Source organism: Durio zibethinus, chromosome 1, assembly GCF_047325235.1.
Source record: "Durio zibethinus cultivar Kanyao isolate XHJ-2024 chromosome 1, ASM4732523v1, whole genome shotgun sequence".
NCBI classification, from domain to species: Eukaryota; Viridiplantae; Streptophyta; class Magnoliopsida; order Malvales; family Malvaceae; genus Durio; species Durio zibethinus.
In genome coordinates this window covers 2816069-2886901 of record NC_143162.1, presented here as the reverse complement: position 1 = coordinate 2886901, position 70833 = coordinate 2816069, and the positions used below count along the sequence as shown (strand labels likewise).

Below are 70833 nucleotides of genomic sequence, written 5' to 3'. Positions count from 1 at the left end.
TTCAGGCATGAACCCAGATCATTTCAAGCAAGCAATCCAAGAATGCTCTTTTCTCTAAGCTCAAGGATTAATTGAACCAACCTCCTCTTCATGGGCATGTGAAGCATTTTATGTCAACAAACGTTCAGAACAAGTTCGTGGAAAATGAAGGTTGGTAATTAATTACAAGCCTCTTAACATTTTCCTTGCAGATGATAAGTTTCCTCTTTCAGATAGAAAAACTTTGTTTATAAATTTGACAAATATGAAAGTCTTCTCAAAGGTTGACCTCAAAGCATGATTTTGACAACTAGGTATACATCTACAGGACATATACAAAATGGCGTTTTGCATTCTTCAACACCATTTTCATTGGATAGTAATACCTTTTGGATTAAAAGTTACTCCTTCACTGTTTTAAAAAGCAATGACGAAGATATTTGCTTCAATTCTTGATAATGCCTTAATCTACATTGATGATATCTTACTGTTCTTTTCAGATGTCACATTTCATACACATTTATTGGATAAGTTCTAACAAATTGTTCAATAGTATGGGATAATGCTCTCAGAGAAAAAGATGATCATTGGTGCTTCAAAAATTGATTTCTTAGGCATGCATCTTAAAGATGATCAGTACATAGCTCAACCTCATATTGCTCAATCACTTACAGATTTTTTTGATAAAATTTTTTCAAAGAAACAACTCCAGTAATTTTTTGACATAGTCAATTACATGAGTGAATTTCTCTCAAATCTTACACGGTTAACTCATTCTCTCAGAAAAATGCTCAATAAAGAACCACCCACGTGATCCCAGATCCAGACAAATGCAGTACAAGCCTTAAAGATAAAAGTAAAGTCACTTTCCACTTTAAAAATTCCCTCTGATGAAAAAAAAAATTACAGACAGATGCAAGTAAACAGTTTTGATCAGTAATTCTTTTAGAAGAAAAAGATAGAAACAGATAAATCTATGGTTACAAGAGCAAAAAATTCAAAGATTCAGAACTTCATTATCACTCTACACTAAAAAAAATTTTAGTTGTAAAGTATGAAATCCAAATATTTGAATTTCACCTCATTGGATATCACTTTCTTGTGAAATTAGATATATCAGCCTTTGATCCAATGCTCAATTTTAAAAAGAAAAAAAATATCAAATGCACAGTTACTCATGTTATCACAATGATTCTCATAGTACTCCTTCACCATAGCACATATAAAGGTAAAGATAACCTCATTCCAGATATGCTCATAAGACCTCCTTCAAAATTGTTTTCAAACACCTTGTAGATTATTCCAGTCATTTTCATGATGAACCCAACACCCTCTTCTTCACAAGCCTCATCCTCAAAAAATTTTTTTTCTCTTCTTCTCAAAAACCTCACCTTGATGATGAATTTGATTTACTTGATGAATTTTTTAACCTTTCAGTGAAAAATCTTCCTTCAGAGTTACTAAAACTTCTTGTCACTCAAATCTTTGACCAAAAAACCTCTCACTTTTTACTCAAATACCAATCCAAAACACTCAGAAAGTTTGAAGACACCTCCATTCAATCTCTTGGTATACACCTTGACTATCCTTTCATCCATCCCTTTAAATTTCCTAAACCACTTTGTTTCCCGAAAGAAACAGTTTATTTTATATGGTACCTTTGTCACCTTCACTATATTGCTATAAAATTCTCACTTCCAAAGCTCAAAACCCTTCTTCACCTTTTTCAGCAATCAACCATTAACCCTACCAAACACCAGTTGGACCCCAGTCAACAACATCTCAAGTTTTTTTTCACCTGGTTCAGACCTATTTCTATTTGGATTCAATGGATTGAAACCTATGAGAGATATATAAAAGTTTCTCCTGACCTTCATATTATTTTAATCTTTCACAAATCTTACAGCTGTTTGACAAAAGACCCCCAGTATTTTTCTTATGCAGTAATTTATAGCTCACAAGGATATTCACTGTTTGATTCTCAGTATGATTACCCTGCTGAATACACTGAATTTCAGAGATAAATTTATGAAATGAATCATAAAATTCCCAAGCAAAATTGGCCAAAACTTCAAGATAAAGTTTCATGAGAAAACTATCCTTTAGAATATAATTACCAGTTTAAAATTGATAAAAAAATTTATAAAACCAAACTTGATGGTGCTTGGACAAAACCTCTTTCTGACACTACCAGATTTGAACTTGACCATGCATGACCAGTAGAATGAAATCCTTACTGAAAACTTCCTAAAATTTTACCACAAATAGAATGGCAAGAATCCCAAGACCCTCTTGAAGATTTTGATCCAAATCAATGGTTAGAAAACATCGATTATGATTTCACACCAGGCGTAGACAACTCACACCTCAACCTCTCTCTAGAACACATTCATCGTTCTCTCAAATGATGATACTCATGGTGCTCCAAGACAGAAGATTCCCTATTTCAATCCAATAATGTATAATTACGTGTGATAATTTTAGTTTTCCAGAAGACTTCAAAGAGTTGATTATGATGCCTCCACATCAAGACAACTTTATTTCAAGTCTTCATCAACTTTATGTCTAAGTTAAGTCATGTTTACTTTATGAGTCACCTTTACTTTATGTCAAATATGTAATGAGTCATAGTAATAAGTCACCATACTTTAGCTTTATGTTAAGCCACTTGTAAAGTTGTAATTATGCTTTGTCCTAGCTTTGTCTTATTAGGTTACTATTCTTTTACTTTTTCCTTGTATAAATAGGATGATACTTCTTTAAAAAGAAATCATCACCAAGAAAAAACCAAGAAAATATGGTTGCCTAAAAACCTCTTTTCTCTTTTGGTAATTTCATCTTTCTCTTTCCATAGTTAAAGCTTTTAGCTTCATATTTTCTTTAAGCTTCATATTTTCTTTAAGCTATTCATAGTTTGCAGTGATACAAGTTGAGTATGCTTTACAATTGTCATAATATTATAGATCCTCTGCATCAAAAATTCTTGTTAAACTGTTAAACTGATCATTGATCCCTTTCCTTCAGCCAAAGAAAAGTTATACTAATCCAATATCATACTAATAGTAAATTACTATAGTGAAAGACATATCTCTATACAAGTCAGGCTCCCAGTTCGATGTTAAGCCAAGAAGGCGCCTAGAGTCTTGAACACTAGCTAGAATACCTTGGTTATATGTCTGATCTATGAAATGCTTATGGTTGGTATTATCTTGACAAGTTGATCGATCTACACGCTGTTGTTATAGTACCATATAGTATTGTTAGGACTCTACAACCCGGAGAGCCTAAAACTGAAGTCATCAGTTGTCAGAGCCTTGGCCGTACTACCTACCGCTGTGTATAGAAATGGTATCATATTATTACATTAGGTGTCTTAACAACATGTAAGACAGACTTTCAAAGGCATGTCAGATAACTTGGGCTTCAGTTTTTTGAATCACATCCCTTTGTTGCTTTACCATTTCTTTGATTATCTTTTTTTATTAATTTTTACAATAAAAAAAGTAATTACCAAGTATAATCTAATAAAAAGAAACCTTGGCCTCATAATTATAGTATTATAGTATTATTTTTTCCTTCATAATAATAAAATTATATATCTTCAAAAAATTAAATAAAAAATTTAATATCATGATAAAACATTCTTTAAATTAAACAAATATTTATGTTATTTTTTATTTACTTATTCATAAAAACAATACCATTTCACTTCATTCTATTCATTTTTTAATTCTATTGTAATGAAATCTTGAAAGGTCAATAGTAAACGATAAAAAATGACCTGCAGACTGCAGTCTTTTTTGCTTGAGTTAATTATATAGATTTATTTATAACTTGACTCTAGTTTTTACCCTTAGGTTTGGACCATTGCCAAAACTTTCACGTTTAAGATTCACTCGTTCAATTTTAATTTTATGTTACTTTTTTTGTTTGTATTCCCATTTAATTATTTTTGTTTTTGTTGCTAGCTACAAATTCTCTTTATTTTCACATTCAAATACCAAAGTATCAAACCAATGGGCCGGGTATATATCTTTTATCATTGTTAAAATCTAACTTAAAATTAATTAGTGGGAAGTGAAGAGGCTGAATTTTAATATAAGATTATAGGATGTGGAATAGCACCACTTTAACATTTCTCTATCACGTATAGGTGAAGATAGAAGAAATTTATTACGTAACATATTAAGAAAGAGTAACGGAAGAAAATCTTGGCTCTGATACTATATTAATTATCCAACTTAAAACTAATTGATAATGAGTTGAGGAGTTTAACTTGAATATAAGATTACAAAAATTAAAAATTTATTAGATGTGAGATAATCCACTTTAACAGGTTCTCATCACGTGTAAGCGAAAATCAAAGAAGCCTATCACATGATAGATTTGAAAATAGTAACAGAAAAAAATCTTGATTCTAATACCATATTAAATATCCAATTTAAAATTAATTGACAATAAGTGAAAGGGCTCAAATTGAATAAAAGACTACAAGATGTGGGATAATACTACTTTAATAATCATGTGTCTCACATTCTTGAACCAAAAGAAAATAAATAAAAAAATATTTTTTTTATATAAAAGTGGTTATAACTTGAAAAGAGAAAAAAATTGTGAATATTTAGATTTGAATTTTAAATTTATTGGATTTTATTTCTTAAATTTTTGACAAAAATCTAACTTAAAAATTTTTTGATAAAAATTATATATGGATTTGGCAAAATAAAAAAATATATATTTAATGTTTGTTGTGTCAACACTAATTGAAATGTGATAATTTTTATGTTTTACACTTATTTAATATGATACAAATATAATATGGATATAAAAATTAACAAATTTTCAGGTGTAAATTTTCATTCACTGTTAATAAAATTTTTTAATTTTACAAGTGAAATTAAAAGATCGTTATGCATGCCTTTTTTATTATAAACAAGATACGTGACAACCTTCTAACTTGGGTAAAATTTAAAAATTACATCAATAAATGGAATATACACGTTCATAGTATATGAAATAATTTTCTTGTACATATATATATGTATAATAATATATAAATATATATATATATAATCCAATAACAATAAGTGCATGCTTTCATGAATTGTCTATAAGAATTCAAATGTTACTCAAGCAGTTACAAAAACAAGAGAAATAGCATTCCTAAAAGGGAAATAAGATAAGGAGGATGGTCAATTTAGCATGTGAGAGATCGGTATACCAAAAAGCTCACGTCTTTCGCAATAGGTAAAGGGCAGTGATTCCAAATACATGATTATTTAGGTCCAAAACCACAACTTTTAAATTTAATTAGTAATTTTGTAGTAACAAATCTAATATATATATATATATATATTATTGCAGAATGTAAAGTTATCGGATAAGATATGCTAACAAAGACGTCTATATGGATAGTTTCTCTTTATGACATATAGAATAATATTTATAGTATGTTATTTGTCAAGTAACTCTATTTAATAAATTATTTAAATTTAATATGTTTGGATAATTATGTAAATTTAATATGTTTAGCTAATTATTTAAATTCAAATCGAAATCTATAAAATATTAAAAATTTTACATAAATTTTAAATTCAAATATATTAAATTATAAATTATCTTTTTTTAAAAATTTAATCATAATTTCAAAATATATATATAAGCTTAATAAACTTTTATTTGCTGTCAAATAATTTTTTTAATAAATTATATAAATTAAATATTTTTGGGCAACTATTTAAATTCAAATCAAACTTTATCAAAAATTAAAAATTTTACATAAAATTTGACTTTAAATATACTAAATCATAATTTATCTTTTCTTTTCAAATTTAATCATAGCTTTACATACACACACACACACACATATATATATATATATATATGTGATATGTGTATGTGTAAGCTCAATAAATTTTTATTTGCTAAAATCAAAATCTCAAAATAAAAATAAAGAGCTCAAAAAATGAAAACGTCATCCTCTAACCAATGTTATTTTATTCATTATTATTAAAATTAAAAATTGAAGAATACAATCTTTTTTTTATTTGACGATCATGTTTTATGAGTTTTGACAAGAATGGGTAAAAATTAGAAAGAATAATAACCTCATCATACTCATAAAGAAGTAAATTCATTTTAGGTCTTTATTATTCTTTTATTTCTTTTATTATTATTTTTTTAGTTTTAAAAATAAGTTTGTGATGGTGTTGGATTATTTTTTCTTTGTTTTTATAATATTGATTTTTTTTTTTAGATTTCAATAATGATAGGAAAATGAGTACACATTTAGATTGGCTTCAACTAGGTAATATGTATAGTTCATTATTTTTTTCATATTCTATTTCTTTTTTTTTTCCTTTATTTGTTTGTTTCTTCCAACATTTTATTTGGTTTTATTTACATTATATGATATATATATATATATTTAGATTTGATTTATTCTAAAAAAAATTGGTTCATATGTATATATATATAGTTAAACTGGATATTTACTGTGCAAAGTATAAGAAATTTAAATTATATATATATATTCTAAATTTGTATATTTGGTCATGTCAAAATCTATAAGATACTGAAAATTTTACATAAATTTTAAATTTAAATATATTAAATTATAAATTACCTTTCTTTTTTAATTTAGTCATAATTCCAAATATATATAGGCTTAATAATTTTTATCTGCTGTCAAATAATTTCATTTAATAAATTATATAAATTTAATATTTTTTAGTAACTATTTAAATTCAAACTAAACTCTATCAAAAATTAAAAATTTTACATAAATTTTGAATTTAAATAAATTAAATCATAGTTTATCTTTTTCTTTTTAAATTTAATCATAACTCTATATATATGTATATATATGTGTGTGTGTATTAGTAATTGCTGACGTGGACACTTACGTGGATAGTTTCTTTGTTCGACATATAAAATTAAACTATGAGAGCTTAGCTCAACAAAATAGAAAACAAAAAATAAATCCACCTTAAATGGAAGAGTAATAAAAGAGTAATGCTAAAGTCTATGAAAAGATGGAATATTGTTTGAAAAACAAGTTGAATGGAAAAACAGTAAAGAATCAAGCCATATAATTTTATTTAATCTATAAAAGTATTTAAATAATAATTTTATCTATTTAATTATCTTATATTTAAATTAATTTTTCATTTAAATCTTTATAAACTTTAATCCATAAATATATTTTAATAATAAATTTATCTATAGATAATATCTAATTAGATAATAATATTTAAATTTTAGTATTTTATATCTTTATCTTATAGTTTATATGATGTTTTATATCTTGACTCTATTCACAACAAATATCTTAAAAAATTTCTACTGCTAAATATTTTTATTGTAAAGGTATGACATAGTTTAGAATCTAGATGGATTCCTAATAACATATATTTTGAATATGTTAATAATTTAATAATATTAATTTATATTTTTTATTTAAATATAAATAAAATAAAATAATCCGTACATCACACGAGTAGCAATATAGTTAAACCATAATTTTATTTCCCAAACTTTATAGAACATGGGGAAATCTACCTACTAAGGTGGATAGTTATGGGGGCATCAATTTCAGAAATGAGAATACTTAACCACCTCACTATAGCAACCCTAAAAATAATTGCAGCTCAAAAAGCAATGAGAGATTTGGTCAAAATTCCGATTCTAATTTTCACTATACTTGACAAAAAAAAACCTTATCTTAATAGAAAAAATTGAGATAATAAAATTTAAAATTTAATTTAATTGATTCACGTAATTATCTTTAAAAGATATCATCTAATAAATTTAATATTCAAATCTCAGTACTTATTTTTATTATCAGATTATGATCTTTTATATATGAGAAAATAGAGATATTAAAAATTTTAAATTTTAGGTTCAAATTTCATTATCGTGTATTTTTGTTTAATTATCTATTGATTTATTTATTTGTTAATTTGGTTTGATTATTAGTGTTTTATTTGTAATGTATATTAAAAATTATTTAATTATAATTGTAAATTTACTGATAAATGTAATTTTATAAATTTTTCCTATTGATCTTATTTTAAAAACTAATGAATTATATTTATTTTAAAAGTGTAATTAAATTAACTTGAAATTAAACCTTAATGATAATAGATCAATTTAAGTTTTATAATCGTTTTAATTATACAGAGATCTCAAATTTTGTCCAATATATTTTTTTATAGAATAAATAAATTCATAACAATTTTTTTTTATAATTTTTAATAAATTCAAATCTAAATTTTTCTTTTTTTTTATCATTTGAATCAAACATATTTATATCCTTATTATATGCATTCCTAAGTCTTTGGATTTTCAGACTGAAAACCTTTGAAGTGCATTTACAACGGTGGTATGACAGCCTTAATTTAGTAAGGAAAAGTATCGTTTACTTTGACAATGGAAAAAATGGATCAAAGGGGGACAAATTTTCCAAAGTCGAAAATCTGATTTTAAAAAGTTCAGAGCATATCTTGTCTTAATTAGCAATTTACACCGTTCATTTTTTGCCACTTGGCACTAGCTTAGTGGGTTGACTTCAAAAGGATTTCAACCCCCAAACTAAGAGAAATTCAGGAATAAAATTAATAAATTCTTTCATCCAATATGCATCACTTTTCTTGTGGGGATTATTTATGAACTTCTAACAACCAAAAGGAAAAAAAAAAGATAATAATTAAATGATGACCAGTTAGTCTGTAATGAAATTAAAAATTAGATTTAAAAATTTTAAATATAATATAATAATATGATATATTAATAATATATGTAGATATCACAATTTGTCCGAAAATTTATTTGTGATTTTTGTTAATAAAAAAATAAAAAAATAAAAAGTGAAAAAAAATAGTTATTTGAGTTTGTGTGAAATTATTAAAATTGATTTGTAAAGTTGAAGTTATGTTTAAGGTTAAAATTCAAAGGAAATTGAGATTCCTTTCTAGATTGAAATTATCAGATTCAGAATCCTATAAATACATGTCCACATAAATCATACAAAGACACATAAAAAAAATTAAGAAGAGAGGCAAAAATCAGAGAAACCAGTCAAAAAAATTTTTTGAAGATTTTTTGAGGTTTTAAAAAAAAATTTGAAAAAAATTTGAAAAATTTCCAGATTCTAACGATTTTTTCCAGTATTTATCTCAAGCCGAGCAAAACGAAGCCACTTTTTAAGTCATTCCAGGTTTTCTTCCTACAGCTGAGTCGCGTTGTAGTCATTAGAGCTGAGCCGCCTTCTGTTTTGAATTTTTTTTTCACTTTATTTATTTACTTTTTTGAGTATTTTTGTATGATTAAATTTTTTAAAAAATAAGAATAAAAAAGGTAAAAAATAAAATAAAATTTGAGAATAAATGTTAATTATCTAATGATAAAATTTATAAAAATTTTAAATGGTAAAATTTTATAAAATTTTTAAGTGAGAAATTTTGTCTAAATTTATCTCAAATGACGAAATAATTTAGATGAAATTTTAATAACAATAATTAATATTTATTTTCAAAACAAAAAAATAAAAAATTTTGGTGAAAAATATTTGATAATTATCCAAAGATGAGATTCTTAGAAATTTCAAATGGTAAATTTTTAAGAAATCTCTAAATAAGAAATTTCTTTACATTTGTCCTAAATTATGAAAGAATTTAAATGGGATTTTAATAAAAAATAATTGTCATATTATTTTCTTTTCGAAAATAAAAAAAAAGACGAAAAAGAAAAAGAATTTCTAAATTGACCCAAATGGTGAAAAATTTAGAAATAAATAAATAAATAAATAAAATTTTTAAATTGACCTAAATGGTGGAGAATTTAAAAATTCAAAACAAGAAAATATTTTTAATTTAGCCCAAATGGTAGAATAATTAGATATATTTTCAACAAAAACGAATAATAATTAAATTTTTTTACGATGGAGCCTCTTCAAGAAATCAAACAGGATTCTTAAATACTCTTGAGATAAGAAAATATTTTTTTAAGAGTTCTATCAGATTGATGAAGAATCTTAAAAATTATTTTTAATTTTTCAACATAAAAATTTGAAACCATTAGACTTAATACCCTAGGATAAATTTAAAATAAAATGGTACCATCATTTAGATGGGCATGTGAGGGTGCTATAACCTTCTTCACATGTAACTGAACTCTCGAACCTTATCTTGGTTAGTAGACTCGAACTTATTCTTTTAGGGACTTTTAGTCAAGCTTAGGAGTTCTTTAAGAAGATAGATTCTTTAGGTGATCAATTACGCCTAGTAAAAAAGATTGGTGATGACTCCATCTATTTGTTAAATCTAGCTATAGATTTACGGATCTATATGTTATAACAGTTTGACGACTTCACTGGGAACAGCCATAGAGAGTCAAGCCATAATTTTTAAATTTATCCTATCCTTTGATCTAATGGTTTTAAATTGTAATTATTTGTTTACTAACGTTTTTATCTTTTATTTTTGGGGCATGAAACTTATATGTTCCTTCATACATTATCACATGCATTTGCATTACATGAGCTTTATACCCGGATTCTGTCCCTCTTAGGAGGGAGTAAAGTATCTATGTTCTTGTGAGACTATAATCTCTGTAATGGCTAATGAAATACTTTCACTCAAATTGAATCATTTTTGTTGGTAACCTGCGATGGGTGAGGATTGAAATGCCTTATTAGTTTGTGATAGACTATGATGTAAGAAATAATTTAAGAACCTTTAGTGGTCAAAATCACTTAACCCTGTATATAGTATACACTTAAGAGACCAACCCTAGATAGAGCCCTTTTTAGCCAGTGATTGATATACCTTAAAGTTAGGACATAAGAAGGAATGATTTGTGATTTAACTATTTTGTTTGTTTAATTTTGTGCATTTACATTACCATATCATGCATCATTTTCATTGTCATATGTAACATTCTACATCTATATCATTTTTATTTCATCCATGAAAATGTACATTCCATTCAGGCATCAACATATCATTCATAAAGCATAGCATTTCTAATAACATAATTATGGTACTCAAAGTTTAAAGATAGCTCCACCAAGTAAAAACTCAACTCACCAATACAACACAAAAGCTCAAACTAGACATATAGAACAAAAAAATTTTAATCCTCTTAAGAGGATAGAGAAAGCCCAAGAAAAGCTAGAAGGGGAGTTGAATAAGATTTTAGAGGCTTTGAACAAGTTAAACAAAAGAAAAAAAAATAGAAAAAAGTACTGGCCAACAAGACCATCCATCTCAAAATATGGATGACCCATTGTACCCTCATGATTTTGGGTCACATCAAGCCTAACTTGCATAAGGTCTACCACCATAATAATTTACCTATCTTTTAAGGTACACATACCTTGAAATACCATCAACTTCAAATCTAAGATAGTATCAGAGTTATGTAAATTCAGTCTTTATCGAAAAGGTAGTAGAACCAATACCAATTCCTAATTTGAATGATCTAGAAGAGAAAGAGAAATTGAGGCCCAAAGAAAAAGAGACTTTAAAAAATTCAAAAGCTAAATAGAAGATGAACTTGTTAGAAGAAAGGCTGCGAGTAGTGGAAGGAGTTAATTTTTATGATTCAGTGGATGTAGTTGAGCTTTGTTTAATCTCGGATGTTGTTATTCCTTCGAAGTTCAAACTGCTAGAGTTTGAGAAATATGATGGAACGAAGTGTCTGAAGATCCACATTACTATGTACTATCAAAAGATGGCAGCTCATGCTCATAATGAGAAGTTATTAATGCATGTATTTTAAGACAGCTCCATGGGCTTTACTACTAGGTGGTATGTCTAGCTGGATAGTACCTATATTTTTTTTAGAGTGATATGACCCATGACTTCATCAGTCAGTATCGATACATTATAGACTTAGCCCATGATCACTTGTCTTTACAAAATATGAAACAAAAAGTAACTCAATTATTCAAAGAATATGTCCAAAGGTAGAGGGATATTACTTCTCAGGTGCAGCCTCTTTTTAACTAAAAATAAAACTATAATGTTGTTTGTCAACACTTTAAAATCTCCTTATTATGAAAACATGATAGGAAATGCAACAAAAAACTTCACTGACATGGTGATCTTAGGCGAAATCATTGAGAATGTCATTAAAAATGATAAGTTGAAAGGAAGGGAAACCAAAAAAGTGCAACAAAAGAAAGAGGTCGAAACTCAACCTGTGAGCTTTGATAGACAGTTTAAGGGATACCAACCTTATCCATCACAAGGTTATTCCCCATACTATCCTACTGTGAACAATACCTCATCCTACTTATACCAGCCAGCCCCATTGCCATATTATCCACCAACATACTAGCCCGTTTTTAACCTCTAAACTCACACATATTGCCTTAACATTCAATCTTTCGTAAGATCTTAATTCATCTTGCTAACCCAATAAGTGGTTCACAAGAGCTACGAATTACCCAAGAAAAACTCATATTTGATTCAATCCTCATGACTTATATGGAGTTATACCGAGAGCTCTATAACAATCACTTGATTACCCTCAATCATGTGGAGCCACTCAAGCTACCCTATCTCAAGTGGTATGATCCTACAGCTTACTGTGACTACCATTATGGAATTGCTAGCCATTCCACTAAAAATTGTATTGCTTTAAAACATAAAGTGCAATAGTTAATCAAAGATGAAATGATAAGTTTTGATCAAAGAGGAGCAATAACACCTAATGTTAGTAGCAATCCATTACCTAATCACAATGTTAATGCTCTAAGTGAGAATCAAGAACAAGTTTGATCCAGAAAGACGTAATGAGCTTCGATGAATCAGGGGAGCAAGATGTCAACAAAGATCCTTCATTTGATTGCACAGGGGCATAATTTTAGAGAATAAAGATAAGACTGGTTGGAAGTTTCTTATCCTTTTAAGATTTCTTTTAGAGTAATGTTAGGATTTCTTTTATGCAATAGGATTTCATTTGTTATCATTTTAATAAAAAGCAAGGACAATGCATTTTATTACATTTTCTCTTTCATTCAAACATTGTTCCATGCTTTGTCACCTTTCATAACTTTTCACTCCCATTCTTAAATTTTAGATGATGAATATTTAGACAATGGTAACAATAATTCTGAGATTAAATTTTGAGAATTCATTCACATTGATCTGATGAGACTATTTGTGTAAAAGAAGCCAACTACTAGTTGATGTAAAATAGATATACCTTGAAAATATGCAAAGATCCATAAACTTATTTTTGTTCAATTAATGATCTTCAAAGAAACCATTCACATTTGAGAGAAAAAATAACCATATTTTTTTTACCATTTGATAAATCATTCATGGCTACCCTTTGAGCCTATTATGATTTTTTTTTTCTAAATAACCTTGACAAAAGATCACTATCTATACTGAGAAGTATTTTTTTGAAAAAAAAAGAGGCAAAATGATGGTAAAAGTTTTTTTTAAAAAAAAGCAAAATGAAAGAAAGAAAGAAAAAAATGCCACAAACAAGTTAGGGCAAAGTAATGAGAATCTTTTTGTGAGGAATGAGATGAAAAAAAAGGAAAAAATAGGGAAATGATGTGGAATGAGGCAAAATGCCACGTTGTTTTGAATGACGAGAAATGATCATTTGGTTTTAAACTTTTTAAATACATGTTTTGAGCCTATTTTATCCATTTCTTTCATGACCCCTCACCATGGCCTACATTATAACCTTTAAAAGTTTATTTGGATCAAGTGTGAATACTTGAATTGAATGATCATATGTTGACTAAGGCATGCCCGTGATGAAACAAATGAAATTGTGCTACATTGCTTTAGAGATTAAAGTGTGAGGGATACCATTAATGGATGGGAAAATATGAAAAAAAAAAGAAAGAGTAAAAAAAAAAAAAGAAAAAAAATGAAAGAATGAAAAAAAGAGAAAAATAAGACTCAAATTAAAAACCTAAAAAGGACGATTTGGGTAGAAAATCTCTGAGTTAAGAGTTGGATAGACAGTTCACATGTATGAAAGGTCAAAGACATTTGAAGATCTCTCAAAGTAGGACAAAGTTCAATAAGCTTAATGTGATTTTGAAAAGTCAATTGAATGAGTTTTTAAAAAAATTCTGGATTAATGTTAAGAATTGTTTAAGTATTTATTATTGTTACTCCATTTATTCAACACCACTCATCCCAATGACATGCATCCAACTTATTTCTTTTTTCATTTATTTTTGTACCAAACTCATTCCTCATTGATTACTTTTTCCTGTAATTCACCTAGTGTTTTCTTATTATTGTATCCCCAAAATAGATCGAGAAAATGTATGAATGCATTATATTTATCATGATTTGAAATGATGATGAATGAATGACAATATGCATAAAAGATTCTTGCATTTTTTTGAAAAGAAATCCAAGATGATGGGGGTAAAAGAAAGGTAAAAACTTCAAAAGATGATTTAAAAAGGCATATAGTGTGACCAAGTAATAAATATGGTGATGGATTGATTGACATAATTTGTGAAAGGTGATCAAATGATGAGGATCAGTGGATAAAATTCATTCTGAAATGGTTAATACTGAGAAACCTGTGAATGGTGATCAAGTGATGAACATAATGTAAATCAATTGATAGAATTTATTCTGAGATTGCTAGTGCTGAAAAGCCTATGATTAAATGATATGAGATAATGAACGAAATTTGTTTTGAAATTACTAGTGCTAAAAGGCCTGTGAATTACGATCAAGTATCAATTAACGAAACTTATTCTAAATGGTTAATGTTGAAAAGTTAGAAAAGAAAGATGAGAGATGGTGGAGTCTTGAGAACCATATTACCACAATTAATTAGAATTTCATGACATGGAAATCCATGTTACATGCATTACATTTGCATTATTGTTTGGAGAATCTTTGAAACTTTGGTTTGGCTATGCATTTGCATCATGGTTGAGAATATGGCATGGTGAGAATCTAGATTGTTGCATTTGCATCATTAAGAAAGCATTTGCATCATTGATCATGACATTCATACAAAATTTTGATTTTGGTAAAAGTTTGAAAGTCGTCTGAAAAAGAAATTTTAAATTTTTGGATGAAGTTCAAATGAGAATTTTGAGTTTTGAGTTTCAAATGAAAATCTTTGAGGTGTGAAAATAAAATTTGTTAAATGTGAATCTTCGAACTCGAATGAGAGTTTTGAACTTTTGGATGTGAATATCCAAAATTCGAACAAAAAAGCTTAAACTTTTTGGATGTGAATCCCAAATTTGTCAAATGTGAACATTTGAACTTGAATGAAAAGCTTTGAATTTTTGGATGTGAATCTCCAAAATTCAAATGAGAAACTTTAAATGTTGGATGCGAGTCTTACAATTTGCAAATGCGAATCTTGAAATCTTGCAAATTTAAATTCTTATTAAACTAAAATTTTGAGAATAAGATTTCAATAAATTCTTACGAAGCTGAAAGGTTCTTACGAATCCGATCCTTTGAATTTCAAACTCAAATTGTGAATCTTTGAGTTTTCATTACAAATTTCATCAGATCTGATCTACGGTTCCTCTGGACATGATTATCGAAGAGCCTTTTACTTTTCAAAAGTTGTGATACCTCTATTTAGAAGAGTGCTTTACTTTTCAAAGTTGTGGTACCTCTGTTTAGAGGAGAATTTTATTTTTCAAAGTTGTGGTGCTTCTGTTTAGAGGAACAATTTATTTTTCAAAGTTGTGATGCCTCTATTTAAAGGAGCATTTTACTTTTCAACGTTGTGGTGCCTCTGTTTAGAGGAGCATTTATTTTTTTCAAAGTCGTTGAGCCTCTATTTAAAGGAGCTTTGTTTACTTTTTTTAAAAAAATAAAAAAACAAAAAAAAGGAAAAAAGAGTGAATGTGTTGGGATGATCATCTGAATAGGAAGGGTGTCTACATCTTTGTGCAATTCTTGTTTCATAAAAAATGCCAAAGAGGAGCAACTGTAGACACTCCAATTTATTTGGGGGTTTACTTATGATTTTTGCTAATAAAAAAATAAGAAAATAAAAAATAAAAAAATAGATAGTTGAGTTTGTGTGAAATTGTTGGAACTGGTTTATAAAGTTAAAGTTGGATTTAAGGTTAGAATTCAAAGAAAATTGGGAATCCTTTTTGGATTGGAGTTCTCAAATTCAGAATCCTATAAATACATGCCTACACAGATCATACAAAGACACACAAAAAAAAATTAGGGAAAGAGGCATAAATTAGAAAATCAGTTAAGAAAATTTTTCGAAGATTTTTTGAGGTTTAAAAAAGAAAATTTTGAAAAAAATATAAAAAATTTTCAAATTCTGACAACTTTTTTTTCAATCTTTGTCTCAAGCCAAGCCAAACGAAGCCACTTTTTAACCCTTTCCAACTTTTCTTCATGCAACCAAGTCGCGCTGTAGCCATTAGAATCGAGCCGCCTTATGTTTTGGATTTTTTTTTTCATTTTATTTATTTATTAATTTTAGTATTTTTGCATGATTAAATTTTAAAAAAAAATAAAAAAAGGTAAAAAATAAAATAAATTTTGAGAATAAATATTAATTATCCAATGATAGAATTTATAAAAATTTCAAATGGTAAATTTTTATAAAATTCTTAAGTGAGAAATTTTGTCTAAATTTATCTCAAATGACGGAATAATTTAGATGAAATTTCATTAACAATAATTAATATTTATTTTCAAAACAATAACAAATAAAAAATAAAAAAATTTGTTTAAAAATATTTAATAATTATCAAAGGATGAGATTCTTAGAAATTTCAAGTGTTAAAATTTCTAATAAATCTATAGGTGAGAAATTTCTTTAAATTTGTCCCAAATTGTGAAAAAATTTAAATGAGATTTTAATAAAAAATAATTGTCATATTATTTTTTTTTCGAAAACAAAAATAGAAGAAAAAGAAAAAGAAAAAGAAATTGACCTAAATGGTGAAAAATTTAGAAATCCAAAAAAATAATAAATAAATAAATAAAATTTCTATATAACCCAAATGGTAGAGAATTTAAAAATTCAAAACAAGAAAATATTTTTAATTTAGCTCAAATGGTGAAGTAATTAGATATATTTTTAACAAAAAAGAATAATAAATAAAATTTTTGACTATGGAGCCTCTTTAAGAAATCAAACGGGATTCTTGAATACTCTTTAGGTGAGAAAATATTTTTTTAAAAGTTTTACTAGATTGATGGAGAATCTTAAAAATTATTTTCGATATTTTAACATAAAAATTTGAAACAATTAGACTCAATACCCTAAGATAAATTTAAAATAAAACGGTACCATCCTTTAGATGGGCATATGGGAGTGCTATAACATTTTCTATAGATAACCGAACTTTCGAACCATATTTTAGTTAGTAGACTCGAATCTATTCTTTTAGAGATTTTTAGTCAAGCTTAGGAGTTTCTTAAGATGATAAATTCTTTAAGTGACCAATCATGCATAGTAAAAAAGATTGGTGACTACTTCATCTATTTGTTAAGTCTAGCTTTAGATTTACGGATCTATATGTTATTACAATATAAATAAAAAATAAAAAATAATTTATTTTAAAATTTTAATAAAAATTATACATAAATTTAATAAAAAAATTTTAAAAAAATTTATATTTTTATATTTTTATAAATTATAATATATAAATTTTATGTAAAATATAATATCAATAGATAAATTATTAATAATTTATACGATACGATTATAAAAACACGAAAATGATAACCTTCATTAGGGTTTTAGGAGCTGAGTTGGTTGGCGGCCTGCCCCTGACGTCCGTCATTTACGTATGTGTACATACAGTATTTGAATTCGGATAAACACTGAGGATATATATATATGTATATATATATAGCAGGAATGCTGATTTTTGTGGCCGACATTTTAAAGTTTTTCGAACCTGGGTGCTGCTCCTACTGTTTATTACATCATATAGATAGAAAGAAAAAGAAAAATTATAGTCACGAATGATTGCTTACGTGGTTAAGTGATAGAGTTAAACATCAATATTGTTCCATTTGTTTTCAATTTGATGACTCAATAGGCTTTCATCATAACAAAAACGCTGACATCATCTCAAATAAGCAAAAACAAATTTATTAAAGTTTAAAAGAGGTTTACTTGTATATATATCTATATATATATATATATTATATAACATTATGATAATTAAAATGTAAATTTTATATGATGAGACCTTTATTTTTTTTTTATCGTATATTATAAATATACGATAAAAAAGAAAGTAAAGGTCTCATCATATAAAATTTACATTTTAATTATCATAATGTTTCTTTTAATATGTAAAAAATTTACGTGTTTAATTTTAAAACAATTATACGTTGAAATATTCATTTTCCTTTCCCTTGGTTTTCTATTTTTTACCCTTTCAGAATGGATGCTTCTGACCTTCCAATCATCCATTATATTAATTTAACGGAGACAAGATCAGCTTGATCATCCTCATCATCAATCACACAGCCAAAAAAACAGGTAAATCAACCCAAATTTTTTTTTTTCTATTAAGAAAACGGTGGGTCAAAATAGGTGGACAACCGAGGCCAAAGTAAAAACCGACGAGTGTTTGTAATAGGGATAGCTGAGCTGACGCAGCCAAATTGGCATTCCCCATTTGAATTTGTCGGCAACCGATGACGTTATTGTTTTTGAGTAAAAAAAAAAAGCACGATGTAGAGCGAGAAGATCAACTCAAGTTTTTCTAGACAGAAATAGTCAACAGGGAACGTTAATAATGCTATTTGCAAATTGAAGCATATGCGCGCTGAAATTATAATAAAAATTCTTAACCATTTAAGACCTGGCAAATATTAGTTGTAGTTGAGTAGTAGTAGTAGTAGTAGTTATAGTTGTCATCCTTGAGCTTTTCGATTACTTGGAAAAGACCACCTTTTCGGGGTTTTGACTTTCTTAGGTTTTGAATATATATCCTCTCGATCACCAACTGCATATATAATCTAACCCTTCTGAATTTCTCATCCTACAAATCGTCTTCAAAGTTCAAACCAATTCACAACTACATCTTCAACAGTTACGATTCAACTACTTTCAATCCAATTCTCAGCTCTTTTTTGAACAAACTTAAGCTTTTTCTTGTCCGGGTTGGTTCTTAATAAAATGGATGAAATTGATGTTCCTCCATTTTTCATCTGCCCTATCTCTCTTGAGATTATGAAGGATCCTGTTACGGTTTCAACAGGGATTACGTATGACAGGGAGAGCATTGAGAAATGGTTGTTTTCTGGGAAGAACACCACATGTCCTGTTTCAAAGCAAGTTATTGCGGATTGTGAACTTACCCCTAATCGTACCCTGAGAAGATTGATTCAATCCTGGTGCACGTTAAATGCTTCGCATGGAGTCGAAAGGATTCCAAAGCCAAAGCCACCCATCAGCAAAGCTTAAATTATCAAGCTCCTCAATGATGCCACGTCACCACAGCAACAGATAAAGTGTCTCGGGAGGCTACAATCAATCGCTTCTGAGAATGCTACAAACAAAAGATGCATGGAATCTTCAGGCGCAGTTGAGTTCTAGGATTCAATTGTGAGTAATTATGACTCTACAGAAGCTGAAGAATCATTAGATAACGAGTTTGAGTCAAAAAGACGAACTGAGGAGGCTTTAAGCATTCTCTACAATCTCCAACTCTCAGAAGCTGCTCTCAGGAATCTTTTGGGCAAAAATGGTAATTTCTTAGTGTCCTTAACGAGAGTAATGCAACGTGTACGAGTCTCGGGCTTATGCAGTACTGTTGTTAAAATCAATGGTGGAGATAGCTGATCCGATGCAACTAATCAACTTGAGACCTGAATTGTTCGTCGAACTAATTCAAGTTCTGCGTGATCAAATTTCTCAGGAGGCCTCAAAAGCTACTCTACAATTGTTGATCTGTATTTGTCCATGGGGAAGAAACAAGATTAAGGCAGCCGAAGCCGGTGCGGTACCTGTCTTGATTGACTTGCTTCTTGATTCGTCAGAGAGAGGGGTTTGTGAGATGATACTGACAGTGCTGGATGCACTATGTGTTTGTGACGAAGGCCGATCCGAGCTGCTAAATCATGGAGTAGGGCTTGCTATTGTTTCAAATAAGATACTTAGGGTTTCTCAAGTTACAAGTGAAAAGGCAGTGAGAATTTTGCTGTCTATTTCCAAGTTCTGTGCCACTACTAATGTGCTTCACGAGAAGCTACAATTAGGGGTTGTGGCTAAATTGTGCTTGGTCCTTCAAGTCGACTGTGGATTCAAAACTAAAGAGAGGGCCAGAGAAGTGCTCAAATTGCATGCTAGAGTATGGAAGAATTCTCCTTGCATACCAAGCAATCTGCTCTCCCCCTATCCAGCTTGACCAGAAGGAGAAAACTAGATTGATTCAGGATTTTCAATTGTTTTCCTTTTTGTCAATTACCAATACATATACTTGTGTACATAATTGTTCATTGGTAAAATTAACTAGCAAAAGCAACATTCATGGGCAAAAAAAAAACTAGTGCCTGCTCAAATTAAATGTATAATTATAGCAAAAAATTTTGTTTTATGTTTTGGAAAATTGATTAGATACTGACCTCATCATTTATTGACAAGTCGTTGATTAACTCAAATTTGGCATATTGATTAATTTGCCTCGTTTCATTAATTGTTTGAAACAACACCTAAGTGAGTACATGAAAGTTGTTTAAGCATTTAATTTCTTTTAATTAATCAATATCTATAGTTATGCTTTTAGTTATTTTTTTTTCATCCCACGATCAATTATCTCTTCTAAATATTGTTTATATTTCTCTGTGAAAATAACTTAAAATTAGCAAATTAGAAGAGTTAAATGAGGAATTGACGTAGTGCAAAAAGGAGATTTTGAAATTTTAAAATTTATTAAATATCAACTTTAAAAAATAATTACATAAATCAATTTCGTTAAATTTTAATTTCTTGAAATTATTAGTATAATTATAATAATTATTAGATAGATGAGAATTGATAAGACCGGGAGGTTAATATTTTCCAGTGTTCAAAGGGACTGGGGTGTGGGCCTAGGCAGTGGAATTAAACAAACAGAAAAAGAAGAAACAAACAAAATGGGTCGACTTGGAAGTTGGAATCGTTGAAAATGGAAATTCAAAGTAATAATAAGTTAACGAAAGCAATGACCGGCCGACTTGTTGGGCCATGAAATTGACAAACCCTGTTATGGAAATGTGCTATTCAACAGTTGGTAAAGCAATTTTCTAGACCAGCGGCTGGTTCAGGTCATCTCATAGCCAATCAAATTAATTAAATGGAAAAAGAACAAGGAAAAATAAAACAAAACAAAGAAGGCTTGACATCTAATTTTCTATATCATTTCATAATTATGACTCCAAAATAATAATTTTAAAAATAAAGTTTCGATAAAAAAAATACATGCATTTATCATTAATTGATCAAATATTTATGAGACATTACATTTCACTTATATAAAATGAGAAAATATGGATAAAATTAAGATTATTTTATTGTTTTCCAATTAAGATCAATTGTCTGCCATTTAGCAGCCAAATAAGGCCCATGTGATGTGACCTTTTTTTTTGGTTAGTATTAAAATTGTTTTATGAGAATTATGTAATTAGATTGTAATTTTATGAGAATTTGTCTTATGACAAATTAAACCTGAACAAGTTCTAGAATTTTGACTTTAAAATTAGGTACTTTTGCTATGTGATGCTCACAAGCAATGGGCAAGAATCTAAGTAGAAGGCAGCCAAATGGCGCACATCGCATTACAAATGAAATATTATCCTAAAATTTATTGATTTTCATTTTTTTTTATAAAATTAAATCACGATTGTTAAAATTAAAAATTCAACATTTTATTAATAAATTACGTAACTATTCAATTGGTTTGTTGCCAATTAGAGGTGTTTTTTTTTTTTTTCCCTTGTTGATCATTCATATAAAAAGTATTCTAACAAAGCATGAAATACCCATGATCATATTTTTAAAAAAAATCACTCATTATGTGAGAGATTTTATGTGAACTGCAAAGTGGGCGGCTAATTATGGGTAACTTGTTAAATTCAACAGATATTCATATATGTCCATGTCATCAAGTTTTGGAGAAGAGTTGATGAGCCTATTTTTTACATGATTGTTTTTTTATTCATCTCATTTGAATAATTGTTAAACAAAAGTTGAATAAATTTCTTTTGGTTAATTGTAAAGTTGAACACAATTTTATTTTTTTTATAAGAGAAAGTGACATGCTGATTTTTAGTTATTTCATTGGTCACAATGTTGAATCTGATGAAAACAAAATATTGGTGAATGAGTGATTCTAACCTAACTCGAAATGTTATTTTCTTTCAATAAAACAAATTGTTGTATGGACTTCAACATAATATTTTTATTTTCTTTTGTGTTCATTTAGATGTAGATTGTGTACAAAAACAACATTTATAAGAGGAAGGATCATTCTTTTGCTCTGGCGGTGGACTCATGTTTTGTTTTCAAGCTTCATAATTGATATATAGCTCTCGATTTTAAGCTTTGAGCATTTGCAGTATCTTGTTTATGAAAAAGGAGGTAATTCTCCTTTATTTCATAATTATCTCATTTTTATTAAGATTTTATATTTGAAAATTTTAAGTTAAGAAATTTCTCAAATTCAAGCTATTAATTGTTGAATTAAAGGCATAACATATGAACTGAGAGTTTAACTCAATAATTGATTCATGTAATTATTCTCAAAAAATAACATTAAGTAAATCTAAAGTTCGAATCACAATGTCTGTAACTTTTTTCTATATTTTCAAATTGTGATTTCTTTTATAAAAAAAAATCATATTATAAAATCTTCTCTACATATCTTTAGATTGCAATCTCTTTAAAAAAATTGAAATTTTGACAAAAAATGGAATAATCAAGGTCCATCATGACTTGAATTGTCTACACGGTTTTTTTTTTTTTTTTTCATATGCCCTCTACCAACTTAGAAACTATCCAATAATTTCTAAAAAATAAAAAACTTCCATTAACAAAAAATGGAAAATATAGAGAAAAGATTAAAATCATATAACATAAGCATTCAAACATTATCAAGTTACAAGAGTTCAGCCACGATCAAATTGTAAGCTCACAAAAATGCATCAATCCACTCCACTCAAAATCAATGACTTACATGTGCTTACCTGTTTTTTTTTTTTCATGTATTTCTACCCAACTTTTTAGATAGTATTCAATCTTCTTTTCATTTTAAATTTCATTGATGAATAGAGAAAATTTTACAAACGTATAAAACTATTAATATTCATTCTTCAATTATGATTCGACCTTAAAACCTTTTAATTATGAAACATGTTAGAACGACTTTGAAACTTTTTAATTACGAAACGCGTTAGAAATATTAAGTAAGACATTACCATTGTTAAAATTGCAAGTTGAGAAACAACCGAAGACTTACCTAATCCATTCAAACATCAATGACTTGCAATATTGCCTTTTGTTTTTTTTTTTTTTTGCCTCATACTTTTGAAAACTTAAAATTTCATTACAAATAATATAACATAAATAAAATATTATAAAATCAGATAAAAACTATACCAAGTCACCTCTTTCTTTACAACTATACAATCAAGTCACCACAAATTATTTCAATTAATGTTATGAAGTTTTTGTTTTTGTTTTTATTTTTTTATTTTTTTATAAAAGATATTGCAGTTTGAAATAAATGAAAAAATTATAAATGTTGAGATTTAAATTTTAAATTTATTCGATATTATGTCTTAAAAATAACTGAATTTATAAACTTCGAATTTATTTTTTTATCTTTTAATTTAGCTGCGGTAACTTTACAATTTTTTCCATCATATACAACCTTTCCGTCGAGCCACTTCCCATCTTCACCAACTATTTATTCCCTTCATATTCAAGTCCATAGCAACTCATCTCCGCGACACAGGCCAAGTACTCAGCTCAAAATCTCATTATGCATTAACAATAAGCATCCCAAATCTTATCTCTTTCTCTCTTAGCTTTTTTCTAAACCATTACAATCAAGACAAAACTTAGATAAAATTCTCTAAATGAAATTTGTGAAGTTTTTTAATAAAAACGATATAATTAAACTCTAATAAAAAACTGATGGATTAATATAATTCAAATAAAAGATTAATAATATGTAAAAAAATATTAAAAAATAATTTATAATTCAAATTTGATAAGTACTTATTTAATAATAAAATTTTTGTCAAAATTTTTACTAAAAATGATTATCTAAAAATTTATCAAAATTTTTTAAAATTTACACACTTGATTTATGTATAAAAAAAATTATAATCTATTAATTTTATTTTAATTTAATTAATTTTAATAAAAAAATCACGATATTCACTTAAAAAATCTCCTATAAGTCTTTCCTTAAAATCAAGCCTGATCTGGTACTTTCTATGGCATAACCATATACATTTCATCAAAACTTTGCAGCCCACTAAGAAAATGAGATTTTATTTTTGTAAAAGGAGCTTTAAAGAAAAACTTAGAACGTCTGAAACTTACGAAGGGTGTAGCCCATCGGATTGACCAGGGATTTTGGTAAGAAAAATCATATGCTAGCTCAAGTGGGGGGTGTCATATCGTATTCATAGCCAAGGGCAAGTGCATGTACCAATAAGCAAATATTTGTGGATGTATTATGTGCCCTTTAATCAGAGTAATAATTACGTAAAGCCACCCGTTGACTCCATTCTTTCGAGTCTGACGATGGGTACTCCCATAACAGTAGTCTTTCGGAAATTTTGACCCCAACCCCATATGATATGCATGGGCTTGCGTCCTTATCTGATTGATGGACCCAACTCTAGAATTTTCAGAGAGATTGTGGGTAGTGAGCTTTAATGTCCAGAAGTTCTATATATATAAAGTTTTAATTTTTTATGAAATTATTAGGACAAAAATTATAATTATATTTAATATTATACAAAATTAAAGATTTATATTAAATAAATACATCAATTAATATCGATTCTTGGAAGGTTTTGAACAATATTTTTTTAAGTTTGACTTTAACTTGATATGACCTGAGATGTCATTTAATTTATAAAAATTAATTATTATTTAATTTTAATTTCAAAATATATTTTAAAATATTAATATTTTAATATATATTTTTTAAAAAAATTTTAAATTTTGTTTGTGCATAAAATTTGAGTTTCCAAGTGGATCGAATCTTGGTTTGATCCATGGACAAATTTAGAATGACTTGACCTATTTCGTCCTATAGAATTTTAAACAAGTAGTTTTTTTTTTTTTTTTTACAAAATAAAAGTATTTTTATCCCTTCTAATTCCAAAGTTACTGTTTATTTATTAATGGCTTCCACTTAAACTAATTTATGAGTTTTAAAATGAAATTAATATCTATCACACATTAACCAAATAAAATTTTTACTGCTTTGAATTAACTTTCAAAGTAATCGGACTGAATTCATGAAAACTCTAACAATTATAAAGTGTAGTCAATATAAGGTGGAAAAAAATTATGAGATAATAGCAAAAGTTAATTGTTATATATAAAACAATTAATATTGAAATAAAATCTCCATCATCCAAAAAAAAAATTAATAGCAACCCAAAAATTAATATTTGAATCCATTGTAATGTAATCTATTGATAAAATATTATATTCTAGTTTTAATAATTAGAATTCAAACCATAATAATTAAAAAAAAAAAACCTTAAATCATGATTTATATATAAAAAAACCGTGAATATGGTTGTTAGTCAAGAACTGTGAATATAATCCACGCGTATTTCGATCGATTCCTTATCTAGTTTTGTTTACTCGATCGATGGGCATCTTTGACAAAGAAGAAAGGGAAATTAAAGACTTTGTTACATCTATGTTAGGTAATAGTTATTTAGAACGGAAAAGACAAGAAAATTGCCAAAATTATAATTTAAAATTTAATTTTAAATGAGATATTTCACGTTTGAATCTTAGAAAAAAAGAAAAGAAAAAGAAAGGGGCTTCATGTAATGGAATTATATAATTATCCATTTTGCATAGTTCAAAACTCGATGATATTTTACTTGTTAAAAAAATGCGAATTAGAAAAATTTTTTTTAAAGGAGTGATATTAAATCTTTATTTATATATTTACATTCAATTATTAATTGTAACAAATTTCAAACTAATCAAACTTAATTAACATAAAAATGATATTAATGTTAGAAAATTATTCATAACTTAAAAAACGATCAATAGTTATAATGAAACCATATAGAATAACTATATATATATATATATATTACTTTTTTCTCTTTTCTAGAAAAGTTTAATTGACCCAAATTGATGATCCTCCACGACACTTTGCAAGATTGTACCTTATCATGACATAATAAGTCTATACCATAAAGATAGATAGATTTTTAGCTATTTTTTTCGAATGTATACCATAAATTTTTTTATAGTTTTATACATAATAAGTCTATACCATAAAACTTTTTATAGTTTTATTCTAATGTAATTTATATCTTTATAGCTTTAAGAACATATTTATCAGTCATTCAATCATTCTAGTTAAGGTAAGTTTAATAAATAAGAGTTTATATTTAATATATTATCGGTATATATATTTTATATATTATTAGTGAATTAGATAATATTACTTTATTAATGAACAAATATCAATCATTAAAATAAATATATAAAAAATTAATTTTTTTTAAAAATTATTTATTAATGAGATAATATGATTTGATTTATCTCATTAATAAGATGATTTTATTCAATTTATTGATAATACATAAAATTTATATACTGATAATACAATAAATAAAAATCTAATAAATAATACTCTAAAAATTAATAGCTTTTTACTTTTAATTTTTTATTATATAACGGATTTAAGTTATTTTTTTAAAAAAATTATGTATCAATCAATTAATTAAATGTTTGATGGACAGATAATAGTACATTTTCTAGGTTATGAATAGCAACTACCAAAATTTTTACTTCAATTTTATAAATTATTATTAACTATTATATGAAGTTCCGTTTGATTTAAAAATTAAAAAAAATGAAAGAAATATTAATGCTGATTTTATTTCTTTAAGAAAGAAAAGACATCAGATAAGCTGTTACGTGTTACTGTAATGTCTGCAAGAGCCTCAACTTTTCTCTCTTTGACCAACCAACACCCTCTTCGGAATGAATTTAATGGGAAGCGATGATTCATGAGAATCCACTGACCAGTAAGAGACGACCAGTCCCTTATTTCTTCCCAATTTTGTCAATAAATTAAGCCGCATTCTCTTACCACTCAAAGCCTCTCCCCCCATTCCACACTTTTGTCTTTAAAACAAAGCCCAGCAATTTCAGCTTCTTTCTCCTACTGCTTTTCTTAATCAATCTTTTTGTACCTTTTTGTTTTCCAAATATACAATGGATGATGGTGTTGAAGTACCCAAGTATTTCATCTGCCCCATATCCCTGCAAATCATGAAAGATCCAGTGACTGCCATAACCGGCATCACTTATGATCGAGACAGCATTGAGCAATGGCTACTTGTTGGCAAAAAAACCAGCTGTCCAGTCACCCAGCAGCCTTTGCCTAGAGACTCCGATTTAACGCCTAACCATACGCTGCGTCGGTTGATCCAAGCCTGGTGCACTGAGAATGCTTCACTCGGCGTTGACCGGATTCCTACCCCTAAACCTTCCATTGATAAGTCCCATTTCCTAAAACTCATCAAAGACCTTCAACATCCTGATTCCAAGATGAAAACCCTGAGCGAATTGGATTTGTTGGTGGCCAAAAATGAAAGAAACAGGAATTATATGGTGCAGGCTGGGGTGCCTAAAGCTATGTTATCGTTTATTGTAAATTGTTTCAAGGAAGTCTGTGTCAATGGCCTGGAAGAGGCCCTAAGCGTACTTTTTTTAATTCGAATTCCACCAGCTGAAGCAAAGTTGCTTCCCAAAGAAAATGATCAGATTATCAAATCACTGATTTGGGTATTAGGATGTGAATTCAAAACCAACGTTATGGTAAAATCCCATGCGGTTTTAGTATTGAAAACAATCGTTGAAACAACAAGTTCTATTGTACTTGAAAGACTAGAACCACAGTTCTTTGAGACGATTGTTGGAATTTTGAAACCAGGCACCAGGGTCACTCAACAGGGAATGAATTCAGCTTTGCATGTTCTATTAGATACTTGTCCTTGGGGAAGAAATAGGTTAATGATAGTTGAATCAGGAGCAATTTCTGCGCTTATCGAGCTTGAATTGGGATCATCCGGAAAGAGAACAACCGAACTTATTATGGGAATACTCTTCCATCTATGTTCTTGTGCAAATGGGAGACCTGAGTTTCTTAGCCATAAAGGAGGCGTAGCCGTGGTGACAAAGAGGATTCTGAGAGTTTGTCCGACGGTGGACGATCTAGCCGTGCAGATCCTTTCACTGATAAACCAATTCTCTGCCACGAATTTGGTTGTTCAAGAAATGTTGTATGTTGGAACCGTAACAAAGCTTTGCATGTTGCTGCAAGTTGACTGTGCAACATATTTGAAGGAAAAAGCTATGGAAATCCTTAAATCACATTCTGATGAGTGGCAAAAGTTCCCTTGCACCAATAAAACTCTCTTGACAAGGTATATTAATTGAATTCAATATATATTAGTTACTATACTTATATTTACTTTTTAAAATATGTAATAATTCAGAATTGCTACTAAATTCACTACCAATGATCACAATTATTTCTATGCACATTTCATAAATATTGAATGTGTATAGACAATTTTGACTATTGGTTGTGAATTTTTTTACTTTGGTTAATAATTTGTTTAAGAGAAAATTAAATGTTATTGGGATCTAAGATATGCTTGAACTCATGAGTTTGTATGGCTAATTGCTATTAAAGTTTGATAATAGTAAATATCATTACCATAATTTTGGTATGGATAGAGTAATATTCAATTTACATATCATAGATATGATTTTTGTTACTTTTTATTCCCCTTCAAATCATGCTATTTTTGTTTGATGGAAACCTTGAGGTTTGTTTGGATGCGATGTTTGGAAGAGAAATTTAATTTCAATTAAGATTTCCAGAATTTAAATGAATTTATTTGTTTGGGTAAAAGGAAGAAAGAATTTCAAAATTCTTCTCTCTTGAAATTCCCTCTTGAAATTCCACCTAAATAGGTGGCTTTTTTTTTTTTTCTTTTAATTCCTCCAAATCTTTTCTCTCTTTACTAGTACACTGCACATGGCTCATTATAAAATAAAATTTTCAAAAAATAAATATAATTTTATTTTACTGTAAATTATATTTTTAATTTTTACAATAATAATAATATTTATATATTTTTACAAAGCTAATGATACTCATATTATATATTTTATTTATATATATTTTTATCTTTAATATCATTAATTTGCTTTTATAATTATTTTTTACCTCATTAAATTCTAATAAATTAAATTTCTTTCTAAAAGGTATTCATCCAAACAAAATAATTATAAATATTAAAATTTTGAAATGATATGCATTTTGAATTTCTTCAGAATTTTAAAACTCATCATCCAAATAACCTCTAAGGTAAATGGAAGAATCATGCAATAGATGCATAAAATCAAACATTAAATTATAATCATTATTTTTTTTATATTTAAAGTTGTTAAGGATAGAATTTTAGTTAATAAAATTAAGAGTTCAACTCTCTACTAACCCATCATAAATTATTGCTGTGAACTTTCTTTACTAACCAATCATATCTATGTTGGCAAGAACTTTCACCAATATGATTTTAATTTGCTGTAATATACTTTATTTACTTTCACCCCAAACCCTTTGATGTTTTATGATAACTTTGAAGAAACTAGGGATTTACATTAAAGATCTTTACTTTTAGAAGAAAGATGTGAGTAGTTATTCAGTAATGTTGATGATTGACTGAGGAAAATGATGAATTCCCAAGTCTTTGGGAATGACATTGATTTATATATAAAGGCACAAGAACAGGGATGGTATTTTATCAAATAGAAAATCAGTCTCATTTTACGTTTTGATGGAAATTAAATGCCAGATCGTAACCTTTTGCAGGTCAAGGTTTTGAACAAACATTGCTTTAGAACAAATGTTGGTAACTAATAATCACCTACTCAATTTTGGTTACTTTTATTATTTATTTTAATTGAGATTTACATATATTAATAATAATACAATAAAAATATTCTTATCTAAGCCTAAACCTGTTTAAAGTCAGGTTATCTGTTCAGACAAATAAATTTGGTCTGTCAAATTGTGAATATGGATTTTTGAGCCTGGATCCAATCTTTAAATTCGATTGATCTAAGTTGAATTATTATTTAATTAATCTTATTTAATCTTATGATTTAGTTTTAATTCAAAATATATTTAAAAATATTAAAATTTTAAGATATATTTTTATATTTAATTTTTAGATTCGACTGATCAAACATTAGATAAACCTTTTGAAAGATCAATCAGATCTAACTTGTCTTAGCCTATGAATAGATCTATCTAAACCTAATTACTTCTCGAAGCAATTGATTCCTTGAGTTTAATAGAGGTTCAATTTCACAATTGAGCAAGTTTGATATAAATGAGTTTTATTGCAAACTTCATAAATTGAACAAAATGGATATATATTTGAAATTTATATAAATAATTTGTTTTCTATTTTAGCACTCCTTTGTAAAATATCAAATAAAGTCTTTGATAAGGTTACACATCATAATAAACTCAACACCTTAATAGCTGACTTGATTAATTTGACAACCGCATGTTACAGATACTTGCTGATTTCTTGAATAAGATGTATGCTTTGAATATATGTACATAATACAATATACTTGATGTCTTTTATTTTGAAAAGTTCATATCTCTCTCTCTCTCTCTCTCTCTATATATATATATATATATATAGTTATTGACAATAAAATTGGATAAAAAAACACTTTGTTTTCAAATTAAGTACTGATTAAATAAGAGTGATGGCAATCTCCACAACAAACAGCAATGCTAATTAATTAACTACTCATTGCATCTAGTAATTGCTTGATCACTATCTTGGTTTAATTTTTTGCATTATATGCTTGTTTATTTATTAATCGGTGACAATATAAACATTTCTTTTATTGAGATCAAAGAATTGTGTTCAAAATTTGTTTCAATTAAAAATTATAGTATTCAAAATATCATTTTGCACTAATTAAAATATTATGTGATATCTTAATTTGTTTTGAAGCTAGAAGTACTCTTGCTTCATGCTTTATAAACAAGAAATATCCTATGGATTTATATTTAATGTACTACAATATATAAAATTTAATATTATCAATAAGTTACATAATAATTTTTTATAAAAAATTTAATTTTAAATATATTTTTAAAATTAGATTTATTTGTTTTTTTAATATTTTAAAATAAATTTTTTATAAGATGTTATTATGTGATTTATTTACTATATATAATATTTATATATTGATATTATAAAAATATAAACTTATATTATTAAAAAAAAGTAATTAAAATATTACCTACTAAGGTTTTATTTGAATGATCCATCGTCACATCATATTATTACATTAGGTGTCTTAACAACATGAAAGACAGACTTTCAAAGGCATGTCAGATAACTTGGGCTTCAGTTTTTCGAAGCCCATCCCTTTGTTGCTTTACCATTTCTTTGATTATCTTTTTTTATTGATTTTTACAATAAAAAAAGTAATTACCAAGTATAATCTAATAAAAAGAAACCTTGGCCTCATAATTATAGTATTATAGTATTATTTTTTTCCTTCATAATAATAAAATTATATATCTTCAAAATTTAAATCGAAAATTTAATTTTATGATAAAACATTCTTTAAATTAAACCATTACTTGTGTTATTTTCTACTTACTTATTCGTTAAAACAATACAATTTCACTTCATTCTATTCATTTTTTAATTCTATTGTAATAAAATCTTGGAAGGTCAAAAGTAAATGATAAAAAATGACTTGCAGACTGCAATTTTTTTTGCTTGAGTTAATTATATAGATTTATTTATAATTTGACTCTAGTTTTTACCCTTAGGATTGGACTATTGCCAAAACTTCCACGTTTAAAATTCACTCGTTCAAATTTAATTTTATGTTACTTTTTTTGTTTGTATTCCCACTTGATTATATTTCTTTTTGTTGCTAGTTACAAATTCTCTTTGTTTTCACATTCAAGGACCTAAATATCAAACCAATGGGTCAGATATCTTTTTTCATTGTTAAATATCAAATTTAAAATTAATTGGTGATAAGTGAAGGGGTTTAATTTTAATATAAGACTACTGGATATAGGATAACATCACTTTAATAGGTTCCTATCATGCGTAAGCAAAGATGAAAGAAATCTATTAGGTGAAAGATTAGAAAAAGGTAGCGAATAAAAATCTAAACTCTGATATTATGTTAAGCATCTAATTTAAAATTAATTGATAATAAGTGAAGAGACTTAACTTGAATATAAGACTATAAGAAATTAAAAATTTATTAGATATGAGATAACTTACTTTAACAATTCCCCATAACGTGTAGACGAAAATGAAAAAAGTTTATCACATGACAAATTTAAAAAATACGACAGAAAAAAAATTCATGATTTTGATACTATATTTAATCATTCAACTTAAAATCAATTAGTAACAAATAAAAAGGTCTAACTTAAATACAAGACCATAGGATGTGGGATAGCGCCACTTTAACAATCATGGGTCTCACATTCTTAAACTAAAAGAAAATAAATAAAAATAATAATATTTTTTATATAAAAATGGCTACAATTTGAGAAGAGAAAAAAATGTAAATATTTAGATTTGAATTCTAAATTTATTGGATGTCATTTCTTAAATTTTTGACAAAAATCTAACTCAAAAATTTTTTGATAAAAATTATAAATGGATTTGGTAAAACAAAAAATATATATTTAATGTTTGGTGTGTAACACTAATTGTAACTGATAATTTTTATATTTTACACATATTTAATATAATACATATATAATACGGACACAAAAATTAACAAATTTTTAGGTGTAAATTTTCATTCACCATTAATAAAATTTTTCAATTTTACAAGCGAAATTAAATGATCGTTATTTATACTTTTTTTTTTATCATAAACAAGATATGTGACAACCCTCTAACTTGGGTAAAATTTAAAAATTACATCAATAAATGGAATATGCACATTGATAGTATATGAAATAATTTTCCTTTATATATATATATATAATATTATATATATATATATATAATCTAATAAAAAAGAAGTGCATGCTTTCATGAATTTTCTATAAGAATTCAAATGTTACTCAAGCAGTTACAAAAACAAGAGAAATAGCCTTCCCAAAAGGGAAATAAGATAAGGAGGATGGTCAATTTAGCATGTGGGAGACCGGCATACCAAAAAGCTCACGTGTTTCGCAATGGGCAAAGGGCAGTTGATTCCAAATACATGATTATTTAGGTCCAAAACCACACCTTTTGAATTTAGTTAGTAATTTTGTAGTAACAAATTAAACCATAATTTTATTTCCCAAACTTTATAGAACGTGGGGGAAATGTACCTGCTAAGGTGGATAGTTATGGGGCATCAATTTCGCAAATGAGAATACTTAACCACCTCAATATAACAACCCTAATAATAATTGCAACTCAAAAAGCAAACAGAGATTTAGTCAAAATTCCAATTCTAATTTCGCTATACTTGATAAAAAAAAAAAAAAAAACACCCTTATCTCAATAGTAAAAAGTTTAGCTATTAAAATTTAAAATTTAATTTAATTAATTCACGTAATTATCTTTAAAAGATATCATCTAATAAATTTAAGATTTAAATCTCAGTACTTATCTTTATTCTCAGATTATAATCTTTTATATATAAAAAAAATAGAGATATTAGAAATTTTAAATTTTAGGTTCAAATTTCATTATCGGTGTATTTTTGTTTAATTATATATTGATTTATTTATTTGTTAATTTGGTTTGATTTTTAGTGTTTTATTTTTAATGTATATTAAAAATTATTTAATTACAATTGTAATTTTACCGATTAATGTAATTTTATAATTTTTTTCCTATTGATCTTACTTTAAAAACTAATGAATTATATTTATTTTAAAAGTGTAATTAAATTAACTTGAAATTAAATCTTCATGATAGTAGATCAATTTAAATTTTATAATCATTTTAATTATAAGGAGATCTTAAGTTTTGTCCAACATATATTATCGAATATAATAAATTCATAACAATTTTTTTTATAATTTTTAATAAATTCAAATCTAAACAAAAAAAAAAAACTTTTTATCATTTGAATCAAACATATTTATATCCTTATTATATGCATACCCAAGTCTTCGGATTTTCAGAGAGAAAATCTTTGAAGTGCATTTACAACGGTGGTAGGACAGCCTTAAATTAGTAAGGAAAAGTATCGTTTACTTTGACAATGGAAAAAAATGGATAAAAGATGGACAATTTTTCCAAAAGTCTTAAATCTGATTTTAAAAACTTCAGAGCATATCTTGTATTAATTAGCAATTTACACCACTCATTTTTTGCCACTTGGCACTAACTTAGTGGGTTGACTCAAAAAGGATTTCAACCCCCCCAAAATAAGAGAAATTCAGGAATAAAATTGATAAATTCTTCCATCCAATATACATTACTTTTCTTTTGGCGATTATTTATGAACTACTCACAACCCAAAAGGAAAAAAAAGAATAATAATTGAATGATGGCCAGTTTGTCTGTAATGAAATTAAAAATTAAATTTAAAAATTTTAAATATAATATAATAACACAATATATAAATAATATGTTTCAAAATTTTAATAAAAATTATAACTAAATTTAATAAAATTAAAAATATATTTTTTATATTTATATAAATTATAATACATAATTTTTATATAAAATATAATATAAATATGTAAATTATTAATATTCCTTAATTAGTCTTTTTAGTAGCCGAGTTGGTTGGCGGCCTGCCCCTGACGTCTATCATTTACGTATGCGCATATACAGTATTTGAATTCGAATAAACATTGAGGATATATATATATATATAGCAGGGATAATGATTTTTGTGGCCAACATTTTAAAGTTTTTCCAACCTGTGTGCTGCTCTTACTGTTTATTATGTCATATACATAGAAAGAAAAAGAAAAATTATAGTCATGAATGATTGCTTACGTGGTTTAGTGATAGAGTTAAACACCAATATTGTTCCATTTGTTTTCAATTTGATGACTAAATAGGCTTTCATCATAATAAAAACCTTGACATCATCTCAAATAAACAAAAACAAATTTATTAAAGTTTAAAAGAGGTTTACTTGTATGTGTATGTATAAATATATAATAGACGATGAAAAAGAAAGTATAAAATTTACATTTTAAATATCATAATATATAAAAATTTTACGTGTTTAATTTTAAAAAAAAATTATACGTTGAAATAGTCATTTTCCTTTCCCTTGGTTTTCTATTTTTACCTTTTCAGAATGGATGCTTCTGACCTTCCAATCTTCCATTATATTAATTTAACGAAGACAAGATCAGCTTGATCATCCTCATCATCAATAACACAGCCAAAAAAACAGATAAATCAACCCAAAATTTTTTTTTTTTCTATTAAGAAAATGGTGGGTCAAAATAGGTGGACAACCGAGGCAAAAGTAAAAACTGACGAGTGTTTGTAGCAAGGATAGCTGAGCTGACGCAGCCAAATTAGCATCCCCCATTTGAATTTGTCGGTAACCGATGACGTTTTTGTTTTCGATTAAAAAAAAAAAAAGCGCGAGGTAGAGCGAGAATATCGACTCAAGTTTTTCTAGACATAGTCAAAAGGCAACGTAAATAATGCTTTTTGCAAATTGAAGCATAGGCGCGCTGAAATTATAATAAAAATTCTTAGCCATTTAAGACCTGGCAAATATTAGTTGTAGTTGAGTAGTATTAGTAGTTATAGTTGTCATCCTTGAGCTTTTCGATTACTTGGAAAAGTCACCCTTTTCCGTGTTTTAACTTTCTCGGGTTTTGAATATATATCCTCTCGATCACCAACTGCATATATAATCTAACATCTCTGAATTTCTCATCCTACAAATCGTCTTCAAAGTTCAAACCAATTCACAACTACATCTTCAACAGTTACGATTCAACTACTTTCAATCCAATTCTCAACTCTTTTTTGAACAAACTTAAGCTTTTTCTTGTCCGGGTTGGTTCTTAATAAAATGGATGAAATTGATGTTCCTCCATTTTTCATCTGCCCTATCTCTCTTGAGATTATGAAGGATCCTGTTACGTTTTCAACAGGGATTACGTATGACAGGGAAAGCATTGACAAATGGTTGTTTTCTGGGAAGAACACCACATGTCCTGTTACAAAGCAAGTTATTGCGGATTGTGAACTTACCCCTAATCATACACTGAGAAGATTGATTCAATCTTGGTGCATGTTAAATGATTCGCATGGAGTCGAAAGGATTCCAACGCCAAAGCCACCCATCAGCAAAGCTCAAATTATCAAGCTCCTCAATGATGCCAAGTCACCACAGCAACAGATAAAGTGTCTCGGGAGGTTACAATCAATCGCTTCTGAGAATGCTACAAAAAAAAGATGCATGGAATCTTCAGGCGCAGTTGAGTTCTAGGCTTCAATTGTGAGTAATTATGACTCTACAGAAGCTGAAGAATCATTAGATAACGAGTTTGAGTCAATAAGACCAACTGAGGAGGCTTTAAGCATTCTCTACAATCTCCAACTCTCAGAAGCTGCTCTCAAGAATCTTATGGGCAAAAATGGTGATTTCTTAGTATCCTTAACGAGAGTAATGAAACGTGGAAGCTACGAGTCTCGGGCTTATGCGTACTGTTGTTGAAATCAATGGTGGAGATAGCTGATCCGATGCAAATAATCAACTTGAGACCTGAATTGTTCGTCGAACTAATTCAAGTTGTGCTTGATCAAATTTCTCGGCGGGCCTCAAAAGCTACTCTACAATTGTTGATCAATATTTGCCCATGGGGAAGAAACAAGATTAAGGCAGCCGAAGCCGGCCCGGTACCTGTCTTGATTGACTTGCTTCTTGATTCGTCAGAGAGAAGGGTTTTTGGGATGATACTGACAGTGCTGGATGCACTATGTGTTTGTGACGAAGGCCGATCCGAGCTGCTAAATCATGGAGCAGGGCTTGCTATTGTTTCAAAGAAGATACTTAGGGTTTCTCAGGTTGCAAGCGAAAAAGCAGTGAGAATTTTGCTGTCTATTTCCAAGTTCTGTGCCACTACCAAAGTGCTTCACGAGATGCTGCAATTAGGGGTTGTGGCTAAATTGCGCTTGGTCCTTCAAGTGGACTGTGGATTCAAAACTAAAGAGGGCCAGAGAGGTGCTCAAATTGCATGCTAGAGTATGGAAGAATTCTCCTTGCATGCCAATCAATCTGCTCTCCTCCTATCCAGCTTGACCAGAAGGAGAAAGCTAGATTGATTCAAGAGTTTCAATTGTTTTCCTTTTTGTCAGTTACCAATATATATACTTGTGTACATAATTGTTCATTGATAAAATTAAATAGCAAAAGCAACATTCATGGGCAAAAAAAACTAGTGCCTGCTCAAATTAAATGTATAATTATGGCAAAAAATTTTGTTTTATGTTTTGGAAAATTGATTGGATACTGACTTCATCATTTATTGACAAGTTGTTGATTAACACAAATTGGCATATTGATTCATTTGCCTCGTTTCATTAATTGCTTGAAACAACACCTAAGTGAGTACATGAAAGTTGTTTAAGCATTTATATTTCCTTTAATTAATCAATATATATGAGTTTTTTTCCCAAACAAAGGTACTTAGATATCTTATTTCTTTAAGTGGGATACTTTTAAACTTTATTCTTAAAAACATATAGTATCATACAATTTAATTCCATGTCAGCATGAAATTCCACATCACTTTCTTTTTTAATCTTCTCTCCCTTTCTTCATTGTAACTATTCATCTCTTAAAAAATGCAGAAAGCTTATCAAATAGAAGACAATCATTGCAACACTGTAACATGCCCTAACAATAAGTATAAACTTACCTTGCTATTTGATAATATTTGTCAAAACCAAAAACCATTAATTGAAAAGGTACGGGTTTTGAAGCCAAGCATAGAATGTTCCTAGATTCTTAAGGGCACCAAATAATTTCGAGCACCTTCTGGAGTAGATCTAGACAGTATTGGAGTTTCAATCCACCTCCAAATAATCTCTCTTTTTTGTGCCAACAAAAAAGGTATTCATCTATTTCTTTTTTTTTTTAAATAACTATTCATCTCTTTTCAAATCATTATCTTTTGGGCAAAAATTTTTTAAATGATCGATTCTGAAAATATAAAACCATGGCACCATGATTATTCATTTCGCACCAAATAAATGCTCTTCAAAATTTATTTTATAGTTTTTTTAAATTTTTTTTATTTCTTCTTTGTTTTATATCTTTTGATTTTGATTTTAGATTTTTCCCTTGTCTCTTTCTTTCTTTACCTAATTTGCAGTCGTGTTGGTCTATATTCTATGGAATCTCTCCCTTTTATTTTTCCTTTTGCTTTCTTCACCAACCTTGCTGCTAAATTCAATTCCAATTTTAGAGAGCTAAGGTTCTGAAGTATTATCAGTACAATTATATAATTTCATTAGGTTATTAGCTAACAAAATTTGTAAACAAAAAAGTTTTTTTTAGACATTTCATTGAACACCCTTTAAACATCAATAGTTTATTTTTAGTAAATGACAATGCACGAATATTTTAATTCAAATGAAAAGAAGATAAAGAGAGGATGATCTGATGAAGGAAAAAAGAAGAGAAGATGAGGCCTTTTTAAGATATGTGTAATTTAGAATTTTTTTGATTGAGTTAAAACTAATTAAATAATTTATCATTTATTTTATTTTTATATAATTTTTTATATATCTCATACGTGGATTTCAAGTATACAAAGTATCTTATTTTAAGAATTAAGTTTAAAATTATTCTAATTTGATAAATAAGATTATAGGGTGCCTTATCATAAGAAAAAACTCCAATATATATGGTTATGTTTTGATTATTTTTTTTCATCCCATGATCAATTATCTCTTCTAAATATTGTTTATATTTATCTGTGAAAATAACTTAAAATTAACAAATTATAAGAGTTAAATGAGGCATTGACGTAGTGCAAAAAGGAGACTTCCGAAATTTTAAAATTTATTAAATATCATCTTTAAAGAATAATTACATAAATTAATTTCGTTAAATTTTAAATTCTTGAAATTATTAGTATAATTATAATAATTATTAGATAGATGAGAAATGAGAGGACCGGGAGCTTAATATTTTCCAGTGTTCAAAAGGAGTGGGATGTGGACTTAGGCAGCGGAATTAAACAAACAGACAAAGAAGAAACAAACAAAATGGCTGGACTTGGAAGTTGGAAAACCAATCGTTGAAAATGGAAATTCAAAGTAATAATAAGTTAGTGAAAGCAACGACCAGCCGACTTGTTGGGCCATGAAATTGACAAACCGTGTTATGGAAATGTGCTATTCAACAGTTGGTAAAGCAATTTTCTAGACCAGCGGCTGGTTCAGGTCATCTCATAGCCAATCAAATTAATTAAATGGAAAAAGAACAAGGAAAAATGAAACAAACGAAAGAAGGCTTAACGTCTAATTTTCTATATCATTTCATAATTATGACTCTAAAATAATAATTTTAAAAATAAAGTTTCGATAAAAAAATACATGCATTTATCATTAATTGATCAAATATTTATAAGACATTACATTTCACTTATATAAAATGAGTAAATATGGATAAAATTAAGATTATTTTATTGTTTTCCAATTAAGATCAATTGTCTGCCATTTAGCAGCCAAATAAGGCCCATGTGATGTGACCTTTTTTTTTGGGTTACTATTAAAATTGTTTTATGAGAATTGTGTAATTAGTTTGTAATTTTATGAGAATTTGATTTATGACACCTGAACAAGTTCCAGAATTTTGACTTTAAAATTAGATACTTTTGCTACGTGATGTTCACAAGCAAATGGCAAGAATCTAAGTCGAAGGCAGCCAAATGGCCCACATCTCATTACAAATGAAATATTATCCTAAAATTTATTGGTTTCCATTTTTTTATAAAATTAAATCCTGATTATTACAATTAAAAATTAAATATTTTACTAATAAACTACATAGTTATTCGGTTTCATTTACATGGCTTTGTTGCCAAGTAGAGGTGGTTTTTTTTTCCCCTTGTTGATCATTCATATAAAACGTATTCTAACAAAGCATGAAATACCCATGATCATACTTAAAAAAAATACTCATTATGTGAGAGATTTTATGTGAATTGCAAAGTGGGCGGCTAATTATGCGTAACTTGTTAAATTCAGCAGATATTCATATATGTCCATGTCATCAAGTTTTGGAGAAGAGTTAATGAGCCTATTTTTTACATGATTGTTTTTTTATTCATCTCATTTGAGTGATTGTTAAACAAAAGTTGAATAAATTTCTTTTGGTTAATTGTAAAGTTGAATCCAATTTTTTTTTTTTTTTATAAGAGAAAGTGACATGCTGATTTCTAAATATTTCGTTGGTCACAATGTTGAATCTGATGATAGAGAATATTGGCAAATGAGTGATTCTAACCTAACTCGAAATGTTATTTTCTTTCAATAAAACAAATTGTTGTATGGACTTCAACATAATATTTTTATTTTCTTTTGTGTTCATTTAGATGTAGATTGTGTACAAAAACAACATTTATAAGAGGAAGGATCATTCTTTTGCTCTGGCGGTGGACTCATCATGTTTTGTTTTCAAGCTTCATAATTGATATATAGCTCTCGATTTTAAGCTTTGAGCATTTGCAGTATCTTGTGTATGAAAAAGGAGGTAATTCTCCTTTATTTCATAATTATCTCATTTTTATTAAGATTTTATATTTGAAAATTTTAAGTTAAGAAATTTCTCAAATTCAAGCTATTAATTGTTGAATTAAAGGCATAACATATGAACTAAGAGTTTAACTCAATAATTGATTCATGTAATCATTCTCAAAAAATAACATTCAGTAAATCTAAAGTTCGAATCACAATATCTGTAACTTTTTTCTATATTTTCAAATTGTGATTTCTTTTATAAAAAAAAAATCATATTATAAAATCTTCTCTACATATCTTTAGATTGCAATCTCTTTAAAAAAATTGAAATTTTGACAAAAAATGGAATAATCAAGGTCCATCATGACTTGAATTGTCTACACGGTTTTTTTTTTTTTTTCATATGCTCTCTACCAACTTAGAAACTATCCAATAATTTCTAAAAAATAAAAAACTTCCATTAACAAAAAATGGAAAATATAGAGAAAAGATTAAAATCATATAACATAAGCATTCAAACATTATCAAGTTACAAGAGTTCAGCCACGATCAAATTGTAAGCTCACAAAAATGCATCAATCCACTCCACTCAAAACCAATGATTTACATGTGCTTACCTGTTTTTTTTTTTCATGTATTTCTACCCAACTTTTTAGATAGTATTCAATCTTCTTTTCATTTTAAATTTCATTGATGAATAGAGAAAAATTTACAAACGTATAAAACTATTAATATTCATTCTTCAATTATGATTCGACCTTAAAACCTTTTAATTATGCAACACGTTAGAACGACTTTGAAACTTTTTAATTAGGAAACACGTTAGAAATATTAAGTAAGACATTACCATTGTTAAAATTGCAAGTTGAGAAACAACCGAAGACTTACCTAATCCATTCAAACATCAATGACTTGCAATATTGCCTTTTGTTTTTTTTTTTTTTGCCTCATACTTTTGAAAACTTAAAATTTCATTACAAATAATATAACATAAATAAAATATTATAAAATCAGATAAAAACTATACCAAGTCACCTCTTTCTTTACAACTATACAATCAAGTCACCACAAATTATTTCAATTAATGTTATGAAGTTTTTGTTTTTGTTTTTATTTTTTTATTTTTTTATAAAAGATATTACAGTTTGGAATAAATAAAAAAATTATAAGTGTTGAGATTTGAATTCTAAATTTATTCGATGTTATGTCTTAAAAGTAACTGAATTTATAAACTTTGAATTTATTTTTTTATCTTTTAATTTAGCTGCGGTAACTTTACAATTTTTTCCATCATATACAACCTTTCCGTCGAGCCACTTCCCATCTTCACCAACTATTTATTCCCTTCATATTCAAGTCCATAGCAACTCATCTCCGCGACACAGGCCAAGTACTCAGCTCAAAATCTCATTATGCATTAACAATAAGCATCCCAAATCTTATCTCTTTCTCTCTTAGCTTTTTTTCTAAACCATTACAATCAAGACAAAACTTAGATAAAATTCTCTAAATGAAATTTGTGAAGTTTCTTAATAAAAATGATATAATTAAACTCTAATAAAAAACTGATGGATTAATATAATTCAAATAAAAGATTAATAATATGTAAAAAAATATTAAAAAAATAATTTATAATTCAAATTTGATAAGTACCTATTTAATAATAAAATTTTTGTCAAAAATTTTTACTAAAAATGATTATCTAAAAATTTATCAAATTTTTTAAAATTTACACACTTGATTTATGTATAAAAAAATTATAATCTATTAATTTTATTTTAATTTAATTATTTTTAATAAAAAAATCACGATACTCACTTAAAAAATCTCATATAAGTCTTTCCTTAAAATCAAGCCTGATCTGGTACTTTCTATGGCATAACCATATACATTTCATCAAAACTTTGCAGCCCACGAAGAAAATGAGATTTTATTTTTGTAAAAGGAGCTTTAAAGAAAAACTTAGAACGTCTGAAACTTATGAAGGGTGTAGCCCATCGGATTGACCAGGGATTTTGGTAAGAAAAATCATATGCTAGCTCAAGTGGGGGGTGTCATGTCGTATTCATAGCCAAGGGCAAGTGCATGTACCAATAAGCAAATATTTGTGGATGTATTGTGTGCCCTTTAATCAGAGTAATAATTACGTAAAGCCACCCGTTGACTCCATTCTTTCGAGTCTGACGATGGGTACTCCCATAACAGTAGTCTTTCGGAAATTTTGACCCCAACCCCATATGATATGCATGGGCTTGCGTCCTTATCTGATTGATGGACCCAACTCTAGAATTTTCAGAGAGATTGTGGGTAGTGAGCTTTAATGTCCAGAAGTTCTATATATATAAAGTTTTAATTTTTTATGAAATTATTAGTACAAAAATATAATTATATTTAAATATTATACAAAATTAAAGATTTATATTGAATAAATACATCAATTAATATCGATTCTTGGAAGGTTTTGAACAATATTTTTTTAAGCTTGATTTTAACTTGATATGACCTGAGATGTTATTTAATTTATAAAAATTAATTATTATTTAATTTTAATTTCAAAATATATTTTAAAATATTAATATTTTAATATATATTTTTAAAAAAAAATTTAAAATTTATTTGTGCATAAAATTTGAGTTTCCAAGTGGATCGAATCTTGGTTTGATCCATGGACAAATTTAGAATGACTTGACCTATTTCGTCCTATAGAATTTTAAACAAGTAGTTTTTTTTTTTTGCAAAATAAAAGTATTTTTATCCCTTCTAGTTCCAAAGTTAGTGTTTATTTATTAATGGCTTCCACTTAAACTAATTTATGAGTTTTAAAATGAAATTAATATCTATCACACATTAACCAAATAAAATTTTTACTGCTTTGAATTAACTTTCAAAGTAATCAGACTGAATTCATGAAAACTCTAACAATTATAAAGTGTAGTCAATATAAGGAGGAAAAAAAGTTAATTGTTATATATAAAACAATTAATATTGAAATAAAATCTCCATCATCCAAAAAAAAATTAATAGCAACCCAAAAATTAATATTTGAATCCATTGTAATGTAATCTATTGATAAAATATTATATTCTAGTTTTAATAATTAGAATTCAAACCATAATAATTAAAAAAAAACCTTAAATCATGATTTATATATAAAAAAACCGTGAATATGGTTGTTAGTCAAGAACTGTGAATATAGTCCACGCGTATTTCGATCGATTCCTTATCTAGTTTTGTTTACTCGATCGATGGGCATCTTTGACAAAGAAGAAAGGGAAATTAAAGACTTTGTTACATCTATGTTAGGTAATAGTTATTTAGAACGGAAAAGACAAGAAAATTACCAAAATTATAATTTGAAATTTAATTTTAAATGAAATATTTCACGTTTGAATCTTAGAAAAAAAAGAAAAGAAAAAGAAAGGGGCTTCATGTAATGGAATTATATAATTATCCATTTTGCATAGTTCAAAACTCGATGGTATTTTACTTGTTAAAAAAATGCGAATTAGAAAATTCTTTTTTTAAAAGAGTGATATTAAATCTTTATTTATATATTTACATTCAATTATTAATTGTAACAAATTTCAAACTAATCAAGCTTAATTAACATAAAAATGATATTAATGTTAGATAATTATTCATAACTTAAAAAACGATCAATAGTTATAATGAAACCATATAGAATAATTATATATATATATATATTACTTTTTTCTCTTTTCTAGAAAAGTTTAATTGACCCAAATTGATGATCCTCCACGACACTTTGCAAGATTGTACCTTATCATGACATAGTAAGTCTATACCATAAAGATAGATATATTTTTAGCTATTTTTTTCTAATGTATACCATAAATTTTTTTATAGTTTTATACATAATAAGTCTATACCATAAAACTTTTTATACTTTTATTCTAATGTAATTTATATCTTTATAGCTTTAAGAACATATTTATCAGTCATTCAATCATTCTAGTTAAGGTAAGTTTAATAAATAAGAGTTTATATTTAATATATTATCGGTATATATATTTTATATATTATTAGCGAATTAGATAATATTATTTTATTAATGAACAAATATCAATCCTTAAAATAAATATATAAAAAATTAATTTTTTTAAAAAATTATTTATTAATGAGATAATATGATTTGATTTATCTCATTAATAAGATGATTTTATTCAATTTATTGATAATACATAAAATTTATATATTGATAATACAATAAATAAAAATCTAATAAATAATACTCAAAAAATTAATAGCTTTTTACTTTTAATTTTTTATTATATAACAGATTTAAGTTATTTTTTAAAAAAAATTATGTATCAATCAATTAAATTAAATGTTTGATATACAGATAATAGTACATTTTCTAGGTTATGAATAGCAACTACCAAAATTTTTACTTCAATTTTATAAATTATTATTAACTATTATATGAAGTCCCGTTTGATTTAAAAATTAAAAAAAATGAAAGAAATATTAATGCTGATTTTATTTCTTTAAGAAATAAAAGACATTAGATAAGCTGTTACGTGTTACTGTAATGTCTGCAAGAGCCTCAACTTTTCTCTCTTTGACCAACCAACTCCCTCTTTGGAATGAATTTAATGGGAAGCGATGATTCATGAGAATCCACTGACCAGTAAGAGACGACCAGTCCCTTATTTCTTCCCAATTTTGTCAATAAATTAAGCCGCATTCTCTTACCACCCAAAGCCTCTCCCCCTATTCCACACTTTTGTCTTAAAACAAAGCCCTGCACTTTCAGCTTCTTTCTCCTACGTTTAAATTGTTTTTTTTTTAATCAATCTTTTTGTACCATATTGTTTTCCAAATATATAATGGATGATGATGTTGAAGTACCCAAGTATTTCATCTGCCCCATATCCCTGCAAATCATGAAAGACCCAGTGACTGCTATAACCGGCATCACTTATGATCGAGACAACATTGAGCAATGGCTACTTGTTGGCAAAAAAACCAGCTGTCCAGTCACCCAGCAGCCTTTGCCTAGAGACTCCGATTTGACGCCTAACCATACGCTGCGTCGGTTGATCCAAGCCTGGTGCACTGAGAATGCTTCGCTCGGCGTTGACCGGATTCCTACACCTAAACCTTCCATTGATAAGTCCCATTTCCTTAAACTCATCAAAGACCTTCAACATCCTGATTCCAAGATGAAAACCCTGAGAGAATTGGATTTATTGGCGGCTAAAAATGAAAGAAACAGGAATTATATGGTGCAGGCTGGGGTGCCTAAAGCTATGTTATCGTTTATTGTAAATTGTTTCAAGGAAGTCTGTGTCAATGGCCTGGAAGAGGCCCTAAGCGTACTTTTTTTAATTCGAATTCCACCAGCTGAAGCAAAGTTGCTTCCCAAAGAAAATGATCAGATTATCAAATCACTGATTTGGGTATTAGGATGTGAATTCAAAACCAACGTTTTGGTAAAATCCCATGCGGTTTTAGTATTGAAAACAATCGTTGAAACAAGTTCTATTGTACTTGAAAGATTAGAACCACAGTTCTTTGAGACGATTGTTGGAATTTTGAAACCAGGCACCAGGGTCACTCAACAGGGAATGAATTCAGCTTTGCATGTTCTATTAGATACTTGTCCTTGGGGAAGAAATAGGTTAATGATGGTTGAATCAGGAGCAATTTCTGCGCTTATCGAGCTTGAATTGGGATCACCCGGAAAGAGAACAACCGAACTTATTATGGGAATACTCTTCCATCTATGTTCTTGTGCAAATGGGAGAGCTGAGTTTCTTAGCCATAAAGGAGGCGTAGCCGTGGTGACAAAGAGGATTCTGAGAGTTTCTCCGACCGTGGACGATCGAGCTGTGCAGATCCTTTCACTGATAAACAAATTCTCTGCCACGAATTTGGTTGTTCAAGAAATGTTGGATGTTGGAACCGTAACAAAGCTTTGCATGTTGCTGCAAGTTGACCGTGCAACATATTTGAAGGAAAAAGCTATGGAAATCCTTAAGTCACATTCTGATGAGTGGCAAAAGTTCCCTTGCACCAATAAAACTCTCTTGACAAGGTATATTAATTGAATTCAATATATATTAGTTACTATACTTATATTTGCTTTTTTAAATATGTAATAATTCAGAATTACTACTATATTCACTACCAATGATCACAATTATTTCTATGCACATTTCATAAATATTGAATGTGTATAGACAATTTTGACTATTGGTTGTGAATTTTTTTTACTTTGGTTAATAATTTGTTTAAGAGAAAACTAAATGTTATTGGGATCTAAGATATACTTGAACTCATGAGTTTATATGGCTAATTGCTATTAAAGTTTGATAATAGTAAATATCATTACCATAATTTTGGTATGGATAGAGTAATATTCAATTTACATATCATAGATATGATTTTTGTTACTTTTTATTCCCCTTCCAATCATACTATTTTTGTTTGATGAAAACCTTGAGGTGTGTTTGGATGAGAAATTTAATTTCAATTAAGATTTTCAAATGTTAAAAAATGAATTTATTTGTTTGGGTAAAAGCAAGAGAGAATTTCAAAAAATTTCTCTCTTGAAATTCCCTCTTGAAATTCCACCAAAATAGGTGGTCTTTTTTTTTTTTTTTAAATTCTTCCAAATCTTTTCTCTCTTCAGTACACATGGCTCATTATAAAATAAAATTTTCAAAAAAAATAAATATAATTTTATTTAACTGTAATATATATTTTTATTTTTATATAAATAATAATATTTATATATTTTTACAAATCTAATGATACTCATATTGTATATTTTATATATATATATATTTATCTTTAATATCATTAATTTTCTTTTATAATTATTTTTTACCTCATTAAATTCTAATAAATTAAATTTCTTTCTAAAAAGTATTCATCCAAACAAAATAATTATAAATATTAACATTTTGAAATGATATGCATTTTAAAATGCCTTCATTTTGAATTTCTTCAGAATTTTAGAACTCATCGTTCAAATGCACTCTAAAGTAAATGGAAGAATCATGCAATAGATGCATAAAATCAAACATTAATTAATAATCATTATTTTTTTATATTTAAAGTTGTTAAGGATAAAATCTTGATTAATAAAATTAAGAGTTTAACTTTCTACTAACCGATCATATAATTATTGCCATAAACTTTCTTTACTAACTGATCATATCTATGTTGGCATGAACTTTCACCAATATCATTTTAATATATTGTAATATACTTTATTTACTTTCACCCCAAACCCTTTGATGTTTTATGATAACTTTGGAGAAATTAGGGATTTACATTTAAGATCTTTAATTTTAGAAGAAAGATGTGAGTAGTTATTTAGTAAAGTTGATGATTGACTGAGGAAAATGATGAATTCCCAAGTTTTTGGGAATGACATTTATTTATATATAAAGGCACAAGAACAGGGATGGTATTTTATCAAATAGGAAATCAGTCTCATTTTACTTTTTGATAGAAATTAAATGCCAGATCGTAACCTTTTGAAGGTCAAGGTTTTGAACAAACGTTGCTTTAGAACAAATGTTGGTAACTAATAATCATCTACTCAATTTTGGTTACTTTTATTATTTATTTTAATTGAGATCTATATATAATAATAATAATACAATAAAATTTTTTTATCTAAGCCTAAACCTGTTTAAAGGTTAGGTTATTTGTTCAGACAAATAAATTTGGTCCAGCAAATTTTGAACATTGATTTTTTAGCTTGGATCCAATCTTTAAATTCGATTGATCCGATTTGAATTATTATTTAATTAATAAAAATTTAATTTTATGATTTAATTTTAATTTAAAATATATATAAAAATATTAAAATATCAAAATATATTTTTATATTTAATTTTTAGATTCGGCTTATCAAACTTTGGACAAACCTTTTGAAAAATCAATCGAATTTAACCTATCTCGACTTATGAATAGGTCTACTTAAACCTAATTATTTCTCCAAACAAATTGATTCTTTGAGTTTAACATAGGTTTAATTTCACAATTGAGCAAGTTTGAAATAAATGAATTTTATTGCAAACTTCATAAATTGAATAAAATGGATATATATATATATATTTGAAATTTATATAAATGATTTGTTTTCTATTTTATTACTCCTTTGTAAAATATCAAATAAAATCTTTGATAAGGCTATATATCAATATAAACTCAACACCTTCATGGCTGACTTGATTAATTTGACAACCGCATATTACAGATACTTGCTGATTTCTTAAATAAGATGTATGCTTGATGTACATAATACAGTATACTTGATGTCTTTTATTTTGAAAAGTTCAACTCTCTCTCTCTCTATATATATATATAGTTATTGACAATAAAATTGGACCAAAAACACTTTGTTTTCAAATTAAGTACTGATTAAATAAGAGTGATGGCAATCTCCACAACAAACAGCAATGCTAATTAATTAACTACTCATTGCATCTAGTAATTGCTTGATCACTATCTTGGTTTAATTTTTTGCATTATATGCTTGTTTATTTATTAATCGGTGACAATATAAACATTTCTTTTATTGAGATCAAAGAATTGTGTTCAAAATATGTTTCAATTAAAAATTATAGTATTCAAAATATCATTTTGCACTAATTAAAATATTATGTGATGTCTTAATTTGTTTTGAAGCTAGAAGTACTCTTGCTTCATGCTTTATAAACAAGAAATATCCTATGGATTTATATTTCATGTACTACAATATATAAAATTTAATATTATCAATAAATTACATAATAATTTTTTATAAAAAATTTAATTTTAAATATATTTTTAAAATTAGATTTATTTGTTTTTTAATATTTTAAAATAAAATTTTTATAAGATGTTATTATGTGATTTATTTACTATATATAATATTTATATATTGATATTATAAAAATATAAACTTATATTATTAAAAAAAAGTAATTAAAATATTACCTACTAACGTTTTATTTGAATGATCCGTCGTCACATCATATTATTACATTAGGTGTCTTAACAACATGAAAGCCAGACTTTCAAAGGCATGTCAGACAACTTGGGCTTCAGTTTTTCGAAGCCCATCCCTTTGTTGCTTTACCATTTCTTTGATTATCTTTTTTTATTGATTTTTACAATAAAAAAAGTAATTACCAAGTATAATCTAATAAAAAGAAACCTTGGCCTCATAATTATAGTATTATAGTATTATTTTTTTCCTTCATAATAATAAAATTATATATCTTCAAAAATTAAATCGAAAATTTAATTTTATGATAAAACATTTTTTAAATTAAACCACTATTTGTGTTATTTTCTACTTACTTATTCCTAAAAACAATACCATTTCACTTCATTCTATTCATTTTTTAATTCTATTGTAATAAAATCTTGGAAGGTCAAAAGTAAATGATAAAAAATGACTTGCAGACTGCAGTTTTTTTTGCTTGAGTTAATTATATATATTTATTTATAATTTGACTCTAGTTTTTACCCTTAGGTTTGGATTATTGCCAAAACTTCCACGTTTAAAATTCACTCGTTCAAATTTAATTTTATGTTACTTTTTTTGTTTGCATTCCCACTTGATTATATTTCTTTTTGTTGCTAGTTACAAATTCTCTTTGTTTTCACATTCAAGGACCTAAATATCAAACCAATGGGTCAGATATCTTTTTTCATTGTTAAATGTCAAATTTAAAATTAATTGGTGATAAGTGAAGGGGTTTAACTTTAATATAAGACTACTGAATATATGATAACATCACTTTAATAGGTTCCTATCATGCGTAGGCAAAGATGAAAGAAATCTATTAGGTGAAAGATTAGAAAAAGGGTAACGAATAAAAATCTAGACTCTGATATTATGTTAAGTATATAATTTAAAATTAATTGGTAATAAGTGAAGGGACTTAACTGAAATATAAGATTATAAAAAATTAAAAATTTATTAGATATGAGATAACTCACTTTAACAATTTCCCATAACGTGTAGACGAAAATGAAAAAAGTTTATCACATGACAAAATTAGAAAATACGACAGAAAAAAAATTCATGATTTTGATACTATATTTAAGCATTCAACTTAAAATCAATTAGCAGTAACTGAAAAGGTCTAACTTAAATACAAGGCCATAGGATGTGGGATAGCACCACTTTAACAATCATGTGTCTCACATTCTTAAACTAAAAGAAAATAAATAAAAATAATAATATTTTTTTATATAAAAATGGCTACAATTTGAGAAGAGAAAAAAACTGTAAATATTTAGATTTGAATTCTAAATTTATTGGATGTCATTTCTTAAATTTTTGGCAAAAATCTAACTCAAAAATTTTTTGATAAAAATTATAAATGGATTTGGTAAAATAAAAAATATATATTTAATGTTTGGTGTGTCAACACTAATTGTAACTGATAATTTTTATATTTTACATATATTTAATATAATACATATATAATATGGACACAAAAATTAACAAATTTTTAGGTGTAAATTTTCATTCACCATTAATAAAATTTTTCAATTTTACAAGCGAAATTAAAAGATCGTTATTTATACTTTTTTTTTTATCATAAACAAGATATGTCACAACCCTCTAACTTGGGTAAAATTTAAAAATTACATCAATAAATGGAATATGCACATTGATAGTATATGAAATAATTTTCCTTTATATATATAATATTATATATATATATAATCTAATAAAAAGAAGTGCATGCTTTCATGAATTTTCTATAAGAATTCAAATGTTACTCAAGCAGTTACAAAAACAAGAGAAATAGCCTTCCCAAAAGGGAAATAAGATAAGGAGGATGGTCAATTTAGCATGTGGGAGACCGGCATACCAAAAAGCTCACGTGTTTCGCAATGGGCAAAGGGCAGTTGATTCCAAATACATGATTATTTAGGTCCAAAACCACACCTTTTGAATTTAATTAGTAATTTTGTAGTAACAAATTAAACCATAATTTTATTTCCCAAACTTTATAGAACGTGGGGGAAATGTACCTGCTAAGGTGGATAGTTATGGGGCATCAATTTCGCAAATGAGAATACTTAACCACCTCAATATAACAGCCCTAAAAATAATTGCAGCTCAAAAAGCAAAGAGAGATTTAGTCAAAATTCCAATTCTAATTTTCGCTATACTTGATAAAAAAAAAAAAAAAAAACCCTTATCTCAATAGTAAAAAGTTTAGCTATTAAAATTTAAAATTTAATTTAATTAATTCACGTAACAATCTTTAAAAGATATCATCTAATAAATTTAGGATTTAAATCTCAGTACTTATCTTTATTCTCAGACTATAATATTTTATATATAAAAAATAGAGATATTAGAAATTTTAAATTTTAGGTTCAAATTTCATTATCGGTGTATTTTTGTTTAATTATATATTGATTTATTTATTTGTTAATTTGGTTTGATTTTTAGTGTTTTATTTTTAATGTATATTAAAAATTATTTAATTACAATTGTAATTTTACCGATTAATGTAATTTTATAAATTTTTTTCCTATTGATCTTACTTTAAAAACTAATGAATTATATTTATTTTAAAAGTGTAATTAAATTAACTTGAAATTAAATCTTCATGATAGTAGATCAATTTAAATTTTATAATCATTTTAATTATAAGGAGATCTTAAGTTTTGTCCAACATATATTATCGAATATAATAAATTCATAACAAATTTTTTTATAATTTTTAATAAATTCAAATCTAAACAAAAAAAAAAAAAATCTTTTTATCATTTGAATCAAACATATTTATATCCTTATTATATGCATACCCAAGTCTTCGGATTTTCAGAGAGAAAATCTTTGAAGTGCATTTACAACGGTGGTAGGACAGCCTTAAATTAGTAAGGAAAAGTATCGTTTACTTTGACAATGGAAAAAAATGGATAAAAGGGGGACAATTTTTCCAAAAGTCTTAAATCTGATTTTAAAAACTTCAGAGCATATCTTGTATTAATTAGCAATTTACACCACTCATTTTTTGCCACTTGGCACTAACTTAGTGGGTTGACTCAAAAAGGATTTCAACCCCCCCAAAATAAGAGAAATTCAGGAATAAAATTGATAAATTCTTCCATCCAATATGCATTACTTTTCTTTTGGCGATTATTTATGAACTACTCACAACCCAAAAGGAAAAAAAAGAATAATAATTGAATGATGGCCAGTTTGTCTGTAATGAAATTAAAAATTAAATTTAAAAATTTTAAATATAATATAATAACACAATATATAAATAATATGTTTCAAAATTTTAATAAAAATTATAACTAAATTTAATAAAATTAAAAATATATTTTTTATATTTATATAAATTATAATACATAATTTTTATATAAAATATAATATAAATATGTAAATTATTAATATTCCTTAATTAGTCTTTTTAGTAGCCGAGTTGGTTGGCGGCCTGCCCCTGACGTCTATCATTTACGTATGCGCATATACAGTATTTGAATTCGAATAAACATTGAGGATATATATATATATATATATATATAGCAGGGATAATGATTTTTGTGGCCAACATTTTAAAGTTTTTCCAACCTGTGTGCTGCTCTTACTGTTTATTATGTCATATACATAGAAAGAAAAAGAAAAATTATAGTCATGAATGATTGCTTACGTGGTTTAGTGATAGAGTTAAACACCAATATTGTTCCATTTGTTTTCAATTTGATGACTAAATAGGCTTTCATCATAATAAAAACCTTGACATCATCTCAAATAAACAAAAACAAATTTATTAAAGTTTAAAAGAGGTTTACTTGTATGTGTATGTATAAATATATAATAGACGATAAAAAAGAAAGTATAAAATTTACATTTTAAATATCATAATATATAAAAATTTTACGTGTTTAATTTTAAAAAAAATTATACGTTGAAATAGTCATTTTCCTTTCCCTTGGTTTTCTATTTTTACCTTTTCAGAATGGATGCTTCTGACCTTCCAATCTTCCATTATATTAATTTAACGAAGACAAGATCAGCTTGATCATCCTCATCATCAATAACACAGCCAAAAAAACAGATAAATCAACCCAAAAAATTTTTTTTTTCTATTAAGAAAATGGTGGGTCAAAATAGGTGGACAACCGAGGCAAAAGTAAAAACTGACGAGTGTTTGTAGCAAGGATAGCTGAGCTGACGCAGCCAAATTAGCATCCCCCATTTGAATTTGTCGGTAACCGATGACGTTTTTGTTTTCGATAAAAAAAAAAAAAAAAGCGCGAGGTAGAGCGAGAATATCGACTCAAGTTTTTCTAGACATAGTCAAAAGGCAACGTAAATAATGCTTTTTGCAAATTGAAGCATAGGCGCGCTGAAATTATAATAAAAATTCTTAGCCATTTAAGACCTGGCAAATATTAGTTGTAGACTTGTAGTTGAGTAGTATTAGTAGTTATAGTTGTCATCCTTGAGCTTTTCGATTACTTGGAAAAGTCACCCTTTTCCGTGTTTTGACTTTCTCGGGTTTTGAATATATATCCTCTCGATCACCAACTGCATATATAATCTAACATCTCTGAATTTCTCATCCTACAAATCGTCTTCAAAGTTCAAACCAATTCACAACTACATCTTCAACAGTTACGATTCAACTACTTTCAATCCAATTCTCAACTCTTTTTTGAACAAACTTAAGCTTTTTCTTGTCCGGGTTGGTTCTTAATAAAATGGATGAAATTGATGTTCCTCCATTTTTCATCTGCCCTATCTCTCTTGAGATTATGAAGGATCCTGTTACGGTTTCAACAGGGATTACGTATGACAGGGAAAGCATTGACAAATGGTTGTTTTCTGGGAAGAACACCACATGTCCTGTTACAAAGCAAGTTATTGCGGATTGTGAACTTACCCCTAATCATACCCTGAGAAGATTGATTCAATCTTGGTGCATGTTAAATGATTCGCATGGAGTCGAAAGGATTCCAACGCCAAAGCCACCCATCAGCAAAGCTCAAATTATCAAGCTCCTCAATGATGCCAAGTCACCACAGCAACAGATAAAGTGTCTCGGGAGGTTACAATCAATCGCTTCTGAGAATGCTACAAACAAAAGATGCATGGAATCTTTAGGCGCAGTTGAGTTCTAGGCTTCAATTGTGAGTAATTATGACTCTACAGAAGCTGAAGAATCATTAGATAACGAGTTTGAGTCAATAAGACCAACTGAGGAGGCTTTAAGCATTCTCTACAATCTCCAACTCTCAGAAGCTGCTCTCAAGAATCTTATGGGCAAAAATGGTGATTTCTTAGTGTCCTTAACGAGAGTAATGAAACGTGGAAGCTACGAGTCTCGGGCTTATGCGTACTGTTGTTGAAATCAATGGTGGAGATAGCTGATCCGATGCAACTAATCAACTTGAGACCTGAATTGTTCGTCGAACTAATTCAAGTTGTGCTTGATCAAATTTCTCGGCGGGCCTCAAAAGCTACTCTACAATTGTTGATCAATATTTGCCCATGGGGAAGAAACAAGATTAAGGCAGCCGAAGCCGGTGCGGTACCTGTCTTGATTGACTTGCTTCTTGATTCGTCAGAGAGAAGGGTTTGTGGGATGATACTGACAGTGCTGGATGCACTATGTGTTTGTGACGAAGGCCGATCCGAGCTGCTAAATCATGGAGCAGGGCTTGCTATTGTTTCAAAGAAGATACTTAGGGTTTCTCAGGTTGCAAGCGAAAAAGCAGTGAGAATTTTGCTGTCTATTTCCAAGTTCTGTGCCACTACCAAAGTGCTTCACGAGATGCTGCAATTAGGGGTTGTGGCTAAATTGCGCTTGGTCCTTCAAGTGACTGTGGATTCAAAACTAAAGAGGGCCAGAGAGGTGCTCAAATTGCATGCTAGAGTATGGAAGAATTCTCCTTGCATGCCAATCAATCTGCTCTCCTCCTATCCAGCTTGACCAGAAGGAGAAAGCTAGATTGATTCAAGAGTTTCAATTGTTTTCCTTTTTGTCAGTTACCAATATATATACTTGTGTACATAATTGTTCATTGATAAAATTAAATAGCAAAAGCAACATTCATGGGCAAAAAAAACTAGTGCCTGCTCAAATTAAATGTATAATTATGGCAAAAAATTTTGTTTTATGTTTTGGAAAATTGATTGGATACTGACTTCATCATTTATTGACAAGTTGTTGATTAACACAAATTGGCATATTGATTCATTTGCCTCGTTTCATTAATTGCTTGAAACAACACCTAAGTGAGTACATGAAAGTTGTTTAAGCATTTATATTTCCTTTAATTAATCAATATATATGAGTTTTTTCCCAAACAAAGGTACTTAGATATCTTATTTCTTTAAATGGGATACTTTTAAACTTTATTCTTAAAAACATATAGTATCATACAATTTAATTCCATGTCAGCATGAAATTCCACATCACTTTCTTTTTTAATCTTCTCTCCCTTTCTTCATTGTAACTATTCATCTCTTAAAAAATGCAGAAAGCTTATCAAATAGAAGACAATCATTGCAACACTGTAACATGCCCTAACAATAAGTATAAACTTACCTTGCTATTTGATAATATTTGTCAAAACCAAAAACCATTAATTGAAAAGGTACGGGTTTTGAAGCCAAGCATAGAATGTTCTTAGATTCTTAAGGGCACCAAATAATTTCGAGCACCTTCTGGAGTAGATCTAGAGAGTATTGGAGTTTCAATCCACCTCCAAATAATCTCTCTTTTTTGTGCCAACAAAAAAGGTATTCATCTATTTCTTTTTTTCTTTAAATAACTATTCATCTCTTTTCAAATCTTTATCTTTTGGGCAAAAATTTTTTAAATGATCGATTCTGAAAATATAAAACCATGGCACCATGATTATTCATTTCGCACCAAATAAATGCTCTTCAAAATTTATTTTATAGTTTTTTTAAATTTTTTTTATTTCTTCTTTGTTTTATATCTTTTGATTTTGATTTTAGATTTTTCCCTTGTCTCTTTCTTTCTTTACCTAATTTGCAGTCGTGTTGGTCTATATTCTATGGAACCTCTCCCTTTTATTTTTCCTTTTGCTTTCTTCACCAACCTTGCTGCTAAATTCAATTCCAATTTTAGAGAGCTAAGGTTCTGAAGTATTATCAGTACAATTATATAATTTCATTAGGTTATTAGCTAACAAAATTTGTAAACAAAAAAGTTTTTTTCAGACATTTCATTGAACACCCTTTAAACATCAATAGTTTATTTTTAGTAAATGACAATGCACGAATATTTTAATTCAAATGAAAAGAAGATAAAGAGAGGATGATCAGATGAAGGAAAAAAGAAGAGAAGATGAGGCCTTTTTAAGATATGTGTAATTTAGAATTTTTTGATTGAGTTAAAACTAATTAAATAATTTATCATTTATTTTATTTTTATATAATTTTTTATATATCTCATACGTGGATTTCAAGTATACAAAGTATCTTATTTTAAGAATTAAGTTTAAAATTATTCTAATTTGATAAATAAGATTATAGGGTGCCTTATCATAAGAAAAAACTCCAGTATATATGGTTATGTTTTGATTATTTTTTTTCATCCCATGATCAATTATCTCTTCTAAATATTGTTTATATTTCTCTGTGAAAATAACTTAAAATTAACAAATTATAAGAGTTAAATGAGGCATTGACGTAGTGCAAAAAGGAGACTTCCGAAATTTTAAAATTTATTAAATATCATCTTTAAAGAATAATTACATAAATTAATTTCGTTAAATTTTAAATTCTTGAAATTATTAGTATAATTATAATAATTATTAGATAGATGAGAAATGAGAGGACCGGGAGCTTAATATTTTCCAGTGTTCAAAAGGAGTGGGGTGTGGACTTAGGCAGCGGAATTAAACAAACAGACAAAGAAGAAACAAACAAAATGGCTGGACTTGGAAGTTGGAAAACCAATCGTTGAAAATGGAAATTCAAAGTAATAATAAGTTAGTGAAAGCAACGACCAGCCGACTTGTTGGGCCATGAAATTGACAAACCGTGTTATGGAAATGTGCTATTCAACAGTTGGTAAAGCAATTTTCTAGACCAGCGGCTGGTTCAGGTCATCTCATAGCCAATCAAATTAATTAAATGGAAAAAGAACAAGGAAAAATGAAACAAACGAAAGAAGGCTTAACGTCTAATTTTCTATATCATTTCATAATTATGACTCTAAAATAATAATTTTAAAAATAAAGTTTCGATAAAAAAATACATGCATTTATCATTAATTGATCAAATATTTATAAGACATTACATTTCACTTATATAAAATGAGTAAATATGGATAAAATTAAGATTATTTTACTGTTTTCCAATTAAGATCAATTGTCTGCCATTTAGCAGCCAAATAAGGCCCATGTGATGTGACCTTTTTTTTTGGGTTACTATTAAAATTGTTTTATGAGAATTGTGTAATTAGTTTGTAATTTTATGAGAATTTGATTTATGACACCTGAACAAGTTCCAGAATTTTGACTTTAAAATTAGATACTTTTGCTACGTGATGTTCACAAGCAAATGGCAAGAATCTAAGTCGAAGGCAGCCAAATGGCCCACATCTCATTACAAATGAAATATTATCCTAAAATTTATTGGTTTCCATTTTTTTATAAAATTAAATCATGATTATTACAATTAAAAATTAAATATTTTACTAATAAACTACATAGTTATTCGGTTTCATTTACATGGCTTTGTTGCCAAGTAGAGGTGGTTTTTTTTTCCCCTTGTTGATCATTCATATAAAACGTATTCTAACAAAGCATGAAATACCCATGATCATACTTAAAAAAAATACTCATTATGTGAGAGATTTTATGTGAATTGCAAAGTGGGCGGCTAATTATGCGTAACTTGTTAAATTCAGCAGATATTCATATATGTCCATGTCATCAAGTTTTGGAGAAGAGTTAATGAGCCTATTTTTTACATGATTGTTTTTTTATTCATCTCCTTTGAGTGATTGTTAAACAAAAGTTGAATAAATTTCTTTTGGTTAATTGTAAAGTTGAATCCAATTTTATTTATTTTTTATAAGAGAAAGTGACATGCTGATTTCTAAATATTTCGTTGGTCACAATGTTGAATCTGATGATAGAGAATATTGGCGAATGAGTGATTCTAACCTAACTCGAAATGTTATTTTCTTTCAATAAAACAAATTGTTGTATGGACTTCAACATAATATTTTTATTTTCTTTTGTGTTCATTTAGATGTAGATTGTGTACAAAAACAACATTTATAAGAGGAAGGATCATTCTTTTGCTCTGGCGGTGGACTCATCATGTTTTGTTTTCAAGCTTCATAATTGATATATAGCTCTCGATTTTAAGCTTTGAGCATTTGCAGTATCTTGTGTATGAAAAAGGAGGTAATTCTCCTTTATTTCATAATTATCTCATTTTTATTAAGATTTTATATTTGAAAATTTTAAGTTAAGAAATTTCTCAAATTCAAGCTATTAATTATTGAATTAAAGGCATAACATATGAACTAAGAGTTTAACTCAATAATTGATTCATGTAATCATTCTCAAAAAATAACATTCAGTAAATCTAAAGTTCGAATCACAATATCTGTAACTTTTTTCTATATTTTCAAATTGTGATTTCTTTTATAAAAAAAAAATCATATTATAAAATCTTCTCTACATATCTTTAGATTGCAATCTCTTTAAAAAAATTGAAATTTTGACAAAAAATGGAATAATCAAGGTCCATCATGACTTGAATTGTCTACACGGTTTTTTTTTTTTTTTTCATATGCTCTCTACCAACTTAGAAACTATCCAATAATTTCTAAAAAATAAAAAACTTCCATTAACAAAAATGGAAAATATAGAGAAAAGATTAAAATCATATAACATAAGCATTCAAACATTATCAAGTTACAAGAGTTCAGCCACGATCAAATTGTAAGCTCACAAAAATGCATCAATCCACTCCACTCAAAACCAATGATTTACATGTGCTTACCTGTTTTTTTTTTTCATGTATTTCTACCCAACTTTTTAGATAGTATTCAATCTTCTTTTCATTTTAAATTTCATTGATGAATAGAGAAAATTTTACAAACGTATAAAACTATTAATATTCATTCTTCAATTATGATTCGACCTTAAAACCTTTTAATTATGAAACACGTTAGAACGACTTTGAAACTTTTTAATTACAAAACACATTAGAAATATTAAGTAAGACATTACCATTGTTAAAATTGCAAGTTGAGAAACAACCGAAGACTTACCTAATCCATTCAAACATCAATGACTTGCAATATTGCCTTTTGTTTTTTTTTTTTGCCTCATACTTTTGAAAACTTAAAATTTCATTACAAATAATATAACATAAATAAAATATTATAAAATCAGATAAAAACTATACCAAGTCACCTCTTTCTTTACAACTATACAATCAAGTCACCACAAATTATTTCAATTAATGTTATGAAGTTTTTGTTTTTGTTTTTATTTTTTTATTTTTTTATAAAAGATATTACAGTTTGGAATAAATAAAAAAATTATAAGTGTTGAGATTTGAATTCTAAATTTATTCGATATTATGTCTTAAAAGTAACTGAATTTATAAACTTCGAATTTATTTTTTTATCTTTTAATTTAGCTGCGGTAACTTTACAATTTTTTCCATCATATACAACCTTTCCGTCGAGCCACTTCCCATCTTCACCAACTATTTATTCCCTTCATATTCAAGTCCATAGCAACTCATCTCCGCGACACAGGCCAAGTACTCAGCTCAAAATCTCATTATGCATTAACAATAAGCATCCCAAATCTTATCTCTTTCTCTCTTAGCTTTTTTTCTAAACCATTACAATCAAGACAAAACTTAGATAAAATTCTCTAAATGAAATTTGTGAAGTTTCTTAATAAAAATGATATAATTAAACTCTAATAAAAAACTGATGGATTAATATAATTCAAATAAAAGATTAATAATATGTAAAAAAATATTAAAAAAATAATTTATAATTCAAATTTGATAAGTACTTATTTAATAATAAAATTTATGTCAAAATTTTTACTAAAACTGATTATCTAAAAATTTATCAAAATTTTTTAAAATTTACACACTTGATTTATGTATAAAAAAATTATAATCTATTAATTTTATTTTAATTTTTAATTTTATTTTAATTTAATTATTTTTAATAAAAAAATCACGATATTCACTTAAAAAATCTCCTATAAGTCTTTCCTTAAAATCAAGCCTGATCTGGTACTTTCTATGGCATAACCATATACATTTCATCAAAACTTTGCAGCCCACGATGAAAATGAGATTTTATTTTTGTAGAAGGAGCTTTAAAGAAAAACTTAGAACGTCTGAAACTTACGAAGGGTGTAGCCCATCGGATTGACCAGGGATTTTGGTAAGAAAAATCATATGCTAGCTCAAGTGGGGGGTGTCATATCGTATTCATAGCCAAGGGCAAGTGCATGTACCAATAAGCAAATATTTGTGGATGTATTATGTGCCCTTTAATCAGAGTAATAATTACGTAAAGCCACCCGTTGACTCCATTCTTTCGAGTCTGACGATGGGTACTCCCATAACAGTAGTCTTTCGGAAATTTTGACCCCAAACCCATATGATATGCATGGGCTTGCGTCCTTATCTGATTGATGGACCCAACTCTAGAATTTTCAGAGAGATTGTGGGTAGTGAGCTTTAATGTCCAGAAGTTCTATATATATAAAGTTTTAATTTTTTATGAAATTATTAGTACAAAAATATAATTATATTTAAATATTATACAAAATTAAAGATTTATATTAAATAAATACATCAATTAATATCGATTCTTGGAAGGTTTTGAACAATATTTTTTTAAGCTTGACTTTAACTTGATATGACCTGAGATGTTATTTAATTTATAAAAATTAATTATTATTTAATTTTAATTTCAAAATATATTTTAAAATATTAATATTTTAATATATATTTTTAAAAAAATTTAAAATTTATTTGTGCATAAAATTTGAGTTTCCAAGTGGATCGAATCTTGGTTTGATCCATGGACAAATTTAGAATGACTTGACCTATTTCGTCCTATAGAATTTTAAACAAGTAGTTTTTTTTTTTTTTTTTTGCAAAATATAAGTATTTTTATCCCTTCTAATTCCAAAGTTAGTGTTTATTTATTAATGGTTTCCACTTAAACTAATTTATGAGTTTTAAAATGAAATTAATATCTATCACACATTAACCAAATAAAATTTTTACTGCTTTGAATTAACTTTCAAAGTAATCAGACTGAATTCATGAAAACTCTAACAATTATAAAGTGTAGTCAATATAAGGAGGAAAAAAAATTATGAGATAATAGCAAAAGTTAATTGTTATATATAAAACAATTAATATTGAAATAAAATCTCCATCATCCAAAAAAAAATTAATAGCAACCCAGAAATTAATATTTGAATCCATTGTAATGTAATCTATTGATAAAATATTATATTCTAGTTTTAATAATTAGAATTCAAACCATAATAATTTAAAAAAAAAACTTTAAATCATGATTTATATATAAAAAAACCGTGAATATGGTTGTTAGTCAAGAACTGTGAATATAGTCCACGCGTATTTCGATCGATTCCTTATCTAGTTTTGTTTACTCGATCGATGGGCATCTTTGACAAAGAAGAAAGGGAAATTAAAGACTTTGTTACATCTATGTTAGGTAATAGTTATTTAGAACGGAAAAGACAAGAAAATTACCAAAATTATAATTTAACATTTAATTTTAAATGAAATATTTCACGTTTGAATCTTAGAAAAAAAGAAAAGAAAAGAAAGGGGCTTCATGTAATGGAATTATATAATTATCCATTTTGCATAGTTCAAAACTCGATGGTATTTTACTTGTTAAAAAAATGCGAATTAGAAAATTCTTTTTTTAAAAGAGTGATATTAAATCTTTATTTATATATTTACATTCAATTATTAATTGTAACAAATTTCAAACTAATCAAACTTAATTAACATAAAAATGATATTAATGTTAGATAATTATTCATAACTTAAAAAACGATCAATAGTTATAATGAAACCATATAGAATAATTATATATATATATATTACTTTTTTCTCTTTTCTAGAAAAGTTTAATTGACCCAAATTGATGATCCTCCACGACACTTTGCAAGATTGTACCTTATCATGACATAGTAAGTTTATACCATAAAGATAGATAGATTTTTAGCTATTTTTTTCTAATGTATACCATAAATTTTTTTATAGTTTTATACATAATAAGTCTATACCATAAAACTTTTTATAGTTTTATTCTAATGTAATTTATATCTTTATAGCTTTAAGAACATATTTATCAGTCATTCAATCATTCTAGTTAAGGTAAGTTTAATAAATAAGAGTTTATATTTAATATATTATCGGTATATATATTTTATATGTTATTAGCGAATTAGATAATATTACTTTATTAATGAACAAATATCAATCTTTAAAATAAATATATAAAAAATTAAAATTAAAAAAAAAATTATTTATTAATGAGATAATATGATTTGATTTATCTCATTAATAAGATGATTTTATTCAATTTATTGATAATATATAAAATTTATATACTGATAATACAATAAATAAAAATCTAATAAATAATACTCTAAAATTAATAGCTTTTTACTTTTAATTTTTTATTATATAACAGATTTAAGTTATTTTTTAAAAAAAATTATGTATCAATCAATTAAATTAAATGTTTGATGTACAAATAATAGTACATTTTCTAGGTTATGAATAGCAACTACCAAAATTTTTACTTCAATTTTATAAATTATTATTAACTATTATATGAAGTTCCGTTTGATTTAAAAATTAAAAAAAAAAATGAAAGAAATATTAATGCTGATTTTATTTCTTTAAGAAAGAAAAGACATCAGATAAGCTGTTACGTGTTACTGCAATGTCTGCAAGAGACTCAACTTTTCTCTCTTTGACCAACCAACTCCCTCTTTGGAATGAATTTAATGGGAAGCGATGATTCATGAGAATCCACTGACCAGTAAGAGACGACCAGTCCCTTATTTCTTCCCAATTTTGTCAATAAATTAAGCCGCATTCTCTTACCACCCAAAGCCTCTCCCCCTATTCCACACTTTTGTCTTAAAACAAAACCCTGCACTTTCAGCTTCTTTCTCCTACGTTTAAATTGTTTTTTTTAATCAATCTTTTTGTACCATATTGTTTTCCAAATATACAATGGATGATGATGTTGAAGTACCCAAGTATTTCATCTGCCCCATATCCCTGCAAATCATGAAAGACCCAGTGACTGCTATAACCGGCATCACTTATGATCGAGACAACATTGAGCAATGGCTACTTGTTGGCAAAAAAACCAGCTGTCCAGTCACCCAGCAGCCTTTGCCTAGAGACTCCGATTTGACGCCTAACCATACGCTGCGTCGGTTGATCCAAGCCTGGTGCACTGAGAATGCTTCGCTAGGCGTTGACCGGATTCCTACACCTAAACCTTCCATTGATAAGTCCCATTTCCTTAAACTCATCAAAGACCTTCAACATCCTGATTCCAAGATGAAAACCCTGAGAGAATTGGATTTATTGGCGGCTAAAAATGAAAGAAACAGGAATTATATGGTGCAAGCTGGGGTGCCTAAAGCTATGTTATCGTTTATTGTAAATTGTTTCAAGGAAGTCTGTGTCAATGGCCTGGAAGAGGCCCTAAGCGTACTTTTTTTAATTCGAATTCCACCAGCTGAAGCAAAGTTGCTTCCCAAAGAAAATGATCAGATTATCAAATCACTGATTTGGGTATTAGGATGTGAATTCAAAACCAACGTTATGGTAAAATCCCATGCGGTTTTAGTATTGAAAACAATCGTTGAAACAAGTTCTATTGTACTTGAAAGATTAGAACCACAGTTCTTTGAGACGATTGTTGGAATTTTGAAACCAGGCACCAGGGTCACTCAACAGGGAATGAATTCAGCTTTTCATGTTCTATTAGATACTTGTCCTTGGGGAAGAAATAGGTTAATGATGGTTGAATCAGGAGCAATTTCTGCGCTTATCGAGCTTGAATTGGGATCACCCGGAAAGAGAACAACCGAACTTATTATGGGAATACTCTTCCATCTATGTTCTTGTGCAAATGGGAGAGCTGAGTTTCTTAGCCATAAAGGAGGCGTAGCCGTGGTGACAAAGAGGATTCTGAGAGTTTCTCCGACCGTGGACGATCGAGCTGTGCAGATCCTTTCACTGATAAACAAATTCTCTGCCACGAATTTGGTTGTTCAAGAAATGTTGGATGTTGGAACCGTAACAAAGCTTTGCATGTTGCTGCAAGTTGACTGTGCAACATATTTGAAGGAAAAAGCTATGGAAATCCTTAAATCACATTCTGATGAGTGGCAAAAGTTCCCTTGCACCAATAAAACTCTCTTGACAAGGTATATTAATTGAATTCATATATATTAGTTACTATACTTATATTTACTTTTTAAAATATGTAATAATTCAGAATTACTACTATATTCACTACCAATGATCACAATTATTTCTATGCACATTTCATAAATATTGAATGTGTATAGACAATTTTGACTATTGGTTGTGAATTTTTTTTACTTTGGTTAATAATTTGTTTAAGAGATAACTAAATGTTATTGGGATCTAAGATATACTTGAACTCATGAGTTTATATGGCTAATTGCTATTAAAGTTTGATAATAGTAAATATCATTACCATAATTTTGGTATGGATAGAGTAATATTCAATTTACATATCATAGATATGATTTTTGTTACTTTTTATTCCCCTTCCAATCATACTATTTTTGTTTGATGAAAACCTTGAGGTGTGTTTGGATGAGAAATTTAATTTCAATTAAGATTTTCAAATGTTAAAAAATGAATTTATTTGTTTGGGTAAAAGGAAGAGAGAATTTCAAAAACTTTCTCTCTTGAAATTCCCTCTTGAAATTCCACCAAAATAGGTGGTCTTTTTTTTTTTTTTTTAAATTCTTCCAAATCTTTTCTCTCTTCACTACACATGGCTCATTATAAAATAAAATTTTCAAAAAAAAATAAATATAATTTTATTTAACTGTAATATATATTTTTATTTTTATATTAATAATAATATTTATATATTTTTACAAATCTAATGATACTCATATTGTATATTTTATATATATATTTATCTTTAATATCATTAATTTTCTTTTATAATTATTTTTTACCTCATTAAATTCTAATAAATTAAATTTCTTTCTAAAAAGTATTCATCCAAACAAAATAATTATAAATATTAACATTTTGAAATGATATGCATTTTAAAATGCCTTCATTTTGAATTTCTTCAGAATTTTAGAACTCATCGTTCAAATGCACTCTAAAGTAAATGGAAGAATCATGCAATAGATGCATAAAATCAAACATTAATTAATAATCATTATTTTTTTATATTTAAAGTTGTTAAGGATAAAATCTTGATTAATAAAATTAAGAGTTTAACTTTCTACTAACCGATCATATAATTATTGCCATAAACTTTCTTTACTAACTGATCATATCTATGTTGGCATGAACTTTCACCAATATCATTTTAATATACTGTAATATACTTTATTTACTTTCACCCCAAACCCTTTGATGTTTTATGATAACTTTGGAGAAATTAGGGATTTACATTTAAGATCTTTAATTTTAGAAGAAAGATGTGAGTAGTTATTTAGTAAAGTTGATGATTGACTGAGGAAAATGATGAATTCCCAAGTTTTTGGGAATGACATTTATTTATATATAAAGGCACAAGAACAGGGATGGTATTTTATCAAATAGGAAATCAGTCTCATTTTACTTTTTGATAGAAATTAAATGCCAGATCGTAACCTTTTGAAGGTCAAGGTTTTGAACAAACGTTGCTTTAGAACAAATGTTGGTAACTAATAATCATCTACTCAATTTTGGTTACTTTTATTATTTATTTTAATTGAGATCTATATATAATAATAATAATACAATAAAAATATTTTTATCTAAGCCTAAACCTGTTTAAAGGTTAGGTTATTTGTTCAGACAAATAAATTTGGTCCAGCAAATTTTGAACATTGATTTTTTAGCCTGGATCCAATCTCTAAATTCGATTGATCCGATTTGAATTATTATTTAATTAATAAAAATTTAATTTTATGATTTAATTTTAATTTAAAATATATTTAAAAATATTAAAATATCAAAATATATTTTTATATTTAATTTTTAGATTCGGCTTATCAAACTTTGGACAAACCTTTTAAAAAACCAATCGAATTTAACCTATCTCGACTTATGAATAGATCTACTTAAACCTAATTATTTCTCCAAACAAATTGATTCTTTGAGTTTAACAGAGGTTTAATTTCACAATTGAGCAAGTTTGATATAAATGAATTTTATTGCAAACTTCATAAATTGAATAAAATGGATATATATATATATATATATTTGAAATTTATATAAATGATTTGTTTTCTATTTTATTACTCCTTTGTAAAATATCAAATAAAATCTTTGATAAGGCTATATATCAATATAAACTCAACACCTTCATAGCTGACTTGATTAATTTGACAACCGCATGTTACAGATACTTGCTGATTTCTTAAATAAGATGTATGCTTTGAATATATGTACATAATACAATATACTTGATGTCTTTTATTTTGAAAAGTTCATATATATATATATATATATATATATCTCTCTCTCTCTCTCTCTCTATATATATATATATATATATATAGTTATTGACAATAAAATTGGATAAAAAACACTTTGTTTTCAAATTAAGTACTGATTAAATAAGAGTGATGGCAATCTCCACAACAAACAGCAATGCTAATTAATTAACTACTCATTGCATCTAGTAATTGCTTGATCACTATCTTGGTTTAGTTTTTTGCATTATATGCTTGTTTATTTATTAATCGGTGACAATATAAACATTTCTTTTATTGAGATCAAAGAATTGTGTTCAAAATATGTTTCAATTAAAAATTATAGTATTCAAAATATCATTTTGCACTAATTAAAATATTATGTGATATCTTAATTTGTTTTGAAGCTAGAAGTACTCTTGCTTCATGCTTTATAAGCAAGAAATATCCTATGGATTTATATTTCATGTACTACAATATATAAAATTTAATATTATCAATAAATTACATAATAATTTTTTATAAAAAATTTAATTTTAAATATATTTTTAAAATTAGATTTATTTGTTTTTTAATATTTTAAAATAAACTTTTTATAAGATGTTATTATGTGGTTTATTTACTATATATAATATTTATATATTGATATTATAAAAATATAAACTTATATTATTAAAAAAAAGTAATTAAAATATTACCTACTAACGTTTTATTTGAATGATCCGTCGTCACATCATATTATTACATTAGGTGTCTTAACAACATGAAAGACAAACTTTCAAACGCATGTCAGATAACTTGGGCTTCAGTTTTCCGAAGCCCATCCCTTTGTTGCTTTACCATTTCTTTGATTATCTTTTTTTATTGATTTTTACAATAAAAAAAGTAATTACCAAGTATAATCTAATAAAAAGAAACCTTGGCCTCATAATTATAGTATTATAGTATTATAGTATTATAGTATTATTTTTTTCCTTCATAATAATAAAATTATATATCTTCAAAATTTAAATCGAAAATTTAATTTTATGATAAAACATTCTTTAAATTAAACCATTACTTGTGTTATTTTCTACTTACTTATTCGTTAAAACAATACAATTTCACTTCATTCTATTCATTTTTTAATTCTATTGTAATAAAATCTTGGAAGGTCAAAAGTAAATGATAAAAAATGACTTGCAGACTGCAATTTTTTTTGCTTGAGTTAATTATATAGATTTATTTATAATTTGACTCTAGTTTTTACCCTTAGGATTGGACTATTGCCAAAACTTCCACGTTTAAAATTCACTCGTTCAAATTTAATTTTATGTTACTTTTTTTGTTTGTATTCCCACTTGATTATATTTCTTTTTGTTGCTAGTTATAAATTCTCTTTGTTTTCACATTCAAGGACCTAAATATCAAACCAATGGGTCAGATATCTTTTTTCATTGTTAAATATCAAATTTAAAATTAATTGGTGATAAGTGAAGGGGTTTAATTTTAATATAAGACTACTGGATATAGGATAACATCACTTTAATAGGTTCCTATCATGCGTAAGCAAAGATAAAAGAAATCTATTAGGTGAAAGATTAGAAAAGGGTAGCGAATAAAAATCTAAACTCTGATATTATGTTAAGCATCTAATTTAAAATTAATTGATAATAAGTGAAGAGACTTAACTTGAATATAAGACTATAAGAAATTAAAAATTTATTAGATATGAGATAACTCACTTTAACAATTCCCCATAACGTGTAGACGAAAATGAAAAAAGTTTATCACATGACAAATTTAAAAAATACGACAGAAAAAAAATTCATGATTTTGATACTATATTTAATCATTCAACTTAAAATCAATTAGTAACAAATAAAAAGGTCTAACTTAAATACAAGACCATAGGATGTGGGGATAGCGCCACTTTAACAATCATGGGTCTCACATTCTTAAACTAAAAGAAAATAAATAAAAATAATAATATTTTTTATATAAAATTGGCTACAATTTGAGAAGAGAAAAAAATCTAAATATTTAGATTTGAATTCTAAATTTATTGGATGTCATTTCTTAAATTTTTGACAAAAAATCTAACTCAAAATTTTTTTGATAAAAATTATAAATGGATTTGGTAAAACAAAAAATATATATTTAATGTTTGGTGTGTAACACTAATTGTAACTGATAATTTTTATATTTTACACATATTTAATATAATACATATATAATACGAACACAAAAATTAACAAATTTTTAGGTGTAAATTTTCATTCACCATTAATAAAATTTTTCAATTTTACAAGCGAAATTAAAAGATCGTTATTTATACTTTTTTTTTTTATCATAAACAAGATATGTGACAACCCTCTAACTTGGGTAAAATTTAAAAATTACATCAATAAATGGAATATGCACATTGATAGTATATGAAATAATTTTCCTTTATATATATATATATAATATTATATATATATATATATAATCTAATAAAAAAGAAGTGCATGCTTTCATGAATTTTCTATAAGAATTCAAATGTTACTCAAGCAGTTACAAAAACAAGAGAAATAGCCTTCCCAAAAGGGAAATAAGATAAGGAGGATGGTCAATTTAGCATGTGGGAGACCGGCATACCAAAAAGCTCACGTGTTTCGCAATGGGCAAAGGGCAGTTGATTCCAAATACATGATTATTTAGGTCCAAAACCACACCTTTTGAATTTAATTAGTAATTTTGTAGTAACAAATTAAACCATAATTTTATTTCCCAAACTTTATAGAACGTGGGGGAAATGTACCTGCTAAGGTGGATAGTTATGGGGCATCAATTTCGCAAATGAGAATACTTAACCACCTCAATATAACAACCCTAATAATAATTGCAACTCAAAAAGCAAAGAGAGATTTAGTCAAAATTCCAATTCTAATTTTCGCTATACTTGATAAAAAAAAAAAAAAAAAAAAAACACCCTTATCTCAATAGTAAAAAGTTTAGCTATTAAAATTTAAAATTTAATTTAATTAATTCACGTAATTATCTTTAAAAGATATCATCTAATAAATTTAAGATTTAAATCTCAGTACTTATCTTTATTCTCAGATTATAATCTTTTATATATAAAAAAAATAGAGATATTAGA

General features: G+C 27.1%; 7 pseudogenes; all 7 read left to right on the top strand.

Annotated features, from left to right (window-relative positions):
- Nucleotides 1–18880: 18880 nt before the first annotated feature.
- Nucleotides 18881–20600, top strand: LOC111310942 (E3 ubiquitin-protein ligase PUB22 pseudogene; annotated as a pseudogene).
- Nucleotides 20601–27159: 6559 nt separating this feature from the next.
- On the top strand, nt 27160–28839 carry LOC149520270 (E3 ubiquitin-protein ligase PUB24 pseudogene; annotated as a pseudogene).
- Nucleotides 28840–36063: 7224 nt separating this feature from the next.
- Nucleotides 36064–37744, top strand: LOC111310941 (E3 ubiquitin-protein ligase PUB23 pseudogene; annotated as a pseudogene).
- A 7987-nt stretch (nt 37745–45731) lies between these two features.
- LOC149520269 (E3 ubiquitin-protein ligase PUB24 pseudogene) lies at nt 45732–47172 on the top strand (annotated as a pseudogene).
- Nucleotides 47173–54680: 7508 nt separating this feature from the next.
- LOC149520268 (E3 ubiquitin-protein ligase PUB23 pseudogene) lies at nt 54681–55336 on the top strand (annotated as a pseudogene).
- Nucleotides 55314–56138, top strand: LOC149520267 (E3 ubiquitin-protein ligase PUB23 pseudogene; annotated as a pseudogene).
- An 8110-nt stretch (nt 56139–64248) lies between these two features.
- LOC149520266 (E3 ubiquitin-protein ligase PUB24 pseudogene) lies at nt 64249–65472 on the top strand (annotated as a pseudogene).
- Nucleotides 65473–70833: the final 5361 nt, after the last annotated feature.